Below are 72,089 nucleotides of genomic sequence, written 5' to 3'. Positions count from 1 at the left end.
TACTAATTCCCACTGCTTTATAATGACAATTTTACTCATACCAACCATTCATCTCTTGATAATTTTTCATTCTTTATCACTGCTTCTCTTCACCATAGTTATTTAACACAGGGTAGTGCTTTTATATAGACTGTTAATTATACTTGTAATTTCCACAATGTATTATCCAAACCTTGCGGAACCATTACCTGCACTACCTTACACTGTTCATTATCCTCTGTCACCTTCCTCATATCATATAGCCTTATTTATCTACCTGGTGATGAACCTCTACTATTTGAGCTATTGCATTAAAGTCATGCTACATCCACACTATAAAACTACTAACCAAAGCTTTATCACCTTAATTATGTATTAAGTCATCTACATTGCTCACAAGTTTCATTGGAATTTCCTGCACCAGTCTAGTAACACAAAATGAAACCTTGGGCCTCAAATCTCTATTTTTCCTCATATGCATTTTCCAAAAGTTTAACAATCACCTGTTTGAATACATGTATCCATAACAATAATTATTTTGATTTGAACTTTGGACTACGTTATATGAAAAGTACAGTTTTGTACCTACCATAAATGTAGATGTTCGAGTGTAAACACTGTTGCAGTCATTACACTTGGGTTATCCTGCCATCAGGCGGTTCCCCAGTTGGCCTGAGTTCCAAAGTCTTGGTCCGGTGTCGGTTGCTGTTGCCTCTTCCCTGACGTCAGTGCGACAGGGGGATATAAGATGCAGCCGACACCATTTTCTTCAGTTTTTCTTGCCCCAGATGTCAGGTGCCCCCAAATAGGTAGGCAATTCAAATTGCTAGTAAAATATATAAAAGAAAAGCAAGCAACCATTTTTAATTACCAGCAAACACTCCCCGTAGGTAATAAAGGGTAGATGACCTAGGTACGTACCAGAAAGTAAGAGGGGAAGGAGAGAGGGTAACCTGGACTGCAGCAGTGTTTACACTCGAACATCTACATTTATGGTAGGTACAAAACTGTACTATGTTCATCGTGTTACACTGCTGCAGTCATTACACTTGGGTGGAATCCCAAAGCTGAGGTAGAGAGGCTGGATCTATAAGGCATTAGGGGTGGCTATAAGGCCCTGCAGCACAGCAGTGGCAAAGCCAGCTCTGGATTTGGAATATAAAGGCAAATGGTAATGTTTGGTGAAGGTATACACAGAACTCCATGTTGCTGCTTCCAAAATATCCTTGGTAGGCACTCCTCTGAGGTAGGCAGTTGAAGTGGCTGTTGCCCTGTTGGAGTGAGATCTAATGCTGCTAGGTACAGTTTTCCCATAGTGGGTATAGCAAAAACATATACAGTGTGCTATCCATTTTGAAATCGTCTGCTTTGAAATGGCTTTTCCCTGTACTCCTGCAGCGTATGCTACCAATAATTGCTCAGATTTTCTGAAAGCTTTGGTTTTGTCCAAGTAGAAGCGTAACTGCCTGTGAATGTCCAAGGAATGTAGTAGTCTCTCCCCTTTGTTCTGTGGTTTTGGATAAGAAGTTGGCAAGTGAATAGTTTGGTTTAGAGCCACACTTGATACCACCTTTGGCATAAATGTAGGGTTAGTTCTTAAGGACACCCTGTCCTGGTGGAAGATGAGGAAAGGTTCCACTGCCATTAGTGCCCGTAATTCTGAAACTCCTCTTGCTGATGTTATTGCCAGTAGCAGAGCAGTCTTCCAAGAGATGTATTTTAATTCTGCTGTGTTAGCTGGCTCAAAAGGAGGTAAAGTTGATTTTTCCAAAACAAAGTTGAGGTCCCAAGTTGGTGTAGGTGCTCTGTGGGGCGGTCTCATGTTTTTATCCCCTCTGAGGTACTGTTTGAGCAAAGGATTAGAAAAAAATGGTGGATCCATGTTGTAATGAGCAGAAATGGCTGAGGCATGGATTTTGATGGATGAGAAGGAGAAGCCCTTGTCCAGCATCTCAGTTAAGTATTGAAGTATCTGAGGAATTTTTGGGACAAGAAGGTCAAGGCTGTGTGCTTGGTTGCAGGCACAGAATCTCTTCCATTTATCCGAGTAGGCTTTCCTGGTGCTAGGCTTTCTGGCCTTCAGAATGACATCCATAACAGCTTTGGAGAGGCAATGCTTGCTTGGCTAAGGAATTTCCCATGCAGCTAGATTTAAGGTCTTTAGCTGGCTGTGAAGTATCTGATTGTTGTGTTGTGTCAACAACTGTGGGATTTGAGGCAAAATCCAGGGTGGTTCTTGTGCTAAGTTCTTTAAGATTGGGTACCAGTGCTGGCGTGGCCAGTCTGGTGCAATCAGGATCATCTTTGACTCTTCCTGCCTGGCTTTTATGAGTACATTTGGAAGGAGAGGTAAAGGAGGGAAAGCGTATACTTGTAGTTTTTTCCAGCTGAATGAGAGGGCATCCACTTTCCATGCTTGTGGATGGTAGCTCCTTGTGCAGAATTTCTGTAGTTGGCAGTTCATTGGGGATGCAAACAGATCTATGTCCGGGCTCCACCATTTTTGTGTTATCATTCTGAATATTTATGGGCTCAAGTCCCATTTGTGGGGCTCCATGATGTTTCTGCTTAGGTCGTCTGCCAGTGTGTTTTTCTCTCCTGGCAGGAATTGTGCCTGCAGATGAACTTGGTAGTCTAGAGCTGTGTTCCACAAGGTCATGGCTTGTCTGCAGAGGGGGTAGGAGTGAGTGCCCCCTTGCTTGTTTATGTACCACATAACTGTGGTATTGTCTGTCTTTAGTAGTAATTGTCCTGGATGCAGCAGGTCCTTGAAAGATATAATTGCATTTTGTACAGCTAGCATCTCTTTTTGATTGATGTGGAGATGTCTTTGCTTTGTGGGCCACTCACCCTGAATACATTTTCCTGCCATGTGTGCTCCCCAGGCGTAATCCGATGCATCTGTTGTCAGTGTCTGCCTGGCCGTGGGTTGAGTAAAAAGCTGTCCCTTGTTGAGGTGACAAGCTTGAGCCCACCATCAAAACTCCTGTTGAAGGCAAGGAATTAGTGGTATAACTGTTTCCAAACTTTGACAGTGTTGAGACCATACACTCTTTAGGTACCATTGTAGTTTCCTCATATGCAGTCTGGCATATGGAATTAGTAGTATGCAAGATGCCATGTAGCCCAAGGCCTGCAGAATTTTTCTTGCAAGGAGTTGGGTCTTTGTTGCCATTAAATGAAAATATTGAATCAGTTGTCCTTGCTTGTCTGGCATGAGATAAGCCATCTAAGCCGTTGTGTTCAAGCTGGCACCCAGGAATATTATCTGTTGTGAGGGCACTAGTTTTGATTTATTTTCATTTACTGTGTACCCCAGGCAACTTAATAACTTTTTTACGTACGCCAGATGCTTTAGAAGAATGTCCTTGCTCTCTGCTTGAATCAGGCAGTCGTCCAGGTATGGATAAATTTGAATTCCTTTTTGCCTGCAAAATGCAATTACTGGTGTCAGGCACTTTGTGAAGACTCTGGGTGCAGTAGATAAGTCAAAGGGCCATGCAGAGAATTGATAGTGCATTGAACCAGCTAGAAATCTGAGGTATCTTCTGCAGTTTTGTCTGATAGGGACATGCAGGTATGCCTCTTTGAGGTCCAAAGTCACGAGCCAAGCTTTCTTGCCCAGCATGGGAAGAAGCTGCTGTAGTGTCAGCATTTTGAATTTCGGAACATCCAGGTAAGTGTTCAGAGAAGAAAGGTCCAGAATGGGTCTCCAGGCTTTGTCTTTTCTGGGAACCAGAAAGAGTATTGAGTAAAATCCTTGTCCTTGCTCTTGTGGTGGTACCTTTTGAATAGCTCTCATGTCCATGAGTGCTGTAATTTGTTTTTGAGCCTCTGCCCATTGATTTGGTGGCAGATTTGGCATTTATTTTAACCTTGTCAGAGTGTGAAAGTGGAACCTGTAACCTTGAGATATAATGTTGAGAACCCATTTGTCTTTGGTGATGCAATGCCAATTGTGATAGAAAAGAGCCAGTTTTCCTCCTAAGGGGGCTGCCAAGAGAGAGCTGTTTGGCAGCTGTAATGGAAAGTCTTTGAGGCTGCTTTTTATAAGGTTGAGGCCTGTCTTCCCCTTCTTTCTGGCCTGGTGTACCCCATTGTTGAGGTCTGTAAGGGCCTTGTGTCTGACCTCTACCTCTTGGACGTCAATATCTGCCCCTTTGAGGTCTGTCTGTGACTGGAAAGGACCAATTTTTTGTTGGCCAATTTCTGCTAAAACGAGGAGGCTGAACCTGTAAGAAATCTTTCACCATTTGCATAGATTTTGCCTTATCCCCCATCTTTTTTAATACCTCCTCTGCCTTAACTCCAAACAACACATCCCGCTGCAAAGGTGCATCCAATAATTTGGCCTTAACATGATCTGGTAGCGTATGTTCTTTTAACCAAGCATGCCTTCTAATGACAGAGCCTGTAACTGCTGCTCTACAGGAGGCCTTTAAGGAATCAAACCCACATTGCAAAGTATGTTTTCCCACTTGTTCAGCTGCATGCAATAAATCCTGCATTTCTTTCAAATTAGGAGGATCTGACTCTGGAAGCATCTTTTGTTTCAACTGAGACATTAAAAATTGCTGATATTTTAGCATGTGAAACTGGCAATTCAAGGCTCTAATTGCTAAAGTTGCAGACGTATATACTTTCTTTCCCCATCTGTCTAATGCTCTGGAATCTCTGTCAGAGGGAACTGGGTTTTTAGCTGATGAGGCCTTAATCCCTTTGGGTCCCTGAGAAATAGTTTCAGGGTCAGCAACAGGGCTTTTGTACAGAAATTTGTGAGAGTCAGGGACTCTATAATATCTATCAGGTTTAACTGGGGCTGGGGGTAAGGAGTCAGGGTTTAAGCTGGATTCAGTGTACACATCATCCACAATATCTAATACTGGTGGGATAGCAAGGGGTATGTGTTGAGGCAATAAAAAGAAGTCTCTGAGCCTTTTCTTGGATTCTGAGTAATCCTGGCCTTCCCAGTGGAAATGTTCCCTCATGGTATGTAAGGTCTCCCCAAAGGTGTAGTCCTCAGGCGGAGAGGCTGATGGAATTGATTCCTCAGCATCAGAATCCTCATAAGGGGTAAGAAATATCCTAGGTCTGAGGATGAGTCTGAGGAAATGGGCACCTGGTCAGAAGATTCATAGTCTGCATCTTGTCTGGTCCTTTTATCAGGAGGGGGATGGGACCCCCTGATCAGGGTGATTAGGTCTTTGGCCATTTTTAGCATTTGTTTCTTAGGCATGGAAGCCTGTCCTGTGTCTGTTTCTTTGCTTTTAAGGGGAAATTAGACTTAACAGAAGGTTTAATGGTTAACTGGGCAGGTCTGAAATCACCCTCTGTAGCTATGGATTGCTCAGCTACTTTGGTTCCCTCTGTATGGTTAAGTTCGGTAATCTGAATACCTAGTGCGTCCGAAGGCCCAGCCAGCTCCATGTGGGAGTCGGAGGCGGTCTGTGGTTCTATGGAAGCAGTCGTCAGGGGCTGGGTAGGCACCTCGCTGAAAACCGTAGAACTGGCGACCGGCTTAGAAGAGGCCTCGTCGTCAGTTTTGGGCCTCGGATGCCTGTCCTTGTGCTATTTATGTATTCCGGTCATCAGAAGTTCCAACTGCATGGTGTAATTGAATTTTCTGCTAAAATAATGTTGAGCAAAATCAAACCAACGTTTAATAGTGCGCTTGTTAAACCTAGCACAAAACCGATAATCAGTGATGACGTGGTCTGGGCCTAGGCATGGAATACAATAGGAGTGGAAATCCTTATGAGTTATTTGCTTCCCACAAGAAATACAGTTATTAACTTTTACTGACATCGGTCTGAGGCAAGAAGAAGTTTCCCCAATGGGGTACTTAGCTTTTTTAGAAGACTTTGGTTCTGGATTCGGAATGAAAATCTCAAGAGTTGGCCGATCAGCACTTGTGAACTGCTTCTGCTTCGGGCACCGCGCGGCAAGAAAGACTGAAGAAAATGGCGTCGGCTGCATCTTATATCCCCCTGTCGCACTGACATCAGGGAAGAGGCAACAGCAGCCGACGCCGGACCAAGACTTTGGAACTCAGGCCGACTGGGGAACCGCCTGATGGCAGGATAACCCAAGTGTAATGACTGCAGCAGTGTAACATGATGAACATCTAAAATATCAGCAATTATAGAGACCTAATTATAAGAAAACTCTTACATCTCCCCTACTACTCAGCAGAAATTTACCTTTTTTACTGAAAGACCTGGTAAAAGATGGGTAGGACCTGTTGCTCTACTAACCGTAATTATAAACAGCTTAATAAAAAACTCATTGTTAAGATCAATGCTACCTCTGATTCGGATCCTAACTGGATATTACTACATCCAGTACTTGGATCTCATGCAGAGATATATATTCTTGTTATTTATTTCCCTCCCCTTCCTCTCCTGTCATCATTCAAATCACCCTTGATGACATAGGACACACCAAGCACATAAACTTGGGTGATTTACATGCAGATTGACAAGGGCAATGCAAACTTCTCCTTAACAAACTAACCTCCTCCTTTAACCTTATTCAAGTAGTCTAAGAAGGCACAAGGCCCATCCCACACAATAAACAATTCTCACTCTTTGATATGATTCTTACAAACACATGACAGAGTAAACTCACTTAAAATTTTCCCTTATTTTTCCTGATAGTTTTGTTCTATGATTTCCTGTTTGTCACTGTGATGCCCCATGCACTGGCCTAGTAATCAAGGAGCCTCAGTTCTCACCACTGGCAACAGTGAGGGATGTACACAATGGGAGGATGACAATTACACATACAGTAAAGTACAGTTTCTCTTAAGAGCACACAGATATCAGTCAGTCTGGGGCAGGTTTCTCCCTCTTTCTACAGAGCCCCAGTAAGACTCCCCACTGGCACAGCTTTAGGGTTAAGATCTCAGTCGAGTGGCCAAGCTAAGACCTCCAGCACCCTCTCTGTTCAACCAGTGCTTTGTGTCCCTGCCCAAGTAGCTGACACACACACACACACTTTGAGACTTGATTGCTATACAAACACACACACCTGGGAAAGGCTGGCACAGGTTTACTAGTTATGCCCCCTTCTGCCCAGACTATAAGGTAGTACCAGCTGCCACCAGCCATGCTTACTTATAACCTACTATAAGGCCCTTACAAAGGGTGTTCAGTCCTACTGTGTAATGTTGCTACTAATCCAAATGGTAGTTTTGATCAAAACTTGCAATGCTATTTAGGAATGGTCTGTACAGTGTTACCAAATACATATGTAAGTAATCTAAGTGCTTAAATATGTCTCAGAAATATCAGGTACAAAGATAAGTTTAAATATATTTAATAATAAAAGAACAAAACAATACTCAGTAACAAACACAGTTACTTCAGAACTCAAAATCACATTAAATATTTTAAAATAACATTGCAGGACAGTCTCAAATAAATACAGAAAACATCTAAACTAATCTTTACTATATTCCTCTCTATATCTAAGAGAGATACTATGCCCTAAGTCTTACTTACAGACAACACACAGGCAGAAGTGCTGAGTGGATGTTTCTAGGTCCAAGACAAGATACAAAATGCAGTCTTCCTCTCTCTCCCTCAGAGTTTTCTTAAATTAATATCACACATTTTACTGCTGGGTTAGCCTGGATGACATCACTTTTTGTCTGACTCCAGTTCCCAGGCTAAACCAGAAACTAATAGAATGTTAACATCTCTGTGTGAGAAATACATATCTCTAAGATCTTTGCTCAAAACTGTATAGCTGCTAGGAAGTCATAAAGGAATAAAACACTTTATATTTTAAACCTAGTAATTACTTTTCCTTCCAGGGGCGGCCACGGTGGTGCAGTGGTTAGCGTTGCCACCTCACAGCAAGAGGTTCCCCATTTCGATTCTCGGCTGGGGTGCCTTCTGTGCGGAGTCTGCATGTCCTCCCTGTGGTCACGTGGGTTTCCTCCGGGTGCTCCGGTTTCCTCCCATATCACAAAGACATGCAGTAGGTGGATTGGACACTCTACATTGGCCCTAGGTGTGAGTGTGTGTGTGTGTGTGTGCCTTCTTTGGAAGGTTGGGCACTGGGCTGGCAACTCGACACCGTAAAAACTCCACTGCCAATCATAAGCGGACAGATGATCCGCTGTGGCAACCCCTTACCAGGAAAAGCCGAAAGAAAAAGAAGAATTACTTTTCCTTCCAGACAATAGAAACATTTCTAGCTCTAAACATTGAATCTGCTATTGAAGTGAAGCTGAGAGATAACATCTTTTGTTTATGGCCCAGCTTTTCAAGTTAATCTATGTTCCAGCAGGGCATGCTGTGGTTACATTCTTGAAGTTTGGTACATAACATACAGTTCTGTATAAATCATATCAATATTCAGAGATGACATAGAATTATTTACAAAATTTGAGATAGTTGGGCTGGCAGTGTCACTGTCACATAAAGCTCAAAGGTTCTCACTTAAAACTGTACTCTCTACATATATCTTGGAAAACTCACAAATACTCTCACATATGAGCTAGAACTAAGTGACTAGAATATTCTGTATAGCTGTATAGATCCCATCTCTGTACTCTCACGTTTACAATCTAACACCCATTCAAGATGGGTTATAGTCTCTTAAAAAGATTAGGCTACAAGGAACGGCTACCTTATGGCTTACTAGTGAACTGAAAATAAATAAATAAAACATCACAAATTGGGACAATGCCTACAAGTTATGAAAAGCAGGCACATGCAATTTAAACAAGCATACTGAGTATAGGAGACTACAGATGGACATAAGAATGGAAATTAATGCAGTAACAGATAATTGTCTGAGTTTACTTTAGATTAACTTGTTAAACAGTATTAAAGACAATGTGACCTCAACTCTAATAGTTAACAAACACATTTTTAATGATACTCGGCTAAACATTCCTTCCACTAACTATTTGCAAAACTCAATTTTCTACTTTAAGAAAATTACAAAATTTCAGGTTCAGGAATGTTTAAAAAAATTATGTAAACTTCTTCTTTCAGCTTTTCCCGGTTAGGGGTCGCCACAGTGGAACTCTGGTCCGCTAATGATTGGCAGTCGATTTGTTATGGTGCCAAAGTGCCAGCCCGATGCCCAACCTTCAACGAAGGCACGCCCATTCACGCATATCTTTCGAACGCCACTCAACCACAGGGAGGACATGCAGACTCCACACAGAAGGCGCTCCAGCCGAGAATAGAAGGGGAGAACCTCTTGCTGTGAGGCGACAATGCTACCACTGCACCACCACGGCTTTCCACACTATCCTTCTGAAACTAGGTCGCCAAGTATTATATGCATCTCTCTCTCTCTCTGTCACACACACACACACACACACACACACACACACACACACACACACACACACACACACACACACACACACACACATAGACACACTTGTGTCTTCTAACCATAACTCTGTCCTCTCTGCAAATTATTCTGTACTTCAAACTACAAAAAACAAAATCCTTTGATTTATTTGTCTATCAATGCATGTTTAAAACTGTATATAGTTAAGGCCTTCAGCTTCCATGCACAAGACACAATGTTCAGTCTTGGCCTCCGGCCAATGCCTGTATGGAGTTTGCATGTTCTTCCTGGGTTTCTGTAGAGTTTCTTCCACCTCCCAAAAACATGCCGAGTGTTTCCATCTCAAACTCACTGAAGAATGGAACTGTGGGCAGCAGTACAATCTCCGGCTGGCACACTCCATCTACAGTGGTATGCAGTATCCTCAAGATAAAAGGGCACAGATTACAGACTTTGTGCCATGGTAGGGCTAGCCACTAAATGGTGTAAAATATGGCTGTTTATAATTCTGTCATGTTGACTAATGTTGCCAAATAGCCATGGGTATTTGTCAGTGAAAAGTGGGTTGAGGAGTGACCTATGCCAGGAACACATGCTAATGGTGGGAGGGGTATATGTTCCTCTAATGGCCAGTGTGTGCCTGTCATAAAGCCCAACAGCCCTGAGTCAATAAGCTAAATGTCCAATTACCCAGCTTGGGTTGCCTGAGACAGCTCTGTTGAGTGAAAGCTGGACATAAAAAAAAATCAACCTATCAAACATGAACTAAGAATTGCTACACTCAATGTAAGTTCACAGTCAGGATGCAGTCTAGAAGTCGAGGACATGATGGTATGGAGGAGGATAAATATCCTATGTATCCAAGAGACAAGATGGATGGGCAATGTAGCAAAGACATTTGACTTGGGATCCAGAGTCTACTATGCAGGAGGAGGACATGCTAGAAATGGTGTGGAAATTTTGGTGAGGGAGAGGCTTCAGAAAACAGTGAGTGATGTCATCAGAATTAGCGATAGACTCATGGCAATTAGATTCCAGTGTAATGAGAGGGCAGTGTTAATAATCTCAGCTTATGTCCCACATCAGGGTTTTGAGGAAGGAAAAGAGTGCATTCAGACAGCAGGACCTACTAGATAAAGCAAGATAACATGAATTGATGTTGATAATGGGTAACATGAATGCACATTTTGGGACAGACCGAATAGGATATGAGGACTGCCTGGGTTCACATGGTTGAGGCAACAGGAATAAAGAAAGTGAGGCCATTCTAGACTTCTGACTGGCAAGTGGCTTGGTGGTGCCCAACACATGGTTCAGCAAGATCACATACAAGAGTGGCCAACATACAACTCAGATAGACTTCCTCCTAGTAAGGACAGGACAGTAGGGTAGAATCAGTGATTGCAAAGTCATCCCCAGTGAAACAGTCATCCCCAGTGAAACAGTCATCCCATAGCATAATCCACTGGTTGCCACAATCAACTTCAAGCAGTGGTCAGAGAAAGCTCTAAGGTTAACAGAAACCAGGCTGAAGACCTGGAAGTTGACTGGAAAGAAAGCACAAGAGTTCAAGGAATTACTCAGGGCTCTAACACCTCAAGAAGAAAAGGAAATAGAGGGAGTTGAAGAAGAATGGCAGTGCCTCAAAATAACATGTGTGAGGACTACAGAACTGATATGTGGCTGAGCCAGGTAGGAAGATAAGGTGCATAAGGAAAGCTGGTGGTGGAATGAAGAAGTCCATGAAGTCATCAAAAGAAAGAAGGAATGCAGGAAAAAAACGGGTGATAGAAAAGATGAACCAGGTTAGGAAGGACTACTGGTTGGCTACTTACTAATTTCAACCCAGATATCAGTCTTTGTCTTCCCTTGTTTTTGCTTGCATTTCTGTTTGCTACAACCTTATACAAATGTGCAGGTAATCTCTTAATTTTTTTTCTCCTCTTCCATTTGTCACAAATTATGATGCAAGGTTAGCACTACTCATCTGTTACACATAATTATGCATGCAAAAATGTTTATGTAACCAAGATGAATATATTATATACAATGGAAAAAATAAAAATATACTGTACATTGTCTATGTATGTGACTACTGCAGCTTTTCTCCCTGGGCATCCATTGAAAAGGATATTTAGCCCATCAAACTTTCCCAGTCAACAAAGATAAATAAATAAAACATAAGGATGTTGGGTGAGAGAGGGGAGAAATAGCTCCTGAGGGTACTCATAGCAGTATGGATAAAAATGTGTATCCCAGATGACTGGAGAATAATCATACTAATGCCAGTTTACAAGAAGAAAGGGGGCATCCACAACTGTAGGCAGTATAAAGGAATCACACTCCTGTCATACTGCATGGAAGTCCTGGAGAGGATGATTGATAAACGAATACAGAGTAGTAGAAATTAATATGGGAGATGAGTAGTTTGGATTCAGATCAGAATGCAGCACAACTAAGCTGATCTTTGCAGTGCGACCGATACTTGAGAAGAAACTGGAGATGAGGAAAGAGTCCAAATGGGCATTCCTAGTCTTGGAGAAAGCATATGACAAAGTCCCAAGAAAGATGATTTGGGCAGTCCTGCAGTGGTTCAAAGTCCCATAAACATTGGTAGATTTAGTGCAGACTATATACAAGGATCAAATGACTCAAGTATGAATGGTGTTTGGTATCACAGGGGGTTTCCAGTGGGAGTGGGTGTGCATCAGGTTTCAGCTGTGAGCCTGCTGCTGTTCATACTAGTGACAGACTACATTAGCAAACAGGTTGAGGAGGACAGATCAACAAAGCTGCTGTATACAGAATGATGTGGCATTACAGACAGACTCTGAGCAAGAACTCCAACAAAGAATAAGTGAATGGAATGAAAAACTAAATGAACATGAGATAAAACTGAGTACAGATAAGACAGTTGTAATGGCAGCAAATTGGAGAAATCACAAGCTGACAATTGAGACAGAAGAAAAAACAGTGGAACAAGTTTATAGCTTCAAGTATCTGAGAGAGGCTGTTGAGGAGAAGGGAAGTCTGAATGAGGAGGTCAAAGTTAGAATCAAAGGGGCTGCAGCCAACTGGCACAATGTGTGGAATAGTATATAGCAAAACAACGCTAAAGAAGCTGAAAAGTAATGTGTACAAAACAATGGAGGAACCAGTACTGATGCATAGTACAGAAACCTGGGTAGTAAAGGCAGAGCGGCTGAGGAAGCTAGAGTTGATGGAGATGAAATGCCTGAGATGGGTGGTATTATGCACACCGTGGGACAGACAAAGAAATAAGGACATATAACAGCAGAAGCCAAAGTAGTTGCAGTTGTAGAAAAGGTCAAATAGAGCAAATTATGGTGATTCTGGCTTGTGTAGAAAAGCAGAGTACAATTTGGTGAAAAAGATTTGGGACAGACGGGAAGAAGGCAGGAGGAAATGAAGGTACCTAGCAAAGAGGTGAATGGATTGTGTGAGAGAAGACCTGTGACAGTTAGGCATAAGTGTCTAAGAAGGTAGGAGAGTGGCATTGAATAGACAGAGATGGTAACAGTTGACAAGACATGTTGACCCTATGTAGAAAATGGGAAAAAGTGGGTTGATGATGATGATAAAGATACATAAATACATACAAATATTTCAAGCATGGGCATTAAAACCCTTTTAACCTGCCAATATATCAAAACACTTGTTCCTGATGTGACAATGTCAGGTAGTGCCAGCGATGCTAGACAGAGTAGGGCAAGGCATGTGTAACATATGCCAGCATAGCTAGCTGGAATTTTTTAAAGAATTATGTCATTTGTATATCAAACTGATTTGTACAGCTGCTTGTGTTGAAAATGTATTTGTAAAACTGCTTATGTTAAAATGTATCAACAGTGGGTCTTGCTGGACAGAAAAGAAATACACCTGTATGTCAGACTATATTGTAACTGTTGAAATGAATATATTGTAACAGAAAATATTGGAAGAGAAGAGGTTAATTTCAGTCCAGTTAACTTTGAAAAATAGTCTGAAATTAAATTATCTGGTTTAGGCCATAAAGATTGTATCTTACAGTTGTGACTGCAGCCAGAGACAAAATGTCTCTGAAAACCAGGACTAGGAATTCTACTTTATAGTCTTTAGGGGTGAACTAATTGCTACTGTGGAAGGGTGGAAGCTTTTGAAATGGTTTTATACCTTCCAGATGCTATAACACATATTACCAAAGCTCTGTGTGTGTGTGTGTGTGTGTGTGTGTGTGTGTGTGTGTGCGTGTATTATGACACTCAGGTGCTAGATTGTGGTTCAGTTTCTAGTAAAGGGGGTAGTGTGGGAATTAGAAGTCAGATGACCAGATGTATGTGACGCCATTCTGTAATGCAGCACTGATGTTTTGATGTTTTGATGTTATCCAACAAAAAAAAGGAAGCCAATCTGGTGGTCCTCTGCCATAAACAAACTGTGCAACAGAAGGAAGAAACTGTTGCAAAAGAGAGTAAAATACCCATGAGTGGAGGAGCTCCCTGGTCAGCCTCAGTAAGAAGCTGCGATCCCTGATAAAATCCTCCAAAGCTAGTTACGAAAATAAAATCACCACTGATTCTAAAGACAACCACAAAGCATTCTATAGCCATGTCAAGAATCTCAATGGCAACACTCAGATCTGCTCTGAGTTAAAGCACAATGGCACTAAATATACAGATCCAACTGATATTGCCAACATCCTGGCAGATAGGTTCAGTGCTAACTTTACCCCCTCTCACCCTCTAAAGACCCCATCTCTATAACGGAAGAATGCAAAGTTCCTGTAATCATGGCTGCACAGGTAAAAAACGCATTCTCCAAAGCCAAGAACACAGCATCCATGGGACCAGACAACATCCCAGGCTACGTTCTACACGAACTACAGAACGAACTGGCACCCTACCTAAGTACCATGTTCAATCATAGCCTCACCTCAGGCTTTGTGCCCGCTGAATGGCGAACAGCGACGGTTATCCCACTCCTCAAGGGGGCCACCACAGACCCTGGGAACTACTGCCCCATTAGCCTGACGAGCCTGGTCTGCAAGATCATGGAACTTGTAAACAAAGACATTGGTAATCTCCAAACTCTGGGCCCCACCCAGTTCGGGTTTGTAAAAGGCAGATCATGTCTCCTAAACCTGATAGACTTCTTTGAAGCAGTCGCCAAAGCCATAGATGAGGGTAAGGTGGTTCACACAGCCTATCTAGATCTTGCCAAGGCTTTTGACACCATCCTCCACTCTGGAATCATAGATAAACTTACTAAGCTGGGCATTAATCCCTATGTCACTCGATGGGTTGCCAACTGGCTTACTGACAGAACCCACACTGTAAAAGTAGCTGACTCCAAATAAACTCACTAAACTAGGTATAAATCCCTATGTCACAAGATGGGTTGGCAATTGGCTCACTGACAGAACCCACACTGTGAAAGTAGCAGACTCCAAATCTGACTTCAGACCAGTGACAAGTGGAGTACCACAGGGTTCAGTCCTGGGTCCTCTCCTGTTTGGTATCTACTTTTCTGAAGTACAGGCTAATAGAGAAGGTCTTTGGCTAACAAAGTTTGCAGATAGGAGCCATAATCAAAACTCCTAATGATGTGGACATCCTACAAAAGGGCCTCACTGAGACAGATGCCTGGTGTCAAAGCCATGGCCTCAACATCAATGCCAAAAAGTGCATTGTCATCCCCTTTGGTAAAAACTCTGTACCCATGAACTACAACATAGGTGCAGTAGTATACTTAACACTGAAAGTGTGATAAGAGACCTTGGGACACAGGTGGACAGTGGTCTCTCCTTTGATAACCATATCACCACAGTAGTCAGGAAATCCTTCTATGTGGCACACCTCATCACAAAAGGTTTCTCATCCAGAAAAAAAGAGGTCATTGTTCCCCTCTACTCATCACTCATTAGACCCATTATAGAGTACAATTCCCCTTTTGGTATGTACCTTACAAGACATCTACAACAACTGGAAAGGCTGCAGAAATACCTCACAAAGAGGATTACTGGCCTCAAACAGATGCCTTACACAGACCGTCTCAAAAAACTCCTGCTTTATTCCGAGGCATATCGCCTACTCAGAGGTGATCTCTGCCTAACATACAAAGCTATGTCAAACCCAGAGCTGTTGGACATGCTCCACTTAAAAAAGTCCCAATCCCTCTGAGCTACACATTTTAGGGACCTAAACCTTGTCACCGCAATAAACAGAACATGCCGGAGGGATAGATTCCTGTCCCAGAGACTTCCCATACTCTGGAATAAACTACCTATCTACTATATCAAACAAAGCTCCTCATTAGTACTCTTCAAGAAAAATCTTGATGACTGGATGGGAAATAGGAAATTCACCCCGGAGATCACTTCTGTGGCTCTGCTCGACAGTGGCACAGGAAAATAATTTTCTTGGGTGGCAAAAGCCAGGGTACCTTTTTAGCTGGGCTTGTATAGGCCCTAGAGCCAATAGCCTAGTATCTACCTATGAACCTATGATAGTATCAGGGCAGTCTGTTTTTGAAACCTGACAAAGAAGGACCCCTCACCTACTTGATATTACCTTGCTTTAGTAAGTAACCAGGGAATAATAATTCTTTAGATTAGTCAGGAAAATATAGTGAGATTAGTTAAGTACTGTTTTTCTGTATCTGTGTGAATCTATCCATCTAGGTTATGTTTAATATTTCCTGTCACTGAAACTCTGGTGTTTATTGTAAACAGACATTTATTATTTTTATGTTCTTTTATTATTTATTATTAAATATATTTAACATTTTCATTGTAGCTGGTCCTTTAGAGAATATTTTAAACTTTGAGAGTACTTATATTTATTTGGTGACACTGTAGCAGCTCCTGAAAGCCTTGCTGCATTGGTCAAACACTACCATTTGTATTAGTATTAATTTTGCTCAATACAATTGGGTACCCTTAGAGTTCCTGGCTTTGGAGTGTTCTGGTGACAGCACCTATCTTATAGTCTTGGCAGAGGCAGGCATAGATGGTAAATCTCTGCCAACCTTTCCCACGTGTGTTTGCGTGTGTGAAAATAAAATATCAAAGAGTGTGTGAGTGTCAGTTATTTGGAGCAGGGACATAGAGCACTGGTTTCACAGAGAGGGTGGTGGAGGACTTGGCCTGGAACACTCGACTGAGGACTCCACCCTACAGCTGTGCCAGTGGGGAGTCTTACTGGGGGCCTGGAGAGAGAAAGGGAAACCCAGTCCCTGGACTGTGTGTTTCCTGTGTCCTCTTAAAGGGCATTGTGCTTGGTGCAGAGAGCTGTATCTGAAAATACTATGTGTATCTATTTGTGTTCTAAGTGAATATCCCTCACCAGTGTTCATGGTGAGGATTGAGGCTCATTGATTACTGGCCCAGAGGAGGGGCGTCAAATAGTGAACAGTTGTGTGAAAATTAATTGAACTTCTGTAGCCTGTAAGCAGTTGTCACTGAAAGTGTGTGTACTCTCAGCAGCCACAAACATACAGAGTTTCATTTTCACAACAGTTTTATTTATTTTTTGTTAGTTTAATTTAGTCAGGGAAAGCAGGCAAAGATGTCAGCAGAGGATTATGGTAAGCTGACAAAGAAACAGTTGGCCAATGTGTGTGAAGCCAAAGGACTGGTGCATGCCAACCTGACTAAAGAGGAAATTATTTCAGCCTTAGTCGCAGCTGTAGCTCAAACCAGCAACCAGGAGGATAACCAGCCTGGTGACTGGGATTTGCCACCCAACACTACAGCCTGTGAAAGATGCACTTACATACCCAAACTGGAAGCAAGGCTCTCTCCACCCAAGATTGTGCTAGACAGTCAAGAGGCAGTTAACACTCGCACTACACCTCAAGCAACACATAGCCCTTCTAAACTCACACCACCAACACTCACTGATAGCAACACTAAATCCACATATGCGGAGGCCCTTAACTGTAACCTGCCCAAGCAACAAGGACCACCGAAGCTGAAATGCAAACAAACACCAATCACCACCAAAGTGTCACATAACTCACAACACCAGCATGCCACCCAGCAACAGCCCCTAAGGCAAGACAATGTACCTAACACTTTAGTCATAGTTGTCAAGCACACTGATGTCCCACTCACCAGGCTGAACAAGAAGAAAATTACAGTCAGCTGCTTGTCAGGTGCCAGGATCTGCCACATAATGCATGCACTCAAGTCACTCCACTACTTGTACAAATATGACTCTGTCATTGTCCATGTTGGAGTGAATGACTTGAGACATACCTCCCTGGACTACATGAAGAGAGACATGGAAGAGCTCTCAGATCATGTGGCTCAGGCAGGTATGACCCTAGCCCTGAGTAGCATCCTGCCTTCACCCAGAATGATACCACAATATAAGGACAAAATGATTGACTTCAACAATTGGCTAAGCTTCTGGTGTCATTCAAAGAGGATCCAGTATCAGTCTGCCTGGGACAACATGATCGACAGACCACGATGCTTTGCCAGAGGTGGTTTGCACCTGTCGCCCCTGAAATTCAGGTTACTGGCTAAGGCTCTTGCCACCCCTATAGTGCCCTTTTTTAGGCAAAGTTCAAAGGACAAAACCACCACCGTAACAGGTACAAGCATGCAAAATCTGAAGGTAATGCTACTCAAAGCTAGAAGTCTAAACCTCAAAATGTAAACTCTCGAGGCACTCTTAAAAGTGGAGAACATCGATATCTGTGCAGTAACTGAGACCTGGTTCAAGGAGCACTCCTGCAATACCAGGCTACAACTCTTACCATACTTTTCAGCCACCAAACCAGGATTGAAACACTAAAGGTGGAGGAGTGTCCATATTCACCAAGGATATTCACACCACCAGGCTAGTTGCCCAACACAATGCGTCTGAAATTCTCCAGGTGCAACTAACACCAGGAAAGACTGCAATCCAAATTGTAGTTTGCTACAGATCCCCCACCATGCCCCAAGATTCTCACTACACCTTTCTAAACATATTGGAAAATATTAAGATACAACCAAACACCCTAATACTGGGTGATTTCAACTACCCTGCCATTAACTGGGAAACTACTCCATGTACCAACACCTTTGCCCAACGGTTCTTGGAATTTATAAATTCCAATGCCCTGGATCAACTAATCCACACCAGGGGCTCCAATATTCTAGACCTGGTAATTACCAACATGGGAAATTGATGCTCCATACCTATGGTTACCCCCTCGCTAGTCAGGTCAGACCATAATCTAATCACCCTTAACATCCACATCCCACCCCCACTCTCCAGTAAGGAAACCTCCAGAAAAAACTTCTCCATAGCCAACTTCATGCAACTCAAGTCAGAAGTGACAAACTTCATGACACCCATGCAGACAGGAACTGAAAGTTCGACTGCTGAGTCCTACACTAAGGCACTTTACGAGCAAAATCCCCTCATGCATGAATTGTGCCATCCCGAATAGAACCAAGATGCTCTCCCCCAAAAAAGGAAGCCAATCTGGTGGTCCCCTGCCATAAACAAACTTTACAACAAAAGGATGAAACTGTTGCAGAAAAGAGGAAAATCCCACGGTGCAAAAAATTCCCTTACCAGCCTCAGTAAGAAGCTGAGATCCCTTGTAAAATCCTCCAAAGCTAGTTACAAAAATAAAATTGCCAAAGATTCCAAAAGATTCCAAAGACAACCACAAGGCATTCTATAACTATGTCAAGAATCTAAGTGGCAATGCTAAGATCTGCTCTGAGCTACAACAGAATGACATTAAATATACTGATCCCAAGGATATTGCCAATATCGTGGCAGATCGATTCAGTGCCAACTTCACCCCCCTCTCACTCACTAAACGGCCAATCTCAATACCGGAAGATTGCCAAATTCTGGTAATAACAGCCACACAGGTACAAAATGCACTTTCCAAAGCTAAGAATACAGCATCCATGGGACCAGATGACATTCCGGGTTCCGGGCTGTGTACTACATGAACTACAAAATGAACTGGCACCACAAATGTCATGTTTAATCATAGCCTCACCTCAGGCTTTGTGCCCACTGAGTGGTGCACAGCTACAGTTATCCCACTCCACAAGGGGGAATCCAGCTTGGATCCCAGGAACTACCGCCCCACCAGTCTGATGAGCCTGATCTGCAAGGCCATGGAACGTATTATCATGGAACTTATAAACAAAGATATTGGCAACCTTCAAACATTAGACCCCACTCAGTTTGGGTTCGTGAAGGGCTGATCTTGTCTCCTGAACCTGATTGGCTTCTTCTAATCAGTCTCCAGAGCCGTGGATGAGGGTAAGGCAGTCCTATCTGGATCTTGCCAAGGTCTTTGACACCATCCCCCACTCTGGAATCATAGATAAACTTACTAAGCTGGGCATTAATCCCTACGTCACTCGATGGGTTGCCAACTGGCTTACTGACAGAACCCACACTGTAAAAGTAGCTGACTCCAAATCCAGCTCCAGACAAGTGACAAGTGGAGTACCTCAGGCTTCAGTCCTGGGACCGCTCTTGTTTGGCATCTACTTCTCTGGAGTACAGGCCAACACTAAAGGACTCTGGCTAATAAAGTTTGCAGATGACTGCAAACTGGGAGCCATTACTGAATCCCCAAATGATGTGGATACTCTGCAAAAGGGCCTTACAGAAACAGATGCTTGGTGCCAGAGCCCTGGGCTCAAGATCAATGTCAAGAAATTTATAGTTATCCCCTTTGGGAAAAAAAACATTTACCCATGAATTGCCACATAGGTGGCAGTACACTAAACACCGAAAGTGTGATAAGAGACTTAGGGACACAGGTGGACAGTGGTCTCACCTTCAATAACCACATCACCACAGCAGTCAGGCACACCTCATCACTAAGGGCTTTTCTTCCAGAAAAAAGGAGGTCATTGTCCCACTGTACTTAGCCCTCATTAGACCCATTATAGAATACAAAGCTCCATTTGGTATGTACCTCTCAAGACATCTGCAACAACTGGAAAAGCCACAGAAATACCTCACTAAAAGAATCACAGGCCTAAAGCAGATGCCCTAAAAAACTCCAGCTATACTCTGTCACATATCGTCTTCTCAGAGGCGATCTCTGCTTAACATACAAGGCCATGTCAAACCCAGAGCTGTGCTGTTGGACATGCTACACTTGAAGAAATCCCAATCCCTCAGAGTGACATGCTCCAGGGATCTAAACCTTGTCATCACAATAAACAAAACATGCTGGAGGGATAGGTTCCTGACCCAGAAACTCCCCAGACTCTGGAATAGACTGCCCTACATGTCAAGCAGAGTGCCTCCTTGGCCCTCTTCAAAAGGAAACTTGACGATTGGATGGGAGAAAGGAAATTCTCCCCGGGGATCACGTCAGTCGCCCTGCTAGACAGGGGACCAGGGAAGAAATAGCCAGGGAATTGTTATGGCTAGGCTTGTATAGGCCCTAGGGCCAATAGCCTAGTACCAGCCTATGAACCTGTGAGACAGGCATGTGGGCATGGTAGCCTGGGGGAGACCCAGACAGATCCCACACCTGAAGCCAGGGCTTCTGAGGTGGCTATTTCAGGGAGGGAACTACCCTGTAGCAGTGAGCCTGAAGGTGAGCCACAGCTGCTGGTAGGTACTGATGTTCCCTTGGACAGAGTGACTGCTACAGCAGAGATGAATGTCTGTACCCAGGCTGACAGTGAGGCACCATTGTCAGAGGATACCAGACTTCCTGTGGAAGGGGAGATGAGAAGGATCACAAAAGTAGAGTTGAGACAGGCTGAGCTCTCAGACCCTACGCTAAGAGGCTTGAGGGAGGTAGCTAGGGAGGCACCTGATCCTCAAGAAAAAGGGGAGTCTGTATATTGGAACAAAGTGTTACTGTAGAGAGAGCGAACCCCTAGAGGTTGCCGTAATACAACATTTCGTTGTGCCAAGAGCCCACCATCTGACAGTTCTAGCCATAGCCCATGACAATCCTTTTGCAGGTCATATGGGCATAAAGCATACCAAGAGATGTATTATGAAGAACCTTTATTGGCATGGGATTGTAAGTGATGTAACATGGTAGTGCAGGACCTGTGAGTAGTGCCACAAAGTAGGCAAGGCAGGAGACAAGATAAAAGCTCATTTGATGCTTTTGCTTGTGAGTGAGGAGCCATTTCAGAGGGCAGTTATGAATATTGTGGGGCCTCTGAGTACCCAAAGTTCCACAGGGAAGAGGTATATCCTGGTGGTAGTAGATTATGCTACTAGATATCCTGAGCTGGTGACTCTGTCCTCCATGCAGGAAGAGAAGGTGGCAAATGCTTTGTTAGAGATTTTCAGCCAGGTAGGTTTCCTGAGAGAAATACTGAGTGACAGAGGTGCCAATTTCATGTCATACCTGCTGGCTGGTGTGAGCTCTGTGGGTTGAAGCACCTAAAAGCCACCCCCTACCACCCTCAGACTAATGGTCTTTTAGAGATGTTAAACTCTACGCTAAAGACCATGCTATGGCATTTGCAGACCAGTTTAAGAGAGCGGGACAAATATTTGCCCCATCTGCTGTTTACATACAGAGAGGTACCCAGGAATCCACAGGTTTTTCACCCTTTGAGTTGTTTTATGGGCATAAGGTGAGGGGGCCTTTAGATTTCATTCATGATGAGTGGGAAGGTGAGTGTGAATCCTACAAGGAATATGTTGTGGCCTATGTCCTAAACCTCAGGACAAGGCTTAAGGAGCTCATGGCTTGGCCCATGAGAACCTGGCAGGAGCCCAACAGCATAAAAAGGTCTGATATGACAGTAATGCTCAAGCCAAAGAGTGGGACAACAGGATATGGTTCTCATTCCTGTCAGACATAAGCTGTAGGCAGCTTGGAAGGAGTCTTCAAAGTGGTAAGAAAGGTCAGTGATGTTAACTAAATGGTAGACCTGCTAGGCAGGAGACAGGGGCACAAACTGTACCATGTTAACATGATGAAGCCTTACCATGATAGGGAGGTCCTTATGCTATGTTTTTGCAGTGGGAGGCAGGAGGATTCTGAGGGGTCTATGGCTACATCGAGCCAGACAGAAAAATGCCAAGTTATTAAGGTGAAGCCCAGGGTTGCAGACATATGACATGACAGTGCAGTACCATAATGGGGTCAGCAATGCCATTGCATAAGGGTTCTCAACACGGGTTATAGGTTAATGCATTCCCAGACAGGCTTATTTCTCTCAAGTCATGTTTCTCAAGGGTTACCTGAAAAACTAGCTTGAGTCTTCAAAGGGGGGAGAGATGTGATGATGTAAGGTAGTTCCAGCTATGCCAGAGACAGTAGGGCAGGGCATGTGTAACATATGGCATCATACCTAGCTGGAGTTTTGTAAAGAATTATGTATTATTTGTATATCAAACTGATTTGTACAGATGCTTGTGTTGAAAATGTATTTGTAAAACTGATTGTGTTAAAAATGTACCAACAGTGGGTCCTGTTGGGCAGAAAAGAAATACACCTGTATGTCAGACTGTATTGTAACTGTTGTTGTAAGAGAGGATACTTGAAGAGTCTGTGAAAACTAGGACTAGAAATCCTACTGTATTGTCCTTAGGGGTGAACTAATTACTACTGTAGAAGTGTGGAAGCTTTTGAAATGGTTTTATAGTTTCCAGAGGCTATAACACATCTTAGCTAAATTCTGTGTGTATGTTTGGTAACACATATGTGCAAGATTCTGGCTCAGTTTCTAGTAAACGTGGTACTGTGGCAACCAGAAGTCAGATGAACAGATGTGTGTGATATCATTCTGTAATCCAGCACTGAAATGATATTTTAATACTAGATAAGACAGAAGTCTCAGGGCAGTCTGTTTTTGAAAACTGACACAGAAGGACCCCTCATCTGCTTGATCTTACCTTGCTTTATTAAGTAACTAGGGAATTGTAATTGCTTAGATCAGTCAGGAAAATATAGTGAGATTAGTTAAGTACTGTTTTTCTGTATCTGTGTGAATCTATCCATTTGAATTATTTTTAATATTTCCTGTATCCGAAACTCTGGTATTTATTGTAAATAGAGATTTAGTATTTTCGTGTTCTTTTATTATTTATTATTAAATATATTTATACTTTTCATTGTGGCTGGTCCTTTATAGAATATTTTAACCTTTGAGAGTATTTATATTTGGTGACACTGTGGCCACTCCTGAAAGCCTTGCTAAATTGGTCAGACACTACCATATTAATTTTACTCAGTAAAATTGGGTACACCCTTGTAAAAGCCTTAGAGTACCTGGCTTTGAAGTGTTCTGGTAGCAGTACCTACCTTACAGTCTGGGCAAAGGGGGACGTAACTGGTAAATCTGTGCCAGCCTTTCCCAGGTGTGTGTGTGTGTGTGTGTGTGTGTGTAAAAATCAAATCTCAAAGAATGTGTGTGTGTCAGCTACTTGGAGCAGGGAGACAGAGCACTGCTTTCACAGAGTGTGTGGTGGAGGACATGGCCTGGAGCACTCGGCTGAGGACTCAACTCTACAGCTGTGCCAGTGGGGGTCTTACTGAGGGCCAGGACTGAGTCTGTGTGCTCTTAAGGGAAATTGTGCTTTGTGCAGAGATCTGCATCTGAAAATACTGTGTGTATCTATTTTTGTTGAAGGTGAACATCCCTCACCATCACTGGTGAGGATTGAGGCTGCTTGATTACTGGCAAACAGGAGGGGTGTCACACCCATAATAAGTGTCCAGGCTGTTCACAAAAATAACTAAACTAGTACTTGCTTTAGTGTAGTTTGGTAGTCTGTTCCATGCATCAGCTGCTCTCTCAGAGAACCAATTAGTACACTTCTCATTCCTACAGAATCTTCTACATAGGTTGTCTGATGATTCTCTGTTACTTTTTGATAACCTCAAACATTCCCAGAGGTAGTTGTTTGTAAATGCACTATATACCTGAATAAGATCTTCTCTTAAATATCTATAAGAGACACTGTACAAGTTGAAATATTTTAGTCTTTCATAATAACTTAAATCTACACATCCATGGATCCCCTTTGAATATTTTCATTGTACTCTTTCCAGTTTATAGCTTCTTAGGAGGTTAGTACACTAGCGGCCCTAGAACCTTACAAGTCTAGCCATGTTAATCCCAAGTATCCCCATTTGTTCTTTTTGGGTAGTTCACAGAACAAATTTATAAACAGAGTGGGTCTGTGATCACCATCGACTACCTCTGTCCATGAGGAACATGGATGCCACCCCAAGGGTGAATTCCCATCCAGTTTTCTCAATTGTATTTGAATAGGTTCTGTGAGGAGCTCTGTTTTACATGAATAGGAAGTCTATACCAGAGAAGCTACAGTCTCTGGGAGACTTATCTGTCTCTTCAGCATGTTCTGTTAATATCACAAGCTAGGTTGAAATCCCTAGAGCAAGTGACTCTTGTGTCATTTGACTTGCAGATGCAAATAATTTCCATTAGGGCATGGTCAGAGATTGCCCTATAGGCTAGGCACAAGTCACACTTCAGCAGCCTATAAATTACAGAGTAAAGTGAGAGGGTTTTCAGCCAGTAGGTCATAGTTTGGAGTCCCTGTATTTTCTTAGTGAGAAACCTCTGAGGTCTCTCCAGCTGCTGCAGGTGTCTGGTGAGGTACATGCAAATGTGTGCATTATACTCTATTAGTGGCTTGATGAGGTTCAAGTACAGTGGAGTTATATCATCCCTTGACCTGGATGTTATGCCCTTGCTTATGAGTTACACTACATAGAAGGCTTTCATTACCACTGTGGAAACTTGACGGTTGAAGTTCAGATTGCTATCAACCTGTGTTCCCAAGTCTCACACCACTGGGTTGGAACTCAGAAGGGTGCTGTCAATATTGTAATTTTTAGGGAATTCTGTTTCACCAAAGGGAATAATAATGCTTTTTTTTACATTTAGATTTAGACAATGGCTTTAGCACCAATCATTTGTTTCTGTTAGCCCTTCTTGTAATATGTTGACATCTTTAGGGTACTCAGTGATTGCTCCCAGTCTGCAATCATCAGTGAACTTGGTAAGCCAGAGGCAATCTACTTTGGCCTGGACTTCTGAGAAATAGATGCCAAATAGTAAGGGGCCCAGCAAAGACCCCTGTGGTATTGCAGTGGTGACTAGTCTACTGTTGGAGGTGGAGTCACCAATTTTGACAGTGTGTGTTCTATCGGTGAGCCAGTTGGCTAACCATCTAGTGATGTAAGGGTTAATACCTAGCTGGGAGAGTTTCTCAATGATGCCAGAGTGGGGAATTGTGTTGAAAGCCTTGGAAAGGTTGACATAGGCTGTGTGCACCGTCTTACCTCTGTCCATGGCTTTGGTGACACTCTCAAAGTCTACTCATTTTAATAAACAAGATCTACCCTTAGCGAAGCAAAACTGAGTTGGAGCCAGTGTTTGGAGGTTGTCTATGTCCTTGTTGATAAGGTCCATGATAATTCTTTCCATGGCCTTGCAGATGAGGCTGGTTAGACTTATGGGTCTGTAGTTTCCAGGGTCAGGTGATGTCCCTACTTTGTGCAGGGTGATTACTGTTGGTGTTCTCCATTCTGCAGAAACATAGCCAGTTCTCAAGCGATAGTTAAAGAGAACACCAAGCGTGTCCACTAGATCTTGTTTTAGATTGCTTAGTAAGCAACCTGAAATATTATCTGGTCCCACTGAGGTCATGTTTTTGGCCTTGCTGAGCAGAGAGATGATCTGTTCTCTAGAGATACTAGTCAGAGGGTTTTTGTCAGGTATTCTTTGGAATATGGTAGGTGGGGATGGGGGTGTTGTGCTGAGTCTGTCAGCTAACAGGTTGGTGACATCTTCCATGAAATATGAGTGATCCCATCTACAACCAGTTCGACACAGAGGTGAGCATTCCCTTTTAGACTTCGGACATAATTAAAGAATGCCTTATGATTATCCCTAGCTAGGGATGCAATTTTAGTTTTGTAAATCGCTTTAGAAAACTTTACAAGATTTCTTATTTTCTTGTTTACTCTTAGAAGGGAACTCTTTGTCTGCAGAGTGATAACCCTTTTGCTTTTGGACAACAGTTTCTTCCTCTTGTTATATAATCTTTTTATACTTAAAGTCCGCCATGGTGGCTTGTTTTTATGGGAAGACCTGGTTTTGATCCAGTCAGGTACAGGAGAATTTATGCAGTCGATTAAGTGTTTGTACAGGGCATTTGCATATACTTCTGCATAGTGATTATTGATGTCTGTGATTGCAGGTAGTATGAAGCTTTATATACCATCTCTTAGTAGGCTGTAGTTAGCTTTGATGAAGCTTTTTATACTTTTTGTTCCTGTGGAGGTGTCAGTTCCAGCAGTTACTTCAAACGAGACTGATTTGTGGTCTGACCTAACCAGGAAGGGCATCACACATGGGGAAGTACAGTGAATGCCTCCCTAGCTTTTGTTAATATATTGACTTCATATTATGAGCGTATCATAGAGGATAACATCCAAGATGTTAAACGAGTGAGTGAGGAAGTTAAAAATTATGAGGGCAGTTGCCTGGGTAGACTCTCTAAGGACCTTCTGGCATTTGAAAACCAGGTTAAAGAGGAAAAAAGTATGGAAATTTGCAAGGGATATGGAAGCCTATGAGAGAGGGAAAAGCTTTGAGTTCAGGAAGAATGTTCGGTTCTCTGAGACCAATGGATCAGGTACTTATGTACGTAAAAAAAGACCTCGATCCATTTTGTAAATCTTTTTCTGGTAATAGCACTTCAGGGGATGAATCCTGTGCTACAGATAATGAATGTGCTCATGTTAGGGTGTCACCTTAAGCAAAGAAACAGTGGGGGCAGGAACACCCTTTAGAAGAAACAAACAGGGGTGGGCAGAGGCATCAGAACAGACACATTAGAGAATCTTCTTCATTCACTGGTCAAATAAATAATGAATATTGTAACATTCATAACATATCCTCACATGTTTTAACTGTGGAGCAGAAGCAGCGCCTTAATAAAGGATTGCATTATGTACCATGTTTTTGTGTTGACGAGAATGTATTTGTTACAGATGTGCTAGCCTTTTGTAGAAATACCAACTTAAAGCTGTTTTTTGGTTCTGGGTCATTCTCAGAGATCTGGAGAATTTAGATTTCAGAAGTCTAGCTTTACACCACCTATGAACAAAAATGTAGCTATTTTCCAACAAGCAGTCCTCAAAGATCTACACTTAAAACTATGTTCTGCCCAAATATTTAGACATAATCTCTCACTGAATGAACAAAAGGCTCTTAAGGAGCTTTGCACCATACCTCTCAACCTGGAAACATCAAAAATCTGGACAAGGCCCATGAAAAATAGGTACAAATCTGTACACTGATTAACATCTAATTTGCATACATACTTACGCAACCCCACCCTCTCCAATGGAATTGTAGGATACCAACTTTCAAACGCAAACTGAAGAACAGACAACAAAAATATGGCACCAGTGTCCCCCTGCAGCCATTCCAATGTCCCATTACCTGGCTATTTCACCCCATTTACCATAAACATTAATAGATGCATACTGCTTTACTTCTACAATGATTATTTGGATTTTATTTTTACATTTCACAGCACAGAAATGCAGAAACAGTAATAGACATCATCTGGTAAACAAAGCAATACTGTCGTAATGAAAATAGGCTTGACATTAAAACTTCTCTGCCCTTGAAACAGCATTGAAACCCACACCACATCCAAAGAAAATGCATCTGGCCAGTGGTGGATAAAGATTACCTTTGGGCAGTTTTCAAATCATTGGCCCCTTGCACACAATACAAGAAACATGCATATGTTCTTTTCTTTATACACCTTCCTGACTTTTATATTCCTTGTATAATACAACACTTGTTAGAGCACATTTTAAATTTGTTTGAACATTTTACCAGTAGGTTGTACTGTAGGCAATGAAAAAAAAACACATGAACCAATAATGAGAAAACTGTCCAATTCAGAACATTTCCATCATAGAAGTCTACTTCCACACCCACACTATAAATAGAATGTCAGTAATGTAAGCCATAGGCATCTTGCTCAGCAGCTCGCACATATTTTCAATTTCATTTTTTGGGGGGAGGGGACAAAAGGACAAAATAATCTGGACAAAGCTCAGAACATAACTCTCAACTCTTAGCAGAAAAAAAATGTTCTTTCTTCTCATCATAGCTCTCAACTCTTAGCACAAAATAAATCTGGACAGCTCAGAATGTGACAGAGTGTGATATATTTTATTTATCTCTACACAGAATAACAATAAATAATTATTGTTATTCATGCTGCCTGCCATTTACAGGCCAGATTACAAAACTAACAATAGAGGTGCATGCTTTTTTCATTTAAAATCACTTAATAGATCTTATCTCAGAACAAGTCTATGCATTTAAAAAAAAAAAAAGAACAAGTCTATGCCATGGTTTGCAGAGCCCAGATTACCCTCAACATCAAAGATGTAGTTATAAATAAAGCCCTGACCAGCACTGTAGTTTGCCTAGAAAAAAATGCAATAACGACTTTTGCAGCAGTGAAAAGCTCTACTAGAAGTGTGCAACAACAACGAACAGATTACTTTTGAAATTATAAATACGACCAATGGAGTGGGATGCCCATACCTCCTACACTTACATTTTCAAACATTAGCAAACAGTTCTCAAAGCCACATTTAGTAGCAAACATAAAATATTATCAAAATCAGGACTTTAAACGATATTTGCAGTTTTGACATGCACTAAAATAGGGTTTAGCAATTATACATGAAAAGAAGTAAATATGGTAGTATGACAGTGTAACCTGTAATGTGTATAACACAGTCAGCTTAGAAATGGTGGTGGCTAGAGGGACATTGGGCTTTTTTTTTCCCTGTACTTCACACACACACACACACACACACACACACACACACACACACACACACACACACACACACACACACACACACACACACACACACACACACACACCAGTTCAAGCTTACCCTGAAATCGAGTAGTTCCTCTGCCATTATCCCAGCTCGCAAACAAGTTTAGGACAGCCTGAGGTGTACCTCACAACAGTAATTGCTAAAGCTGTCGACGAAGCTGGATGATCTCTAAGAGATCAGCAAACCCCTGACCCGAGGGGGGCCAATACTATTTGCGGGAGAACCTTATCCCTTGGTGATGTGGCTGGGATTTCGGACCACAGGACGAAGACACGGGACATTTTCTGTGTGAAAAAGCATGCAAAGGGAGAACAAGTCATATTTGGAGGGAGGGGGGAGACTTCGCTTTCAGGCTGTGGAGGCTGCTGGTCAGCCATGGACTGTATGAAAGGGGAGCCTTCTGACACTTCTCCGTCCAGGCAGAGATCATCATTGAAGGATTTTTTTCAGAACTCGTCCACTTCCCGGGCACTGGGGCTCATCTGGAGGCGAGTAAGTGACCGGCGCTCTTTAGGTAAGCAAGTTCATGCACTATTTACTGTTGTCTCCGTACCCTGTTATAATTTTGCTGAACATTAACCATCTTAATACTACTTTGTGTATAGTTATGATATAAAAGAACTGCAAGCCAGCACAGAAGTACACACTAAATAGCATTTGTTTCCCTCTGAAACTGACGAAAGGTATTTTGACGTTTTCAGCTGTCAGAAATGCGGTTACCTGAGAGGCTATTGCTTCTTTTTCTCCGCACTGACAGATTTTACTACATCGTTTAGACAAATGTGTCAGGCGAGGTTTTGTGTTCATGACATGATTAAACTTTCTCTAGCCACGTACATTTAGACACATTTCTTTGACACAAATGTCAGAAGTCATATTTCTGTCTCTCAGGCCATGTGCTGTATTTGTGTGTGTGTTGGGGGGGTGTAATATTTAAATTGGTGGCACCCTCGGTATCTGCAGGAACATCTTTCCGAAAATACCGTTTACGTCTGCATTTTGTACCAGTCATCTCATGATCATAGACATTGCGGGTTGCCCTATTACTTTGACGTATGCAGCATTCTTACCCTTTCACTTTTATTTCATTCAAAGAAATCAGCAGCATCACATTATGCACCAGACTATCAATCATGTCACTCACCAGTTTCAAGAAACCTTTAGTCCTACAAGCATGCTTTTATTACGCAGTACTTCCTCCGCAGTTCCAGCTTTGCAATTCTGCCTGTTAGCAAGTTCCTCTGTTGTTCCAACTTTCTACCATTATTGCTGCATGGAAAACAAGTTAAACTGCTATTCCAGTTCCCGCCCGCTCATAATTCAATTTCGAAGAGCCGAAAATGATGATGTGAGCTCCTTGAGCTCAATTCCGACTGGCTGGCGTGATGACGTCAGTTCCAACAGCACAAAAATTAAAAAAACAAAGCAAAAAATCGGAAATGAAAGGGTGCCACTCAGGAATCATGGCACCCCTTCATTTGGACCCCAAAACTCGGTAAAAAACGAGTAATTCGGAACAGTTGGGAGGTGTGCTTTGCACTAATTCTGATATTGTCATCCTTCCAGCTGATAAGGGAGGGGCAGTGGTGCTCATGGATTCCAATTATTATTGGGCTGAGGGAAATAGGCAGTTAGCTAACCCTCAGCACTACATGCACATGTCCACTGATCCCACTCCCGAGTTCAAGAAAGATATTGACATGTTTTGGCAGAGAGCAGTGGAAGAAGGCATCATCAGCAAAACTATTAGTTTACATCTTTCTGTGAGGGACCCGGGCAAACAATATTTATATTTGTTGCTGAAAATTCATAAGAGCTTAGATCAACCCCCTGGTAGACCCATAGTCTCTGGAATTGGTTCTTTGACTGAAACTTTGTTGGCATATTTGACCCAGTATTTACAACCTCTGTTACCTCTTATTCAGGCTAGGATTAAAGATACTACCCGATTCCTACAAATTGTATCAGATTCCCAACTTGAATCTAATTGGCTTATGTGCACCCTTGATGTGAAATCCCTATATACCAGTATACCACACTGGGCAGGGTTGCAAGCCTTGGATTATTGGTTGTATACACCGGGATTCAATACACTCCTCATTTGTATGTCTGAGCACGTCCTAACCAAAAATGCTTTTTATTTTCAGGGGGGTTGTTACTGGCAAACCCAGGGGACAGCCATGGGGGCCTCACTTGCCCCCATTTATGCAGATATTTTTATGGGGTACATAGAAGAACTAATTTATAATGAGGCCCATAACATCTACCTGCCAGAAATCGACATATGCAGGAGATTCCTAGATGACTGTTGGTTGGTGTGGCATGTAGATATTGAATATTTACGGGAGTGTGAACAATATTTGAATGATAATAAATGGGGTATTGAATTTTCTTTTCTCATAGTTATTAGGAAGTTAATTATTTGGATGTCAAGGTTGTAAGAGAACCTGATCACACCTTGTGCACCTAGGTGTATAGAAAGTACCCTCAATATAACAATTTATTGTACGCTTCCAGTCTGCACCCCACACACACAATCAGAAATATTCCTAAGTCCCAGTTCTTAAGAATTAGAAGGATTTGTTCAAAAGAGGAAGATTTCAACAGCTCTAAGGATGATCTCACGTGTAGATTTCTCCATAGAGGTTATAGGGTGGGGGACGTTGTTATAGCCAGGGAGTGGGCTATTAAATAGCCTAGGGCTCAGTTGTTAACTTATAGGGAGAAGAATGAATGTAAGGAATCCGATACATTGAGACTGATAACTTATAGTCGAAATGTCAATTTATTTATGTGGTTAGTAAACACTGGAGTATTTTGATGGCCAGTGTGGAATTGGGTCAGATTTTGCCAGAACATTGTCAGTTTTCTTTTCACAGAGGCAAGACACTGGGATCCCATTTTTCTTATTACAAACGTTATAGTACAAACAAGAATCATGGTGATCAGTTAACAATTACAGCGGAGAAACTAGTTGGGTCCTTTCCATGTGGGCATTGCTCTTTATGTCAACACATTTGTAAGTCTAAACAATTTTCCAGTCAGAATACAGGTCAAGTATATGACATCAATTTCTATGCTAACTGTGGTTCAGACTGGATTATTTATTTGGCCAGCTGTATCTGTTCTTCTTTTTATGTAGCCAAAGAACTCAAAAACGAAGTCCAACGCACCACTCGAAGACAGGAACAAGTTTAATAAAATGAAAAGCACTAGAGCTGTACAACTTCCACAACTAGCAGTCAAAAAGATACATATATAATAACATAAACATACATATATCATATATTATTGTTTACCTTAAAAAATTAATAATAAAATACTTTCATTACAAGCAAGCTCATATAGTATATAGTATAAAGTAAAAAAAAAAAAAAAAACAAGTCTGTGATAAACGGATATGTATCATATAATAAATGAATAAATGAAATAATAAAATAATAAGCTAATAAGCCACTGTCTAACTATCCTGAACTAAACAACTATACAATAAAGAGATAAATAAAGTAAAAAGAATATAAATACCAGTGAATACAAGCAAAATAAAAAAAAAAAAAAAAAAAAAAAGTTTCTAATAACAACTATACAGGATACATAACATTATCTTTATAGACTATAGAGAATAGATAGATATAATGTGATGATGTCAAACATCCTATAATAAAGTGCTCAAAAACAGTGTATATAAGCAGACAGCCTATATTTCAATAGTCATTAAATGCTATAAACAGTGTGATTACTAAGAACAGCTGAAGTAAGTTAAGATTTAACTACGATCAGACCTCCTTAATTTGAGCAGGCAAACCATATTTACAATCATTCTGGACACAATGAGCATAAAGCCACATATTTTGAGCACTTTATTATAGGATATTTGATGTTCACATACATTCTATGTTACTGTATTCTATTTTACTTTTTGCTTCTTTTTATGTAGGACAGATGTCCAGACCCCTTCGTTTCAGAATATATGAACACATGAGTGACATTCACAACAAATGCATTACAAATGCCTTATATAGGCACTGTCAATCACACCCCACTGCTAGATTCAGGTTCACCATTACAGATAAAGTAAGGGGAGATAGAAAATGTAAGAGGGGTTGGCATTCTATACTCAATTATAAGAAGACATGATGGATTGTTAAGTTAGGTGCGCTCTTCACACCAGGGCTCAATGATAAATTATAGTATATCTTTAAATCAAAGGAGATGTGACATCACAGGAAGTGAGTTGGGTTGAATATTTAAACCGGGCATTTTGTGTTTTGCAGTATCACTGATGAAGGCTCTGTGCCGAAACCGGTTTGATATCTCTGTTCTACAATAAAGATTCTATGAATGTGTCTGGTCTGGTGCTGGCTTTGTTTGTTGCTTGAAGTACATACCCCCCCATGTTGGTGAGTACTCTGTCCAAAACATTAGAACCCCAAGTGGGGGTGCAGACTACCTGTTCGAGAGCATTTGTGTTAAAGTCCAGGAATCACTGGGCGAGCATGTTCCCCAGTCTATGGAAGGATAGTTGAAATCTCCTGTGACTAAGGTGTTGGGCTGTATGGTGAGGAATTCCAGTAAATCGCGGTAGATGGTGTACTTATCCCGGTTCATGGTGGGGGATCTGCAACTAGCAATGATGTGGCATGGTACTTTCCCAGTAGTTAATTGGACATACAGTACTTCGAGTGAGTTATGCTGTTTCACCAGTCTTGAAGTGTATTTGGTTTTAATGAAGATGGATACACTTCAATCTTTGGTTCCTTCATGCTCATTTTGAGGTCTGAACATATGGAAGGCATTGTAGCCTTGCATGGCCAGGGTGCTCTCAGTGGCTTTGAACCATGTTTTGGTAACTGCACAGATGTTAGCATCCTTCAAGGAGAGGAGTGCTTCCAGGGAGTGCAGCTTCATGTTTAAACTCCTTGCATTAAGCAGCATGACCCTGAGTTTGTCTCGATTAGGATTTGTTACACTGGTAAATTTGTTGTTTTGACATTGTCTAAAAAAGGCACTATGGGGGAGGCAAGGACCTTTGGCAGTATCTGAAAGTCTATGGGGGACAGGTGCAGACCATCTCTAGAAAAGCAATGAGGTCTGTCCAACATATCCTTCCAGACTTACAAATACTGGATCTTCCTGGACTGACACCAGAAGCTAAGCCAATTGCTGAAGTCAGTCATTCTTTGTTGATATTGTGGCATCATCCTGTGTGATGGTGGGATACTGCTTAGGGCTAGGGACATATAATCAGAGAGTTCCATCATTTCTCTTTTCATATAGTCCAGAGAGGAATGTCTCAAGTCATTCACTCCAACATGAACTATGACAGAGTCATAACAATACTTGTTGTTGAGTGACTTGAGTGCATAAGTGATTCGTTGCATCCTGGCACCTTACAGGCAGTTGACTGTGACCTTCTCCTTGCCCATTCTGGTGAGGGGAACATCTGTGTGTCTCACTATGGAGTTGCCTATGACCAAGACATTTGATGTGTTTTGCCTTAGGGGCTTATTGGTTGAGACATGGGTGTGTGTGTTGATATGTTTAGTGGTTTCTGTTTGCTTAGTGGTGAGTAGGGGTGGTATGCATTTGGGAGAGCTCTGTTTTTTGTAGGCTTTTAGTGAGTAGCTCCATGTATGCGGGTTTATGTGTCATTACCTTATTTTGTGTGAGAAGTGAGATTCGCATGACAGGTGAAGTGTGGGTGCTGACAACCTGTTTGATGTCTAGTTTGTTTTTAGGAGAATTGACTCCAATTCCACAGTGTATTTGCATCTGTCACATAGGGTGTTAGTTTGCTTTAGGAGTAAATGGTTGTTAGTATGCATGAAGCAATTGCTATATTGCCTTATGATGTCCATATCATTTAAGCTGGCAGGAGAAATGATGGGAAACTGCCCATCCATTGTGGCAGGATTTTCCTGAATGTGGTAATTGGGAAGGAAGTGGGCTAGCTGGAATTAGGACTTTGACTTAACTAGTTGGGTAAGTTAACTTGGAGTAGCAAAGGCAGTGGGTGTATAGTAGGTTGTGGATGATAAGTGTGGGAACGCTGCTCAGAGTGCAACTGAGTTACCCTTTGCTGAGCAGGGAAGCTTTGGGGGTTCTACTGGAAGGTCTCTAGAGAAAAACAGTGCTCCTAGGCATTTGCATCTATACAGGGCACTGCTAAACCCCACTGTGCAGTGCAGCAATGGACAAATGCGAGGCTTATATATACAGGTGAATTTAAACAGTTTTTAACACAACTACCAATAGGAAAGCTCCAAACTGAGCCTTTTTCTAGCACTCATCAAATAAAATGGGTCCTAATCTACACACTTCTGCCACAAGGGTGCAGGGAGGCCCTCAGTGTAAGATGGCTGGTTTAAGAGCACAGTAATACCAAACAGTTAGAGCAAGTGCAAAAAATATACTTATATTAGCGTTGTAGGTCCAGATAGTTTTAGAAGCAATCCAAGTCTTGTAGTCACAGGTGTCCAAGCCAGGCACAAGGAAGTTCTGAATAAATGAACACAGTCTCAAAAAATGTATTTTTTGTACCAGCAGGATTAATGACTTTTGTAAAGTTAAATCCTCAGGCCAATCAGATAAAAACTCAATAAGGTATTGATCAGGAGTTCCCACCTTGGATCGGTTGAATTTAGCTCTTTGCTCCCACCAGAGTGTAAAAGAACCCTCAATGTGAAACAAGCTGGTTTTAAGCTCAAGTGTAGTAACAAATGCTTTATAACAGAAGTCAGAATTCCTGCAATATCAGGAATCCTTGGAAATAAGCTCACTAACCCTGAGAAATGTTCACACCGCACAAAAGCTTTGCAAAACTTAGAAATACTTTGGCAGACTCAGGAGAACTTTGGCAAACTCAGAACAGCTTTTGCAGTATCAGAGGAGGTTAGGAAATATCAGAATACTGTTAAAACAACCTAAGAGCAGTACAATAACAAACATATGGAGTATTTTTAACAAGGGCAGGCTGAAAAAGAGTGATAAATTCAACAAAATCAATAAATGCTGCACAGAAGTGTTAAATAACACTTAAACATTTAGAGCAAATGCAAAAAATATATCAGCTTTGTAGGTCCAGATAGTTTTAGAAGCAAAAGAAGTCTTGGAATCACAGGTGTTCAAGACAGGCACAAAGAAACTCTTAATACATGAGTTTACTCATGCTTGTTTTCTTACAAGGTTTCCATATTGTTATTCTATACTCAAGTTTTGGTTTAATGTAACAAAAAATGACTTCATAATTTCTGATTTCCTAGACTTTATAAATATTTTATACAGTCTGCAGTTCTATAACTATCATTAACCAATTGGTTGATATGATTAGGAAAACTGAAAGCTAGATCTACCCATATACCCAGGTCAGTTTCAATCACTGTGTACTGTATTAAATATTCACCTTTCAATTTATGTCTCCCAAACCTTATATGCTTAGTTTTTGAAGTATTTATCAGCATATTATTCTCCTGTACCCAAATGGTCAATTTAGTTGAGTTCTTTTGCAGACATGCCTTAGCTGTCTGTAACACATGTAATCAGTTTATTTTGCTTCTGTGCAAGCAACTCTGGTCACAATTCTGTTGATTTATACATCTTGTGTATATGTTCTCATACTTACTGTTAAGTTTTATAAATATATTTTTGTTGTTTTCTGTTTTCAAAGGCTGTCTATATACTGTACATGTTTACATTGACTACAGCCTGTGTTTAGCAGTGCTATATTAAATAGTAATATGGCATAATATATATAATATAATGCTTTGTAATACATCATCTGTATTACAACTAAATTGTTTACATCTAAATATGGTAATTATTGTATTATTATTGAAATTACCCTTATGGCCCAGGATGTGGCTGGCAAGTGTCTTTGTTCCACTTCAATTTCCCGGTTAACAAATAAATATAAAATTAAATTAATAAAAAATATCAGTTAACTCCATTGGCATGGAGGAATAAAGCCCTGATTGTGACCCAGATGAAGTCATTTATGGTTTTCAAAAAGAAATTCTTGAATAATTTTGCATAACTGTGGGCAAACTTTGCCTACTGAAGAAAGAACTCCCCATTAAAAAAGAAGAAATTATTTACTAATCAAACTTGTAAAAATAATATGACAAAAGCGGCAAGGTGAGAATTATGGAAAAAAAAGCTATGAACATCTTGCCATCTAATTTTATGCAGTTTAGTAAAAGAATGACTACTGTCTTTTACAAAGGATGGCAGTTCATTTCAATTACAAATAGATTAAACAATGAGTCTAATATATTACCCATGTGCTTGAATGGGCCAACTGGCTTTTCTGAAGGGTTACCTAAATTTGTGTATATTTTGGGGAGACCATAAAATAATGTGTTACAATAATAAAAGTTTATCTGTTAAACCCTCAGATAAACTGTCAGGTCTCAGTACTCTATCTAGCAGCACCTAATAGTGGTCTATGTATTTTTCAAAGATTTAGTAGTCAATCTCTTGTATTTCTCTTAATTATTAAGTAAAGCAAAGCACACACGTAATTCTTAAGGTATGACCACATGTGGTCATCCTTATCTGCTGGTTTAATAACCAAACTATGGTTTAGTGCTAAGTTTCTCAAAGTGATTAATTCACTTTTGGTTGAATTAAAATTAACTCAAAACTTGGAACATGTTAAATTGAAAAATAAATTTGTGTTTGGCAATATTGTGAAACATGCTTACTGAGCTGCTAGAAAGGGAGGGGGATACATCCTCCCTGGTTTTTAAAACATGAGCTACTTAATATTGTTTCATCAAGTAGAAGTCAGTCAGTAGACTGGTTCAAAGTCATACCAGTTTAAAAAATGGTTTTCATTTTAGTTTACATTGAAATAGCTATATATCAAAATGCAGTTCAGAAAATGATAATTTGGAGGTTGGAACAAACTTAAAACCTTTCTGTAATAACCCAATCACTTCATCTGATAAGTTAATGCTTCCTGAGTTATTACCAAGTTTTTAGAAATGGTAGAGGAATAAAGAGAATAAAGAATATTAATGACATTATCCTTTTGGTAAAAATAGTTATTTTTCTTCTGTTTCTGACCTTTAATGTTGGTACTTACAGTCTGTTCTGTAGGTCTTACCATTTTCCCAAGTGCCTGGATTTTCCCTGAAACTTCAGTGATTCCTGAGTCTCTCCCAAATTTTGATGTAAATCATTTTTGAAACATAATGTTGCAGAAGTTCCTTGGAAGCCCTTCCCAGCATTCATTGTCCTCTTCTAATGGTATAAATGATTCAAGCACCTTTCACTAAGGATCCATGTGTCTTTCCCAAATACCTTTGTTAAGCAGTTTCTGTTGTATGCAAGTAAGTACTTTATTTTTGTACTGCTGTAACTCATACCACTTTAACCTCTTATCCCAAGAAATCTAGACAAAGCCAAAAATAATTGGGGGGACAAGTGCCCAAAATAGGGAAACATTTGAAATACTGCTCTTAAACACTTATGTTGATAGAAGAACATGTTTTACATCAGCAAGTATTTTCTGAAAAATCTAAAGGCTGAAACTCCAATGGCCATAATTATTTAGTGATTTCAGTCCTCAGTGATGTGTCAGAAAACCACAAATTTTATGAGGAACAGATCAAAAATATGAGGCAAAAATCTAGATATTCTGTGAAAATCTGGATAGTTGAGAGCTATGCTGTAACTTATTAAACAAACTTTTCTTCAACTGAAAATAAGGAAGAAAAAAATTCTCAGTTAAGGAGTCCTGAAAGCTGGAGATTTTGATTCATGGGTACTTATTAGGCATATAGTACAGGAGGTCTTTATGGAGCCTAGCCTATATTCCAAATTGTCTCAAAGCACTGAAAGCACCGTTTCATTAAGTGACTTGCTCAAGGTCACACAGTAGGTAAATGAAGGGGAAATAGTCAACTACCTGTAACTTTGGCACAGGAAGCAGCTCACCAACAAGTCAAAGTTCTGTATTAACTGTCAGCACTCATGGTATATAATTTTCCCTGCCATTTATCATACTGGATAAGTATCTTTAAGCATTTCCCTAAATGCTTACTGTTAGCTCAAAGCTGGAAATAGCACCCCTACCCCAGGGCTGGAAAGCTAACAAAAAAGTCATTCTCATCTTTTTCTACAAGCAGCCTTCTCAGGAATTGGGTTCATCTGGTTTATTAATTAATCTTGGGCTCCATTCCTCTGTACCACAGAGCCAGTCCAGATTATAATAGCTTCAGTACCTGCTTTGCAGTGGTTGGAGCATAATACTGTTGCTAAATTTCTGTGTTGCCATGTATGCTCACAGGAAAGAAGTTACATAACGTATCTCACTGTGTCAGCTGAGTTAACAGTATTAATGACAGGCTGTTTTCTAAAATGAAATGTAAATTAGGTTCTGATAAGCTTTTGACTACTGATTGCTGTAACACTAACAGGTAGCTTCATACTGTTAACAAAAATTATAGTAATCAGGATATCATAGTCTTCTGCATGAAATATGAACAATTATTTGACATAAAAAATCTGATTTATAACTGTTTGAAATATTTGGCCAAAATAGATTAATGCTGATGCAACTCTGATGCTACTGCTTGTCCCCCAGTATAGGGTTTACAAGTGGATCTTGCCCCCCCCCCCCACAGAATGCAAGGTTTTCTGCATTTGTCCAAAAACTTGTATGATTCAACCACAACATTTTTCTTCAGCACAATGACTTAGTGGTAAAGATTTCTCTACCCCAGTTGAGGGAGACAAGAAGCAATCTTGCCCTCTGGTCCTTGACTGAGTATGTTTTTCCAAGATATTTCCATTTTATAGGTTCATAGGTTAGTACTAGGTTAACCCCATGTGAGAATCAAACCATGCAACTTGTGTCTGTAAAGGAAATACCTTAACCATTATGCCAACCTCTTACCCCACTACCTGTCTCCCAGTATGGGGTTAACAAGTAGATCTTGGCCCCCCTCCCCGGTTTTCTCACAGAATGCAAGATTTTCTGAATTTGTCCAAAAACTTGTGTGATTCAACCCCGAATGGTTTTATTCCATATTATCCCCAGACATGCTGACTGATATGGCTACTCTAAACTGCTCATGTTATATACAAACATCTGACTCTCCCAAGAACAGACCAATGAGAGCAGGGGAAGTACAGCTACACTTTATTTTAACAAGGTAAGTCAGCTTGTTCCCAGGCTCTCTTCTGACCCACAACGTCGTAAGTGCAGTGACACTTCCTCCCCCAAAACTCACAAGCTACACTGATACTAGTTGTTTAGCTGGCTTGGGATGTTTGCCGATGCAGTCTCTCTCTCTTCTTCTCTCTCTCTGGCTGATTACTTGTATATTGTGTTTGGGGAAGGAAGGTGTTACTCTATTTAATATTTTTTCCAAAGTGAGACTAGGATGTGGGTGAGAGAGACTAAGGGGCAGCCTATTTACTTAGTAAAAAGTAACTGGCAGTTGCATTTCTTCTGCTGGCATTGGTCTGTTTGTACATCAGTCAGATATGTATGACTGAGAGAGAGAGAGCTGAAGCTCCAAAACCTGGATAGTTCTTGGCTGTTTCAGTGGGATAATGATAGAAGAACCAGAATGTTGATTTGGGAAGTCTAGGTTTGAATCTTAACTGATGCATATGCACTTTTTTAGTGCTGTGCTCCTGGACTTTGATCAGGGTCTGAACTTCGAAGGGCTTCTGACTGATAAAACAATTTACTTCGTCCATTGTTACTTGGAAACAATGGACAAAGTCAAAATCATCGTCTCCTTAAATTCAAAGAACTAAGAAACCTTGCAAAAAATGTATTATCCAAGACAAGAAAAAATTCTATCAAAAAGCTCAGTCTACTCACACCTCAAACCCGTCAATATTTTGGTGCACCATGAACAATATTCTCCATCCAGGGAAACCTTCTACCACCAAATCCTTCCCCAATAAATCACCTCTTGAAACCACCACCCTACTAAACAACTACTTAATAGACTCTATCTGGAAATGTACTCTCCCCGACAATAACCAAACACAACCCCCTACCCCTCCACGATCTGCCCCCACTCATCCTTCTCCCTAAAACCCATTTTCACTGCTTATATAAAATCCCTTCTACAGAAGCTTAAACCTTGTTCTCCTTCCTTTGACAAGCTAATCCCCCAGTTTCTCAAACTGGCAGCCAGTACTATGGCATATCTCATATCAATCCTCATAAACCAATCTATTAAAGAATCCACAGTCCTGGAAATCCTTTTACACAATTCCACTTCACAAAGGAGGCAACTCCACCGACTCATTCAATTTCTGTACTATAGCTATCCTCTCTCTACTCTCAAAAATTCTAGAGAAGTGTATTCACAGACAGCTTCTTAAATATTTGATTCCAGAAAATCTCCTCACCCCCTCTCAACATGGATTTAGGCCCCACCATAGCACTGCCCTTCTATCCTTCACCCAGACTATAGCAGAGACGAGAGATAATAAACTGGTGTCATGCGTATTCCTTGACCTTTCTAAGGCATTCACCTCCATCTCCCACCCTAAGCTTCTTACTAAATTAACTGAACTCACTCTCTCTGCATCAACTACTCTCTGGTTTTCTAGTTATCTTAACAAAAGAAAAAAAAAATGTTCAATGGCAAACCTCTTTCTCACCTTTCCTTCCCATTTAAACAGGTGTACCACAAGGATCCATTCTGGGTTCCCTTCTTTTTAAAATTTGTACTAACAAACTCCACTCCGCCTGCTGCAGTGCTTCCCTAATCCAGTATGCTCATGATTTTACTCTTATTACCATCTCTGACAACCCTACTAACCTTCACTCCATCACCCAGACTTCCTTTAATACCGTTGAACACTGGTTAATAAATAACCAGTTCATTCTTAACCCAAAGGGAACCAAGCTTCTTCTCTTTCAACCAAAATCAATGTCAAACCTTAAAACGTCCTTCTGTCTCTCTTACCTAGGCAACACCATCATTCATACTGACTCCCATACCAAACTTTTAGGAATCACAATCATCGATCAACTCATATTTGGCCACCATATCTGACAATCCATCAAAAAGACCAACCAAAAACTCAGCTTACTGTATAGAAACAAAAAATTCTTATCCATCACTTCAAGGACTTCACTAGCTCAAGCCTACCTCCTCCCCTGCCTACTGTATGCTGCCCCTATATTTACCCACTTGCAAGGAAATCTTTTAACCAAACCTAAACTGTCCTATAACCAGATATCCAGATTTACCTGTACTTTCCCTTACAAATCCCATCACTGCCTTGCCCTTAACCGACTACAGTGGCTCAAATACCCTGAGCTACTAGAACTTTCTCAGCTACTGATGTCTTATTCTCTACTGTACAAACCTGCACACAGTAGCTGCCCTCCCTCCCATCCTATACAAACCCTCTTGATCCCTATGTAGTACTAACCAACTGTTACTTGACACCTACAGGCCTAACAAAACAAAACAATAGGCAAATTACTTTACAAATGCTCGATATCTCAAACCTGGATCAAACTCCCAACCAATCATCATCTCCTTTTGGCTTATCCCAGTTAGGGTTCGGCACAGTGGAACAATGGTCTGCAGAATGATTGACCATGGAGTTTTACAGTGTCGAGTTGCCATCCCGGCTCTCAACCTTCCACAGAAGTCACACACATGCACACACTCACACCTAGGGCCAATTTAGTGTCCCCAATCCACCTACAGCATGTCTTTGGGATGTGGGAGGAAACCCACTCTACCACAGGGAGGACATGCAGACTGCATACAGAAGGCACCCCAGCCAAGAATAGAACCGGAGAACCTCTTGCTCTGAGGCGGCAATGCTAACTGCTGCACCACGGCAGCCACCCTAACAAACTCCCAACCACTATACATTCTATTTAATCCTCAGTTCATTTTAAAAGAGAACTGAAAAACTACCTTGCTAACTCTCCCACCAGCCAACCTAACACACTCACCCAATCACTTACCATAACAATTTTCATCTCCTTACTTTAATGTAACCTTCTTACATACAATTGTTTTTGCTGCATTTGTATGCTTTGTTAATTTGTTTTCTTTCACTTTCACAAGAATGTTTGTTTTCTATGTACTCACATATCAAATATTTGCTTGAATATATGTAGTTATGTATACAAAATCTCATTACTTATAATGTAATGTCTTCTTTTCTTATTGTTATTGTTGTTTGTACTGCTATTGTTGTTATTTTTTGATGTTGGAGCTTTTCTCCTCAGGTATCCAGTGGACTAACATGGTTAAAGAACAAATAAATAAAATAATAAAATCCTGCTTCAGGGAGTTTATTAATATAAATTTACTTTTTCTCTGTTTAGCTGAATCTCTTGTTATACCTTTACTTTGCTGAGACATATGCGATCAGGCAGCTGTTGATCCAATTTCTAATGTCATGTTATGCTTTACCATAGTTGGATGTATATATAGATATATATATATATATATATATATTTACCATAGTTGGATGTGTATATATATATATATATATATATATATATATATATATATATATATATATTTACCATAGTTGGATGTGTATATATATATATATATATATATATATATATATATATATATATATATATATATATAGCTAGGTGGGTGTGGAGGTCCATGTTCCCTCACATGGAAGGTGCAGGAAGATTGCCTTCTTGCAAAAAATGAATTTTGGAATTTTGGTTTGTTATAAGATTTTTCCAGTTACACTTTTTGGAACTAAACATTCATAAAAACGTACCTCATTCTCTTGTAACTGAACCAAACATAGGAAACTGACCCTATGTGTGTGTATGTATATATCTCTCTCTGTCTCTCTATGTATAAATATACTGACACACTTTGGTCGACAACTGTGCGAAACTGACAATCCCCGAGGGATGAGAATAATATGCCCCTTCCCCAAGGATTGTGTGATCTTGGAGTTAGCATATATAATTAGCAGTATGTGCATTTGTGTGTGGGTGGCTTGCCTCCTGCAAAAACATTGTTTTTCAGGTTTTTGCGATCCTTTGTGGAGCGATGATTTTACTTTTTAGCAATTAGTCTTTGATAATGTGTGGTAGACAGGTAGGTCTATGAAAAGTTAGGCTCATACATATATATATATATATATATATGTGTGTGTGTGTGTGTGTGTGTATATGTGTGTGTGTGTGTGTAAGTGTGTGTGTGTGTATATATATATATATATATATGTATATATATATATATATATATGTATATATATATATATATATGTATATATATGTATATATATATATATATATATATATATATATATATGTATATATATATATATGTATATATATATATATATATATATATATATATATATATATATATATATATGTATATATATATATATATATATATATATAAAATCTATTTATTTATTTTTTAAGGCTTGCATTTTGCTCAATTGCCCTAAGCCTTTTTGTACTAGAACAAAGGAATTGAGTTCTAGTTGACAAATGTCTCTGTCTCTCCTGCTGGAGTACAGCCAACAAACACTGACGTATTTGATTTTCACCATCCAGGAAGCCCTGTGACAGAAGGGCCATTTCTTAAATCTAGTTGCCACTATCACAGATGTGAATCAAAGAAGCTATTGATTAAGTAGGGTTTGCAGTTTGTCCAAAATTTCAGAAAATGTGCAGGTGAGGTTCACAATGTGGGACTTATCTGCCATCAGTATCTCTTCTGTGTTCTGCTTTCATTATGCTCTGCAGTTACAGAAATACTGCTTAGGCTATTCTATTAAAGCCAAATCAGTCAAGTTATGATGGCTTTTTTAGTGTCATTATCAGTAACTGCACAGCAAGTCCAGTAACAAGTGTTCAAAGATCTGTCTCTTACCAACTGTCAAGTAATGTGGCATTCAGCTGCGAGCAGTTTTGTGTGGCTCAAAGCTCTATTGTTGCTGTGCTAATAAAGTATGCATGAGTAATAAGATATGGCTGTCTGTTGCAGGAAGTGATATCATCTATTTAAATGAAACAAGTTAAAGGCTTTGTATCACAGTAATTCTGGCACAAACGTTTTCTGTATTAACTGTTGCTTAATGACTACTAATTTGCCTAGTTAGACACAAAGAGGAAGGTGTCATTTATACACAGAACAGCACGTCATGTTGCTGAAATCGAGTTAACATCTGCTGGCTGTGGACATTTCAGTTTGCTGCTGAAGTAATTTTGTTGACAGTAACTGCACTTTTTACTGTACATGCATGTTTAGTAATTCGCTAAGGTTTTAAGCCAAGCGTTGATGACAAATGATAAATTTAATGCTGAAGCATGAAGCAGGAAGCAAATTAGAACAAATAAGCAGAGCAGCTCTGTAGTTGGCGAAGGTGCTGTGGTTTAGTCTGCAAAAGATTTAACAACTTGTCGGGATGCGGATGGCTGTACATACTTGTGATTCTGCATGCCTGCATATTACTCAGGAAATTACTGCATTCTTATGGAGCAAAGGGGCAGCTGCAGTGAAATGTGAAAAGAAACAAAAAAGGAATATAGTCTGTATCTAGACGTTTAGGATTTAATTGGCATCTCTTAAGAAAATCAGGAAGAATATGGGCGGGGTGAGAGGTTAGCTGTACCTGCCAGCAAAGCAGAATTCCAGACAGGCCTGAATATTGCCTAACAGGTCCAAAGAAGGGAGGGTGAGGAGTGAAATGATGTTACTGAGAATTATGGACTAGCATAGTCCAAATACTGCCTGGTCTGCAATGAGGGAAAAAGCTTACACAGGCTAGACCATAGGGTATGCGTGCAGATGTTCCACTTTGGGGTGTTAGCTGTAGTTAATAACTAGAAAAGATACAGACAAAAGACAATAAGTACATTATTGTCTTTTATAGGATTCTCAGTTAGATCGTCTTCTGTGTGGCGACATGCGTGAATGGGCGTTCCTTTGTTGAAGGTTGTGCATTAGGCCCAGCAAGCCAGCACATAAAACTCTACTGCCAATCATTAGCGGACCGGAGTTCCGCTGTGGCGACCCCTAACCGGGAAAAGCCGAAAGACACAAACAATAGTTCTTACTGAACAAATCTAAACCACATACACATGGTAACTTAAGGGGTTGAATGGGGAGGGGGCTAATGGCATATATCAGTAGTGGGTTCGAAGATAAGATCAGTATAGTTAATGACTTACAAAGGATAGACTAAACGAACAGTTGCAAATCTACTGTTGTAGTAGACAAAGGCATCAGCACACATAAATAACAATCAGATTTAGAAATCCATGGCATAGTAAAATCAGCTCTAAACATGCAGATGCAGTGAACTTACCCTGTATAAATGAACATGTCCAACCCATGCAGTGCAAACTAGAATGTAACAAGGCAAGTTACAGCATGATGAAGTACAAAATAGTACAGGCCAAACACTGGCTGGGCTTTCCTTGTTCAATACTTATGCATATTAGGCCCTGGAGAATATCAGCCACTATTCCTCACTAGTGTAAATAAGTCTGTTAACACGCAGACTAGGCCCCAGTAAATGCCTACCCCACTGGTGTGTAGGCTGCACATAGACTAGGCATTGGTGAATGTTTGCTGCTGTATCACACCAGTGTTTACACTTTACATTGCATGGAGGCTAAGCCTTGCTGAATGCTTACTTCTATACCCCCTGCTGTACACTTACCACTGTATCCCACAGGTGTGTGCACTTTAGGTTGTATACAGGCTTAGATCTAGTGAGTGTCTGTAACTCTTCTTCTTTAGTGGTTTGTGCACTGTGGTGAGCATGCCGTATTAGTTGTAGATAGTATCTTTAATTGTTTCTTCCCTGCTGGTAGGTGCATTATGGTTACTAGGATCCAGTGAATAACTACAGTTGTTCCTCATTAATGTGCACAGAGGTTAAGGTGTAGTGAATTTGTGTAGCTACTCCCCACCATTCAACAGTGCACAGTGGCCATAACACATTTTATAGCCACAATGAAGCAGTTCTACTTCCCCCACAATGAGCAGCACACAGAGTAGGATGACCAAGGCTGTGCATACAGCCATCTCCCACCACTATATGTATTGTAGTCAGCATATAGTGTACATTCTTGGAATGTCTGAAACTGTTCACCAGTGTTGTGTTCACTCAGGTAAGCATAGAGTCTAGGCTAGCCCTTGTGAATGTCTGCAGTTGTTTCTTACATAAACACTGTAGTTGGGCGTTTTCCTTTCTGTACTGATAATTAAGGGAAGTTGTTGCTAGGAAGATGGTGCATCTCACACAGCATTCATTCTTTCATTCCTTCTCTGATAGCCGCTTTTTTCCATTCAGAATCATGGGATAGCTAGAACCTATCCTGACAAGCAGTGGGTACAAGTTGGAGAACCAATCCTGGATGGAGTAATAGTCTATCACAGGGTATGGCCATACACTGCCTCACATGACTTACACACACCTATAGGTAATTTCTAGGATTTTCATGTCACCTGAAAAAAAAACATATTTGGGATGAGAGGAACTTGGAGCACTTGAAAGAAATCCACATGTACAAAGGAACGACTTGCAAACTCTGTACAGAAAGCTGCACAGAGAGGAATTGAACTGCAAAACTAAAAACTGTGAGGTAACAGTGTTAAATGCACTGCACCACTGTGCCACCTGCACTAACATCTTCTAATTTTTAGGAATAATTTCTACCATGAGTTCATTCTCTTAGTTAATTTATTTAGTCATGTCATGCTACTACAATGAACTGTGTATTTGCTGAATTGTGTTTAGTGCTTCATTTTGGTTACTGTGATTTGGTGGATTGTAATTTCAGTAATTGTCTGACATGTATGTAGCAGTTTTCCATTTTAAGCTGGACTATCCCTCTAGCAGAGACATCTAGCATAATGATAACAAAACATTCCTTATCTGGGTCAGTAAAGAAGACCACTTAAGTGTAATCTCCCTGTAGAAGAGAGGAAGCATGAAGTGTTTTTGCTAATTTTTCCCCATGGTTCCTCTTTTTAGTAGTCTCATCTTCTGCAATTACAAAAGCTCGAGTGGTTATTTCTTTGTAAGAGAGAAGCACAGCCTCAGGCAAAGTAATAAAATATCTGAGCAAAGAACATTTATTCATAAATTAGGGCTATTCTCTATGTATTTTGTTCACTTTGTCTTCTGTACTGATATTGCAAAAAGACTAAAGTCATATCAAAGTGGGATCTATGTTTTTGCTTCTTCATGCAGTTAATTTACATTCAGTAACAGCTAGATATTGACATTACTCACAAATGGTTCCATGCCTGATTCAAGTATTGTAAATATTTCACATTTTTAATACGTCAACATCCCTCATCTGTAACACACACACACACACACAGCTGCAATTATACCCTACAGAAACACATGTATATGCACACGTACGCACACATGCGCACATGCGGGCACACACACACACACACACATGGATAGCTTTGCAGTACTAGCAACTGTGGTGCTAAAAGCCTAGATATTTTGATTGAAGTCAGTGGGTGTGCTCAGTCAAAAGATGAAGTGTATTTTTTTTCACTTTGCCTTCCAAATAGCATGGCAGATCCAGTCTTTGAATAGCTCTAATACATTTTTCAGATGTCAGTGATATTCTGGGGAGAGCACATGGACAGTCAGAATTAGTCATGTTCCCAGACTGACATATTTGCATACAGGTTTACCACTAGGGCTGCTACTTGTGCTACAACAGTGGCCTCTGATTTGGTCAAGCCTTATACACTGTGCAGTCCTGATGTAAATGGGAGTTTACAGTGCATTAGGTGTTTCTGAATCACAGGGAATAATTATTAAAAGGGTCCATTATCAAAATGACACAATTCAGTGCAAAACATGCATAATTAAGATAGAAGTGCATTCCAAAACGTTTCTTCACAAATGCTGTTACCTCACATTCTAATATAACAGATCACATGATGATGGAAACATTAATTATTCGACTGTGTCACTAAACATGCATGTTTGCCCTCAGAAGGCAGCCGCACTAAGCATCGTATCACCAACTCCTTCGTGTCTCATGGATACGTTACAGTAACCTTTGCCCTTATCAAGGAACAACATTTTGCCAAGATGTAGCTGCATCAGAATCCTTCTAAATGACAGCTATGTTGACATAAACAGTACGCAATAACTCTAGAAAGCTTCTGTATTACTACAATCAACAATATGTGAATAGTAACAGTTAAAGCAAATATAAGATATACTACTCTATACTACTGGATATTTCCAGAAATGCTGAAAATCCTCATCGCTCAATTGATTAGAAGATAGTAACAAAAATTAAGAAACCTCCCGGTGCTAGAAATTTAAATAAAATATTCATTTCTCAGTACACGCTTCCAATTTTATTAATGTGTAGAGTATAACAAGCAAGTATGAACTGTTATTAAATATCCCACTTTTGTACTCAGGTAACTTTTCCCTGATGATTTCAATACCCACAGAACTAATTAAAAGTCATAAAGTTTAGAATAAGAGAAAATGTTTAAATAAAAGTTTACTTTACCAGTGAAGACCTAGTGTGGGATTCAAATAGTTGGTATGTACAGTGTAAGTCTGGTATCCATTGTGGAAGTTTGATATACACTGTCCAAGTCTGGCTAAAATGTATGGCTTATACTAGTTTAATTATAAAAGGGATTCAGGTTAATTTGAATTGTTCATTATTGTGACTGTTGTGATTGCCCCCCTAAATGTGAATGCTGTCAATGAGCTCTTTATGAGAATCCACCCACTAATGTGCTTTTTGTTTATGAATCATGTGAATGGTCTTTTATTGTGTATCCTGTGGCTGGCCCCTTAGGGTGAATCATATGACTTTGGTTCATAGGTACATAGGTGTATACTAGGCTAAAGATCACTAGCACTCTTAAAAGCCTTGGCATGCAACCCAAATATGACCCACAAATTTGATTTATATTGGATTTCTAGGGAGTGATTTACTGACTGCTTCTGTCCATCAGAGACATAGGAGCTAGACCAGGGGTGAATTTCCAATTACCTTTTCATTGGTCCAAGTTTCACATAAATAGGGATAGGGAGGAGGCCTGCCTCACATGGATGGGGAGACTGTTCCAGAGAATGGGAATTCTCTGAGAAGCATAGCTGTATCTCCAACATGCCCTGTTTATGCTGCAAGCAAGATTTCGGTCTTGTAATCTAGTAGTTCTGATGCTATTTGTTTTGTGGATGTGCAAAAGATTCATCAAAACAGGGTCCAGTATCCCAGGCAAAGATTAACTCTCAGAAGTCTGTATGATACTGAGTAAAGAGACAAGGCTTTGAGGTGATCAGCGTAGAGCATTGTGTTTAGTCCCTGTATTCTTTTTGCAAGTAACCTTTGTGGATGTTCCTGCTGCTGCATGTGTTGTTTAGGTACATAGCGAAGGGGCATTATACTCTATGATGGGATTTTCTGGACCTAGATGCCATGCCCTTGTTTGTAAGTTAAACAAGACACAGAAGGATTTCCTTACTACATTGGACACATGTTGGTCGGAGGCTAGGTTACTATCTACATGAGTTCCCAGATCCCTGACTAGTGAATCAACTTTTAAGAGTGTTTTATTGATGACACATTTACCCTGGTTGACAGACCTACCAAAAGGTACTATATTGCATTTCTTCGGTATTGAGTTTTAAGCCATGGCTTTAGCACCAAGAATTTATCTAAATTAGACCTTCCTGAAGAGTGTTCTTATCTTGGGGGGATTCAATAACTGCTGCCAGTTTGCAATCATCTGCAAACTTGTTTAGTCAGAGACATTTGTTATTGGTTTTGACAGCTGAGACGTACATGCCAAAGAGGAGTGGGCCTAGCACAGAGCCCTGGGGGACTCCACTGGTGACCAGCCTCTTTGTGGAGGTGGCCTCACCAGTATTAAACCTCCTGGGTCCTATCAGTGATCCAGCTAGCCATCCAGAGTGTTAGAAAGGGGTTTATACCTAGCTCTGTAAGTTTGTTGACAATGCCTGAATGTAGTGTGAAGACTGATAGAGATGGGTGAAGACTGCCAGCCTAGCCAGATAGAACTGTGCAGATAATTCTATCATTAAGACTGCCAGCCTAGCCAGATAGAACTGTGCAGATAATTCTATCATTTGTAAATATCAATGTAAGATACAGGCTGGTTTTCTTAAATGAAAGAATAGGCTGTTAAATGTTGAACTTCAACAATGTGGCAACATTGCCCTCTGCTGTAAAGAAAACTAAGTCAAGCATTTCACATCTGTTCTTTGAAATTAAAATTATGTCTTGTATGTCCTTTCATCTGCAGAGCTTGGAGCCGTTTGCTCTGGGCTAGCACATTCTTCCTAATGTTTTAACTTAAGGGATAATTACTAGAGTGTACATGTGAAATGTCTTGTATTGTAGTAGCTCCTTGAGCAGGTGTTATCTTGCTAAATAATGTAGCCTGTAGGCCTGGGAACCCCAGGCTAAGTGCCAAAAATGATGTAATGTGTATGCTGGGAAACCCAAGTGTGAAAAGTGATGTAACCTGGGAGGGCCCAGCAGAAATATTTGTTAGTGATGTTAAAAACTATTGCTGAGAGAGAGACTGTAAACATTTTTGCCTTGATGATCCAACTCACAGCACTCTGCTTTGCTCTATAAGTAAGTTATTCTAGAAGTATGTTTTCTTTTAGCAATAGCTAGGAATTAGAAAGTTTAGACTAAGTGTTTTTTCTGTGATGTCAGAACTGTACTACTGATTTATTTTAAGTATTTCTGTGTGATCTCCGAACTCTTGACTAGCACTGTCTGTGTAGTAGAAAGTATTGTCTTGTGGTTTTAATTATCTATTATTAAATATTTTAAAACCTTTTAACTGTGGCTGGTTTGTGTAGAGATAAGTTAAGCTCTAGAATACATTGTATATTTATAGAGTTTACTGTACAAAGCCACTCTAATAAGCCTTGACTGATTAGTCACACTTACTAATTGGATAATAATATTGCACAGTAATAATTGGACACCCTTTTAAGGGCCTTTGGGTAGCTGATAAATATTAGCTGGGTGGTGGCAAGTGGTACTACTGTGTAGTCTGGGTAAAAGGGGCACAGCTGGAGAACCTGTGCCAGTCTTCCCCAGAAGTGTCTGTGTGGTTGTATAAACATATCTCAAAGTGTGTGTGTCAGCTACATGGGCAGGGACACAAAGCACTGGTTGGACAGAGAGGGTGCTGGAGATTTTAGCTTGCCCAGCTAGGCTGAGATCTGGACCCTATAGCTGTGCCAGTGGGGAGTCTTATTGGGGACCTGGGGAGCAAGGGAGCAACCAGCCCCGGACTGACTGTGATCTTTGTGTTTTTTTTAGGGAAATTGCACTTTACTGTGTGTATTTGTTATCCTTCCCTCATATATGAGACACCCTTTCTGCTATTGGGTTCCACTGTGGCTGTTTTCTTGCCTTTAAGGAGTACAGACAGTACATGGTCTCTAGTTATAATTGGAGGGATTAATTCTGAGAGTAGTTTTTTTGAGGATGGTTGAGAGAGAGATGGGGTAAAATTGGAAATTAATTTGTCAGCTAACAGGTTTGCTGTATCACCAGGCTCAGTGAATGTGACACCATTAACCACCAGTTCAGCACATTGCTGCGTGCTGCCCTAGAGGTTTCTGACATAGCTATAGAAGGCCTTATGGTAATCTTTCAGCTGGGAGGATATCTTAATCTCATAGTTGGCTTTGCTGGACCTATTTAGCCCTGTTAGTTGCCTATTTACTTTGATGAAAGAGTTTATCTTTGTGGGAATTATCCTTCCTGATTTTTCCATATTTTTTCCTTTGTATAATTTGTGAGGCCACCAATGCAGTTTGTTTCTGGGACTAGTTTTGGAGTTATTTCTGGTACGTACAGCAGCCTCTATGCAGTCATTGATCTGGTTCTGCAGAGTTTCTGAAAGCAATTCAGCATAGTTTGGTGTGTTCTTGGGGTTTGGAGGGGCACTGAATTTTGATAGACCATCACTTAACAAATAATTGGCCTTGGAATAGTTCCTGTTACTGGTTTTAATGGGATTACAAAGTTGATTTTAATTTTGAAGGAGGCAGCTTTATGATCAGACCTTACCAGAGAGGATGGGACATTGGGTGACTGCAGCGTTCTTCCATATATGTGAGCACAAGGGCCAGTATGTTCGAGGCTCTAGTAGGTGTAGTCACTATTTGGTCAAGGTTTTTGGTATTTAGGAAGTCCAAGAATATCTGTGACTGTAAATGTGAGGCTGTGTAGGATTCCCAATCTATAGACAGGATAATTAAAATCTCCCATGAGTAGGGTGTTAAATTAAATGGTAATTGTATCAAGTAGGTCCAAGTATGCACTGTGAGCTTTTTGTGGCATGGACAGTGACCTCTAGCTGGCTAGTATATGGTATGCAATTTTGTTTATGATGATCTTCATGTGAAAGAGCTCCAGCACATCATCATGTGTGACCAGCCTAGAGATATGCTTGTTATGGATGTATATTGAGACACCTCTACCTTTAGCCTTTGTCTGTGCAGCTACTGGTCTAAATGTGTGGAAGGCACTGAAACCTTGCACTGCTGGGGTATTCTCTGATGTTTAAATCATGTCTTGGTAACTTCATAGATATCTATATTCTTGAGTGTAAGGAGGGCTTGGAGGGAGTATAGCATTTTTTATTTATGCTCCTGCCACTGAGCAGTAACACCTTGATGTTCTGTTGAGTTGATTTTGCTATGTCAGTAGGTTTGTCAATTTAGCATTGCCAGAAAAAAAAGATACTATGGAGGTGGACAAAGCCTTCGGCAGTATTTGAAAGCCTAGAGGGGAAAGGTGCAGACCATTCTTGGCAAAGCAATTTAATCTGTTTACTATGTCATCCCAAGCTGGCAATTAAGGGCTCCTCTTAAAATGACACCAGAAAGATAGCCAGTTGTTGAATTCAATATTTTTTTGCTCATATTATGGCACCATCCTAGGTGCTAATATTATGCTGCTCAGTGCTGGGCTCATACCAGCTTGAGACACATAGTCTGAAAGCTCCATAATGTCTCTCTCTTCATATAGTCCAGGGAGGTACATCTCAGATCATTTACACCTACAGGGATTATGATGGAATCTTACTAGTACCTGTAGTGTAACAACTTGAGTGCATGCGTGATTTGGCAGATCCTAGCTTCAGGTAAGCAACTAACAGTTATCTTCACCTTGTTCAGAATGTTTAGAGGGGCATCAGTATGTCTTACAATGGAATCCCCTACAATGAGAATCTTAGGAAGTATGTTTGTTTGCGTTAGGGGCCAATTGTTTGGGGCTCTACTGAAAGGGACAGTATGTGTGGTGTTAGGGGGTGTTTTTTCTTTGTGCCTTTGGACCTGCTGAGGTTTAGCTTTTACAGCAGCTGGTCTAGGTGATCTTTGTTGATTAGGAAGATTGCTTTTAAGTGCCTTAGCATGCATTAGTCTATATGTGTGTTGTGTGCTATGTGAGGTAGGTGTTATGTGTGTGTGTTTGACAACCTGATGTGGACTTGTATGCGAGAGTTTAGCATCCAGAGTCACTGTGCAATTACACCTCTCACACACTGTATCTGATTCTTTAAGGATTAAGTGGTTGTCCATTACCAAGAATCCTGTGATTGGCCCCTCATTCTGAATTCAGTGACTGGACCTATATTATGCATCATGTGAATTGCACATTATTTTGTCTCCACTAAATGGTCCCTAAATGTGACCCCTTACTGTGCACCCTGTGATTTTTCCCTTTTCTTGGATCCTGTGACTGGTGTCTTATTGTACCTCATGTTGTTGGCCTCATGCTGTGTAGCAGTTGAGGATGGAGGAAAGACTCTAGTAAAGGATTTGGAAAGGCTGAAGTTGGTAGAATGGTGGCAGGTGAGGGTCAGTACAGATAAATACAAAGTCCTGCACTTTGGCTGCAGCAGTTTTTGTTTTGAAATATCAGCTGGCATGTGCAGAAATGATGGCAACAGATAAGGAAATTAATCTTGGGGTGTTGACCACACCAGGGTTAACTCCTAGGAGCAGAGTGACGTCCAGTGGCAACAGCAAATAGAATGCAAGGGCATATCCTTGGAGGCAGAGCCAGATCATGGTCAGTAGGGCCCTAGGCAAGATAATAATAATAAGACACACACATTCAAGCAGCTCCCCCTAGCATAAGAAAACCCTTAAAGAAGACATGTAATTTATTATTATAATTTTTGTAATTAAAAATGTTATGGCAGATCCCTCCACCCCCAGCCAGTGGGCCCTAGGCAACTGCTTAGATGCCTAGTGCTGGATCTGCCTCTGCTCAGAGGACAGAGTTTACAGGCAAAGTGGCACTATTTATTTTATTTATTTATTTATTTATTTACATTTGTTGACCAGGAGTGCCCGACTGGACGTAGGTCTATTTTCGGCGGAAGCCCGGGGAGAAAAGCTCCACAGTTAAAATAAACAGACAGTAGTTACATTGGATTACATAGCGATTAACAATTTAACATAGCAATTACTTACAACATATTTACAGATGAAGAACATAGTACATCAGTAGACAACTAGAATCTTTATCTGTGAAGTACATAACAGGCATTAACAAATGTTACAATAAGAAGTTCCTGCTGTATAATGAGTACTAGGCTTATGAGCATCCGAGCTTGCTATAATTAAGGTAGTTAGTGGAGTGAAAAGAAAGGTAGTGGTTGGATGGGGTGGGTGATATTAGAGTGGGAGTTGCAAGGGCATAGCCAGCATATTTTTAGGTGCGCTTTTAGTAAAGTTTTGAAGTGGGTGCATGATGGTATGGAGGTAATTGTGGGTGGGAGGGAGTTCCATAATTTGGCTATGGTGCAAGAGAATAGTGCTTCACCAGCAGAGTTATTGGCTTTAGTGATCTGCAAGTGATTTTTGTTGCTGGATCTTAGTGGTCTGGTGGTGCAATAGGGATGGAGTAGATTCTGGAGGGATGGGACATTTAGTGGATGGTTTACTAGTTTGTGGGCAAGTGAGAGTTGATACCATTGAAGGAGGTGAGGGAGTTCAAGCCAGCCCAGTTCAGCAAGTGAGAGACAGTGGTGACTACGGTAGGATACCCCTGTGGTGATTTTGTTGTAGCAGGTCTCTAGCTTGTTTAGATCGCATTGCCTTAGGTTGGTATATATTGGAGAGGCATAAAGTAGGGTGGAGATAAGGTGGAAATTTGCTATTGAAATCTTTGCTGCTTTGGTGAGAAGTTGCTTATTTCTGTATAACGCTCCTAGTTTTTTGTGGACTTTTTTATGGTCATGGATATGTGAATGTCAAATTTTAGTTTATTGTCTATTTCCACTCCTAGCAATTTGATGTGTTCAGTTGGGTATATAGTGGTGTTGCCTTTTGCTGTGATGTTAAAGTGAGAGTTGTTTTGAGTATGTTTGGTGGGTTGGAAGATGAGTAGTTAAGTTTTGCTTGGGTTGAGTATTAATTGGGCATTGGATAACCAAGTTTTAATAGAGGAAAAGGCTTCCTGTGTGACTTTTTGCAGTTTGGGTAGGGACTGGGCTGAGCAGATGATGGTTGAGTCATCTGCATATTGTGTGTGCGCCATGTTTGGTGGCAGAGGCTGGATTATTGGTGAAAACAGAGAAGAGTAGGGGTCCAAGGATGGATCCTTGGTAAAACCCTATGGAGACAGGTAGTTGGGGAGATATGTCATTCTGCCATACAATGGACTGTTGGCGGTCAGACAGGTAACTCTGAAACCAGTTGGTGACTGATTGAGAGAAGGATAGGTTATTGAGGACAGAGATAAGTTGTCTGTGTGGGACCATGTCAAATGCTTTAGATAGGTCTAGGAAAGTAGCAGAGGTGAGATAGCCATTGTTTTTATGCTGAAGGATAGTGTTAGTAAAGGAGAGTAAGGCAGTGGTGGTGCTATGGTTTGGTCGGAAACCATGCTGAGTATTGGAAAGGAGGTTGTTAGTAAGGAGGTAGTCTAAGACCTGAGAGTGTATGCATCTCTCTAGTATTTTGGAGAGTGGAGAGAGAATAGCTATGGGGCAGTAATTGGTTAGTTCTGTGGAGGGTCTGCCTTTGTGGAGGGGAATTATATGTGATACTTTCCACAGTGTGGGAATGTAACTTTCTGACAGAGATTGGTTAATCAAGATGGATACTGGGTAGGCCAGAGCATCAGCTGCGATTTGTAGGTCTTCACTTGGGAGGTTGTCTGCTGCTAATTTGGTGGGCTTAAGTTTAGAGTTTTTTTTTATGTTGGAGGTAGGTACAGGAGAAAAAGAGAAGGCAGTGGGGAGATTACTAGTTGAAGGTGTGGGTTGGAGGGGAGGGGGGTTGTGTTGTTTAGCTAGTGATAGTATGGTTTGTGTGAAGTGTGTGTTGAATGAGGTAGCAATATTTTCTGAGGAGTGAAGGATGTAAGGAGGAGGGGTATTTACTTTACCTGGGTGGAGGATGGAGTTTATGGAGGACCAGAATTGTTTGGGGCTGTGTTGTGAGGAGTCTAGGGTAGACTGGTAGTATTGGAATGTGTACTGTTTTATTAGCTTTTTGACTCTATTGCGTAGGTCTAGGAATTTCTGTCTAGTTGAGGGGGTTTTGGTTTTGTACCAGTGCTCCCAGGCTTTATCCCTGTTTTTCATTTCTGACTTAGTGGTTTTCTGTAGCCATGGGGAGGGTTGTGCTTTGGTTCTGGAAAGTGTTATGGGGGAATGGTAATTAAGGATGCTCAGGAAGGTAGTATTAAAAAATTCAACTGCGTCATCAAGACTGAGGTACTTTAGAGAATGCCAGTTACATTTTTTGAGGGATGAGATGAATGTGAGTGGGTTAAAGTTTAGTTTCTTACGTATTTGACGGTAGATGACAAGTTTAGCTTGGTATAGGTATTTTTTGAGTAGGAATGTTGGGGAGTGATCACTGAGGCTATCTGATAAGCAGCCTGTTATATATGACTGTCTTACTGACTAGTATCCAAATCCAGGGTAATGTGCTTGCTGGAGTTTTTATTTATCCTGGTTGGCGACTGGACTAGTTGGGTGAAGCCATGAAGGTTTACATGATGGGTTGGATGGTTGCCAGAACAGGATTGCCAGTCAATATTGAAATCACCTAAAATTATAGTTTCTTGGGGGAGATTTATTACTCTACATGGCCTTGGCCAGACCTCACCTTCAGTACTTCATGGAGTTCTGGTAGCCATATAAAGAAAAGAACATTGGGATGCTGCAAGGAATTTAGAGGAAAGCTACTATAAAGATCTCAGGAATAAACAAAAAGGAATATGACCACATGCCAGAACTAACACTCTTCTCATATGAGACTAGATGAAAAAGGGAGGGGGGGGTGACATGATATTGCTGCTCAGGGTCAGGTCAAGGAGATGTGAAGGGGTCATACTGAATAGGAAGGACAGAAAAGGAGGAAGGGGGCACAGGTAGCAGACTGTAGGGATTAACTACTCCATGGTTCTCCAAAAATAAATGTTCACAGAGACGGATGTGGACATGTGGAATGGACATGTGGAATGGATAGTGGAAAGGGAATCTACAGATGCATTCAAGAAAGTATGAGATGTGTGGAAAAAGTGTAAGGGGGATGTGGGGATGGAGGGTAGTTAGACTCTTATGGGGCACTTAAAAGGACAGACTAGATGCTTATTGACTTCTTCTCCAAAAAAATAAATGTAATGTAATCCTGTGACTGGCCCCTTATTGTGAATCTTTTCCCGTGTGTGTGTGTATATGTTTGTTTGTGTCTTTCAGCTTTTCCAGGTTAGGGGTCACCACAGCGGAACTCCGGTCTGCTAAAGATTGGTAGTTGATTTTTACGTGCTAAGTTACCAGCCCTAACGCACAACCTTCAACGAAGGTACGCCCATTCACACATGTCTCCATGCAGAAGACGCTCTAGCTGTGAATCAAACCGGACAGCGTCTTACTGTGAGGTGACAACGCTACCGCAGCACCACCACCGCGGATCTATATATATATATATATATATATATATATATATATATATATATATATATATACACACATATACACACACGTCGCTTTTCTTGCCTTCATACCTGCAGACCACTAGCCACCCACTGCTGTTTCATTGCCTGCATGTTTTCCAGCAGCTTACCCCCCTACCTACATACCTTGTGGGATAAGATTATGTCTAATAGCTGCACTACATATGGCTCAGGACTAGGAGTGAGACCTGAGGGGGGAGGGTTATTCATGTATAGCCTACCCGCTGAACCTTCAGCAGCTATCATGTCCCCAAACATAGACATACCAATTCAGGCTCCAGCCAGTTACAGTGTTATTCTGCTTGGCAGCATGTCACTGAATGGAAACTATAACTACTGTGAGAAATATCGCTAATGACATGCAGCTTCTGACAGGTATTAGCTGAGCAGTGAGCCTGGTTGTTTCCATCCTTTTCCCCCCAAGGATGGATGGGTCAGTGTTGGCCACTCACTCTCATCCTCTCTGGTCAGATGCTCTAGCAACATGGTGTCTAATCATACCTCTCAACCTCTTAGAGCAAGAAATCTGGACAAAGCCATACATAAATGTGGGACAAAGGCCCAAAAATAGGGTCAATTTCTAAATATTGCTCTTAAAAACTTATTTTATGAAAAATGGACTAAAAAAATATGTGGCAAAAATCTGGACATTCTGTGAAAATTTGTACAGTTCAGAAGTAAGTGTCTAATTGATCCCGGGACATCTGGATCACAGTTAGAGCCTTACCTCTATGCAGTAAGAAGCTGAGTTACTTACCCCTTAATGTTAATCTTGTGACTCTCTCCTTGCTTTGCATCCTATGACTGGTCACTTATTGTATATCCTGTAAAAGGACACCTATTATGCATCCTATGTCTGGCCCTTATTGGGAATTATGTGGCTAAATTGTTAACTGTGAATACTAAGGCTCTTAATATACATCTTAGGAATGTCCCTTGATTCTACAGTTTTGTGACTGGGACCTTACTGTGCATCCTGTGAGTCACCCCTTATTGTGAATCCTTTAACTGACCCCTTATTTTACATCTTGTGTCTGAGTACTTATTGTGAATCCTGAGAGATACCTTTTCTTTTTTTAGCAATTCCAAAGTTTTGAGCTCTTACATTCTTCCCAATGTCCCCACTTTAGGCTTTGAACAGGCTTCTATTTTAAATAAATTTCCCACACCTTTTCTTTCAGAATGGCTGAGTGAGATTGGAAGTGATACCCACTGGACATAACATAACTATCCAGACCACTCTTTTTATCCTGTCCTTATGTAGTCCTTCCATTAACATCACACAGCAATGACTTTTTTCATGTTGCCCTCCTGTTTCTGAAAAATTTATGCTGAGTAGCTGACTGCTGGAGATCTATGCAGCCTATCTTTATCAATAAATATCATTAAATGATGCCTATTTTCTATGCATGAATGCACCTGTGAATGGAGAGTAGCCTGGTGTGCCTATTTCATAAACATATGTTAAGAATGGAGTCACCTCAACTATAGCATCAGACAACTAAGGCCACGAAAAGTTTAATAAATGGCTTATAGGCCCCATTTATGCAGCAGACCATTAGGCTTAGCAAGCAAAAAGAGCAGCTGTCTTACAAAGAGTAGGCCAGTAAACTATAAAAATAAATGCTAATTAGACCATTTAATTACTTATAAGGGGGTGGCAATGGCTTATGATTCTGGGCCTATATCTACACGAGCACACACACACACACACACACACACACACACACACACACACACACACACACACACACAGAGTAAATACCAATGGAGAGTTACAAGACAGTGGTAAGGCCACAGGTCTAGGCATGCATCCACTAAGTATGAGAAAGTTAGATTCAAATTTTCTAAGAAAAAAAAATGACCAGTAGACTCTTTTGTGAAAAGTTAGCCAAAGTAATGCTGGCAGAGTCAATACTAATTTATAATGAAATATTACTGCAGATAGTGACAATCTGGAGACTATCAAAGGTCAATGATAGCTTCTGCTGGGAGTCATGGGGTCAGGACCGCATCAGACCTGAGTTTTATTACTGTATCACTTGCATCACCAAGAAAGACAAATTAGTTTCTGTACAGGGCTGTGCTGGTAGAGATGGCTTTCTGAAGTAGGAAATTTAGTAAGATTTAGTGCATCACTCATTAGGACACTTGTGTACCTAGTAATTCATTTTATATTTAAACATAAAAAATGGAGGAGGTTTGTTTCAGCATGGAGCATACATGAGTTCGAAGGACCTAAGCAATGTATCAGTGTACTGAATAGATATTACATGTTGCTTGTAGATTTCTGGATCCTGTTTACTAGGCATATGCATCCATCTATGCTTTGTTGAGCAGATTCCATGGTAGCTAAGACAAGGTACTGACTGCACTTTTTGTGTATTTTGACTTTTCAGGAGGGAAGAACAATCTACCTGGAAAGAATCACGCTTTTTGGAAGCTCAGGAAGTAGTCCTCAAAAGGACTTTTCAGTAGATGATTCATATTGTAGCTGCCCTGGGGTGTCCTTATAGTTGTAGCCCTGAGGAGGGCTGTTGTAGTCCTGATGTGGACTTTTGTAGCCCTGAGGAGTGATGTTGTAGTCCTGAAGAGGACTGTTGATAAGGACTGTTGTAGTCCCAAGGAGGAATGTTGAAGCCCTGAAGAGGGCTGTTGTTGTGTTGGTTAGAGCTGAAGTGGCCCTTACAAGAGCAGCCCTAGGTACCCTGTCCAATCAGATCTCAGTAGGTGCCCCGTTATGTAAGGTTGGGCTCTTGCAGATGTGGTCTGCAGGTTCTTAGAAGAACCTTTGTGGTCTATGTGGTCTTACAGAGGAACCTGGAGGGTATCCTAGTAAGCCAGACCTATTACAGTCACCCTTAGACTGGGTTGGGTTTCCGTGGGTTCTTATAAGAACCTTTGTGGTCCCTTGTAGGGCCTGAGCTCTCTTGGTCCTGTTAGTCCTTGCCAGAGATGGTGGGCAGTCGGCATGCAAGGCGTTCTTTTTTCTAAAAGAAGGCACCAGAGGCAGTAGCGTTTGATCCGTGTTTCTTTATTTCCGTCCTTGCAGGTCACAGTTCCAGTCTTCCTCACATTCTTTGTATTTTGACCTTTGCAGAGGAGCATTTTCACCATTAACTAAAGTCAGCAAAGAATGTCTTTGCTTCAGCAACACCACTGTTTAGTGATTCACTTAATTAACCTAATCTGATGAAAAACACTGTTTAGTAAATTTATGTTCATAAATAATTTAACATTATACACTATTGCTTTAAACAACATTGAAACTGATTTACTTAATTGGATAAACTGAGTCTTTTTAGTGGGTGAAAAGTGCAGTCAGCAAACTAAAAAGTCAACTTACCCCAATAGTAAAAGACAACTTAACTTGTTTCCATCATGTCCACTGGCAGGTTTGAAAACAAAATAGACTGAAAAAACAATACTGTACCTACTGTCTGAAACTGCATACTGTCTATATTTATTTTCACAGAATATTTCTTCCAGTAATCAAAATGAGAGCAAATATTAATTAACTTTTAGGTAAAAAAAAAAAAAGAAATGTTTCAATACCACAGTACCAGTGGCAAAAATAAAACATCCTCAATGTATTCCATATGCAGTATGTACCTGTGGTGGGAGATTGCCACAACAGACACCAAATGTGACGGGAATTGTACCACTGTCACCCAATGTGAAGATGTGCTGTTACCACTCCTTCTAAATGTGACACACAGAAGGCAGGATGCAACCCACTGAAGTCAAAGATGGCTGGCACTGAAGGGATTTAAGTCTCATCACTGCCAACCAAGAATGAAATAATTTCATTAAAGTACACACAAATCTGTTTTAATGATTAGTTTACAAAGTAAAACCTGGTGACAAGGGCATAAAAGGAATATGCACTGTTGTCCTATGTATGGGCTTCTAAGCTCTACACCCAGACTGGACTGTAGGCCACTTACAGAACTTGGTCTTTGTCCCAGCACTCCCATAGACCAATGCCTTCCAATGCATGTTTATCTATAGTTACTGCCTTTCACACAAAGTATTCAAAACACACACACACACACACACACACACACTAGTAAAGCCACCTCTATGGAGGAAGCCAGAGATTTCCATTTACCTGCTGCTCTTTAATCAAGCCAAATATAAAACACACCAATTAATAGTTCTTTCACTGGCAGTGGACCTTAAGCAATCTTATGATGCATGCCATACAATGTGATATCCAACAGTGTAAATAATGATTATTCTCTTGCCAGATAAACAACAGTGCATGAATATACTTATAATAAATAAATATCAGCCACAAGGACTTAAAGGTAAATACTTGAACTTTACTTAAATAATAGTGAAAACCAGTTCAAATACAGATACAAATATACATAGGTTGGCACACACAGCAGTCATATAAAAGGCAATAAAATAGACAAGATTCATCCAAAAAAAAAAAAAACTAAGTTATAGATATCCAAGTTTTCTGGATAGCTTACTATTAAAATAACTAGCACTCACAGATGGTTCCACACAAATAAGAGAATCAAAATGTATTTTCTTTCTTCATACACAGTTAAATAAAATATCATTTCCCCAGATTCCAATGAATGTGACATCATTTTGTTGCTGAGAAAACAAGTAATAAAGCCAGTTCTTTTACCCATCATAGCAACCATTGGAAGATTGTCAATATACATTAACTTTTGCTGTCTTTGAATCCTATCCCCCCAACGTCTTAGTGATATGTCATCATAGTAATTGTGTCCTAATGGAAGGTGACAGTTTCTGGTCTTTCATCTTTTTTTATTACATGAACAAGAGAAGCCAGCATGTCTAGAGATTCAACACACTTCAAAGACATTTCCTGAACTTTGATATTAAGAAATACAAAATTCCACATTCCTACCCACGAATAATGGGAGAGAAGAATGCATTACATTCTTAATTGTTTTGGTGTGGCATTAGTCCTGTTTTCACAGCACATGTCTGTTATATACGACTCTGTCATAAAAGGCTGAATACTCAAAAGAGAATACCTCATATGGCGGAAAAAAAAGATAATCACAAAACACTGACTATGTCTCCACCACTAAAAAAAAACAAAACAAAATTAAGTGTTGTCTTGTAGGGTACAGTTAGGGGAAGGGTTGTTTTAGTACTGCAATGTAGGGTTAGGCTTAGCACAAATAAGTAAGTGTTGGAAGAGAGGCTTCTCTTATCCCCGTGATAAAACCTTCAGTGGTTGGGAGTCCCAAGTCTTATTGTAAGTGACTTGACCATGCCTTATGTATAGGTAAAGTCCCTAAATTCTGATGTAGAAAGAACTTTTAAGTAATCTCTTTCTAATATGAACTCCATTTGAGACTATTTGAAGATATTTAACTTGTCAGCTGAAGTTATCTGTTCCAAAGCAAAAAGACACACCTTTCCCTCAAAGTTGGTCAACCACAGGAAACCAGCAGCAATCAAAAAAGAAGGTAGACCACCACCACGAACGATATAACAGCTTTTATTCCATAAAATCCAAAAAAGTAAGCGCTTTCACGTGCTACCAATGCACGCTTCTTCAGACAAGTTTAAAACAGTGTAGTGACCCATGTCTTATATATCTGGTAACAGTATACCATAACCAATTAATCAATTAATTAATTGCTTAATTACATCATTCTTTCTAAAAGCATCAAACTTATTTAAGGCTATGTCACTTAGGTTATATACTGTAGTACTTGGTCACTAAAACGCAAAGCAGCTTTTATATACATTTGTTGTAAAGAATAAACATTTCTTGCTGGCATTCTCTTAACTCTCACAATGACCATGCATAAATTAGATAATAAAATAAAATATAGAGAAAATAAAGTCAAGTAGAACACTGATCTTATTGTAAACCTTTTCTTATATATCAAATAAAATTAGTCTAACACCAATGTAAAGTGTTGATGAAGAACAATATGTATGGACAGAGGGGAGCTGAACTACAAGATGTTATTGTGATATTATAAAATATATATTATGTATATACTATTATTAAAAATATATATAATATATATATTATGTATATACTATTATTAAAAATAAATGTGTATCTCATTTTTAAAATGCATAAGTTACTTATGCCAAATTCTAGAATGAATATTAATTTCTTAAATAAATGAATAGATAAATATCAAAGGATCAAATATAAATCTAACTATATGCACAATTCCATTATATTAGTAAAAGCCTAAGCATAAAGAATCAATATATATACACAGAATCAAAAATATATATATATATAACAATATGAAAAATAATATTAAAAATAAAGTGTGACCAATATATGCATCTAGATACATAAATAAAATATATATATGATACTATCATTATAAGTATGTATTGTATCTGTATCTAAAACCATACGTAGGGGTTTAGAAAATATATGCATAATATTATATTGTTCTATACTTCTTTAAAGTTATATCATATTATGCTCTAGGTGAATAATCATTCTAGAAAACACAAACGAAATATTATGTACATATGAATCATAAAATTAATCATCTTATTAATCAAAACATTTAATATAAGGGCGTAAATCTTATTTATCATAAAAGACCTGCATGATGGTAAATAAATAAGTAGTAAAAGATAAAATAAATAAGGGTGATAAACATCCATCTTAACCTCAAAACATATATTCACATATGTAGCAATATCTATAAGATATATATAGAAAGATGTATATACACATTATTGCTGGATAGATAGAAACATATATACCTCAAGGTAAATATGTATAGGAGATAGACAGGAAGACTACATATAATCATACATATGATGGCAGAACATATATCTATGTAGTTGAGTATATGGAAAATCAAGACGGTCAATGATATTTGCGTTTCTTCAAATATGACCTGATGCTAATGTAGCTATTAAGACCTGGATATTTTTGTGCTCTAACCTTAAAAATCTACTCTAACTCTAGACTCTCTAGGTCGTTAAAATTGTCTCCTCTTCTTGGATTGTGTGTTCTTTTTTGTAGTACCCTGAAGACAAATGTATGATTTAGATGTTCCAAAATGTGTTTGGATAGGGCATTTTTTGCATCTTTCTTTTTTATGGCATATAAGTGCTCTTGTATCCTATCCCTTAGTCTTCTCGTTGTCATGCCCACATAAAAAGCCGGGCATGACACACAAGTGGCTAAATAAATCACATTGGTATCATCACAACTGGCTGAACAGGTAATATCAAAATCATACAATAATTCCGGATGTTGAAATATATTATTAGTCGATATCCATTTACATGAACTACATCCTCCACAAGGAGTAGTGCCCCTATTGGCTTCTTGTCTATCTACTCTGTAAGATTTTTCATTACATAGAATTCTTTTTAAATTCTGCATATTTTTATATGTGAAAGATGCTTTACTACCTATTAGTTTCTTTATTTCTTCATTGGTAGTTAGAATTGACCAATTATTCCTAATAATATCAGTGATGTATTTGTTGTCACTGGTATAACTAATAATGCATCTTACTGACTTATGTTCTTGGTGTTCTAAGTATCTATTGCCATCCCGATATTGAGGTGTCATCCTTGGTTTATAGTCAGCATCATTCAGAAATTTTTCTTTTATAGCTGCTATATCGTATTGATTATAGCCTCTATCCAAAAGTAAACGTTCTAATTTATGAAATTCAGCATTGCGTTCAGTTTTATCCTGACAAATCCTGTTTAATCTGGTAAACCGTCCTTTAATAATATTGGAGAAAATAAATCTTGGGTGCATACTATCATATTCTAATAACGAATTTTTCCAACACTCTTTTCTATAAAGAGATGTAACTAGTTTACCTTGATTTTCTTTTCTGATGTTAAGATCTAGAAAATTAACATTGGAATAAGAATATTCCATTGAGAATCTGAGGAAATCTGTAGTTTTCTCTAAGTCTTCTACAAATAATTTAAGTTCCTCTGGTGTTCCATCCCAAATTAGTAGTATGTCATCCACAAATCTGAAATATGCCAATACTTGGTGATATGCAGGATGTGGGAATAAACATGTGGTTTCCCATTTGTATACAACCAGATTCGCGTATGAATTAGCGCAGGGGGTGCCCATGGCCACCCCCCACTGTTGTATATAATAAGAATTATTGAACATCATAGCATTCTTCGTAAGGACTATCTCTAATAATGCATTTAGTAGAATCTGTTCACTGTTATTATATGCCCCAAAATTGTTCAATATATACCTTATAGCCTCTAGACCATAAGTGTTTGGTATTGCCGTAAAAAGACTCTGCACATCTAGTGTGACTAATAGATGTTTTTCAGAAATTGATTGAATTAGTTGGTATGAGTCTTTTAAAATTGTAGTGATGTTGTTCACTATTGGTTTTAGTTTCTTTTCAATAAATATTGAAATATTTTCCGTAACCCACTGATGGCCTACTACTATGGGGCGTAAGGGTGGAGGTGTTATACCCTTATGCATCTTGGGTAGCCCTTTTATGTATGATATTAACGGATGTTCAATAAGTAAAAATAAATAAAATTCATGGCTGATTTGTCTGGTAACCATCATATCATATAAATCATGATGTACCTCATATATTAATTTATCTATTGTTTTCTTATCTATCTCCTTGTATGTGAGATCATCCTTTAGCAGTGTATCCATATATATTAAATAATCAACTTGGTTCAGTATAACAACCCCACCTCCCTTGTCTGCAGGTCTAATTATCACATTTCCATCCTTAACTAGATTATTCATGGCTACCCTTTCCTCCTTAGAAATGTTATGAAAAAGTGCAAGTGCGCTTTTTTTGTGATTCGCATAATGTATGTACAAATCATTTTCACATGCTTTGATAAAACATTCTATATAAGGATGTATCGTAGGTGAGAAGGTACTTTTTCTTATATAGCATTCAAAGCTATTCACTCTCTCATTCACACTTACACTATTTAGAGTAGTTTCTTTAAAGAAAAGCGCCAAAGCTATGTTGCGAGTAAATAAACGCAATTCTGTTAATAAGGTGGAAACATTACTAACTTGAGCTGGTATGAAGCTCAGTTTTATGTGGGCATGACAACGAGAAGACTAAGGGATAGGATACAAGAGCGCTTATATGCCATAAAAAAGAAAGATGCAAAAAATGCCCTATCCAAACACATTTTGGAACATCCAAATCATACATTTGTCTTCAGGGTACTACAAAAAAGAACACACAATCCAAGAAGAGGAGACAATTTTAACGACCTAGAGAGTCTAGAGTTAGAGTGGATTTTTAAGGTTAGAGCACAAAAATATCCAGGTCTTAATAGCTACATTAGCATCAGGTCATATTTGAAGAAGCATAAATAGCATTGACCGTCTTGATTTTCCATATACTCAACTACATAGATATATGTTCTGCCATCATATGTATGATTATATGTAGTCTTCCTGTCTATCTCCTATACATATTTACCTTGAGGTATATATGTTTCTATCTATCCAGCAATAATGTGTATATACATCTTTCTATATATATCTTATAGATATTGCTACATATGTGAATATATGTTTTGAGGTTAAGATGGATGTTTATCACCCTTATTTATTTTATCTTTTACTACTTATTTATTTACCATCATGCAGGTCTTTTATGATAAATAAGATTTACGCCCTTATATTAAATGTTTTGATTAATAAGATGATTAATTTTATGATTCATATGTACATAATATTTCGTTTTTGTTTTCTAGAATGATTATTCACCTAGAGCATAATATGATATAACTTTAAAGAAGTATAGAACAATATAATATTATGCATATATTTTCTAAACCCCTACGTATGGTTTTAGATACAATACATACTTATAATGATAGTATCATATATATATTTTATTTATGTATCTAGATGCATATATTGGTCACACTTTATTTTTACTATTATTTTTCATATTGTTATATATATATATATTTTTGATTCTGTGTATATATATTGATTCTTTATGCTTAGGCTTTTACTAATATAATGGAATTGTGCATATAGTTAGATTTATATTTGATCCTTTGATATTTATCTATTCATTTATTTAAGAAATTAATATTCATTCTAGAATTTGGCATAAGTAACTTATCCATTTTAAAAATGAGATACACATTTATTTTTAATAATAGTATATACATAATATATATATTATATATATTTTTTAATAATAGTATATACATAATATATATTTTATAATATCACAATAACATCTTGTAGTTCAGCTCCCCTCTGTCCATACATATTGTTCTTCATCAACACTTTACATTGGTGTTAGACTAATTTTATTTGATATATAAGAAAAGGTTTACAATAAGATCAGTGTTCTACTTGACTTTATTTTCTCTATATTTTATTTTATTATCTAATTTATGCATGGTCATTGTGAGAGTTAAGAGAATGCCAGCAAGAAATGTTTATTCTTTACAACAAATGTATATAAAAGCTGCTTTGCGTTTTAGTGACCAAGTACTACAGTATATAACCTAAGTGACATAGCCTTAAATAAGTTTGATGCTTTTAGAAAGAATGATGTAATTAAGCAATTAATTAATTGATTAATTGGTTATGGTATACTGTTACCAGATATATAAGACATGGGTCACTACACTGTTTTAAACTTGTCTGAAGAAGCGTGCATTGGTAGCACGCGAAAGCGCTTACTTTTTTGGATTTTATGGAATAAAAGCTGTTATATCGTTCGTGGTGGTGGTCTACCTTCTTTTTTGATTGAAGTTATCTGTGGCGTGTGCATCTTCATTAATTTATTTTCTAAATCAGACAAAAGGGTGACTTGTCCTTTTATTCCATCTGACAAAAGAGTTAATCAAAGGAGTAAATCTTGTTTGATAGTGTCCCAGGTATCTGATAATGACCCACTTTCTTGATTTATTTCTCTACACATCTTCATATATAGGAGCTGGATCCACTGCTCTAACAAATTTGGATTTACCCTCACAGTATCTAATTTCAGAACCGTATTAGCCTGCACCAAGCTAACGGTAATGGATTACATTTTAATTGTTTCTTTTAGCATGGCATTAGTCCTATTTTTAAAGCATGTTTGTAATATAGAAAAAAAGAGCAAGTCACAAAACACTGAATACTTCTCTCCTGCTAAAAAAATTACTTATATCAGTAAACCTTTCTTCTCATCCACTGTTCTCATAGGTGAGTGATCAGAAAACACTCTTGTGTTTGGATCCTGTATAAAATAAATGTGTTCTTTAGAGAATAATACTTTGTCAATACAAAAGAGTGACTTATGTTTATAAGAACAAAATGTGAAATCTGTAATTGGAAAAGCCGCTGTAATATCCACAAAACCCATCACATGGTAATATTTAGCCAAAAATCTCCCCAAAGGGGATAGTTATCTGTCTGGGACCCAAATATTTAGCTTTCCTTATGTGATTAGTTGTATTCAATTGTCTTTTAGCAATGTATTTTTATTGCCAGTATGTATGTTGGTGGATAGTGTAGTCAAGTTTGACATATATACACACACACATATATATGTGTGTGTGTGTGTGTGTGTGTGTGTATTTCTTTACATTGAATAGAGTGCAACATCGATAGCTGGTTAGTCGGCATCATTTGGTTGACAGGAGGTGATGATCAGCATTTGCAGTTGATCGACAATCCCCAGGTTGGGAAATTTTCCTTTTCCCTGGGGACTGTGCAGTTATGGGGAATTAGCATATATAATTGGGAGGTTGGGGACATGGCCCCCCACATGGTGATTGCAGAGGCCTTGCCCCCCCTGCAGAAACACTTTGTTTTGGTTTAGCCTGCTCCATGGTAATCTTCTGATCATGTGTGGTATCTGTCAATGTTCTATGTTTCAACATTTTTGACACTGTACTCCATTTGATGTAATGTAGTATATCTATATATATATATATATATATATATATATATATATATCTATATATATATATATACACACACAGTCATATAAATATACTCATAAGTTGATGTCACTAATATTGACACAAAAAATAAAAATATGTAATATGTTAAGTCTTCACTGTGCATGATCTCAGACATCCAGACATAACCGCAGAGCATGTAACCATCAAATGAGGCATCTGCACCCTAGCAGTGTGTGTGTGTATATATATATATATATATATATATATATATATATATATATATATATGTGTGTGTGTGTGTTACCTGCTAAATTAGTCAACTGGCATTTAAGCTAAAGTTGACAGCTTTCCTGCCTGTTGCATTTGATTGTCAGGAAAGCTGATTCACTTTTTAGTGAGATTGACAAAACAAAAGTATATATTCCCATTTCTAATGATTTCTAGTGACTTTCCCTTAAATGCTAGGCCTGTCTGCTTTAACTCAACTCTAACTATTCCTTCCCCAATGGTTGTAAAAGGTGCCATGTAACTGCCAGAAGGGTCTGTAACAAACCTGAACAGTTACAAGCAATGATAAATTACTATAGACCTGACATATTAATTATGACATTGATCTGGCTAAAATCCATCCCAAATGACCTTAGCACTTCATCTGGGTATATCTTGCTTAGAATTAATCGTTTATATAAGTGAACAGGCAGTAGCCTTACTTTCTACTCCAACAAACTCAAAATCATACCAACTGATAACTGCATGCCCTCCTTTTAGCCTTAAATCTGAACACTTTCTAAACCCTGTACATCATACCCGTCTATATTCCACTTCATCAGATATCTGAAAATACTGAAGAAGTGTAAAAGATGTTGTATTCGCTAACCTGTAACATAACTCAAAATATTAAACTCCCAGGAGACATTAACATCAATTGACGGGAACTCAAACAAATTTTAACATCCTCAACTCTAAATCAAGCTCATTGGTTTTCAAACAGTTAGTTACTGAACCCACCAGAACTGATAAAAGCTCCAAC

Source organism: Protopterus annectens, chromosome 15.part0, assembly GCF_019279795.1.
Source record: "Protopterus annectens isolate FY-2018-M chromosome 15.part0, PAN1.0, whole genome shotgun sequence".
Taxonomy (NCBI): Eukaryota; Metazoa; Chordata; order Ceratodontiformes; family Protopteridae; genus Protopterus; species Protopterus annectens.
The sequence above is the reverse complement of the archived record's forward strand: the minus strand, read 5'-3'. Positions refer to the sequence as shown.